The 71,493-nt window shown below is 43.6% G+C and overlaps 4 protein-coding genes and 1 long non-coding RNA gene across 5 annotated transcripts; 2 read left to right on the top strand and 3 right to left on the bottom strand.

Moving 5' to 3' along the window:
* On the top strand, window positions 22,070-33,977 carry LOC8073290 (sister chromatid cohesion 1 protein 3). Its single transcript, XM_002444100.2, has 12 exons — window positions 22,070-22,617; window positions 24,619-24,880; window positions 24,975-25,021; window positions 25,096-25,127; window positions 25,197-25,249; window positions 25,326-25,684; window positions 25,763-25,798; window positions 25,891-26,002; window positions 32,535-32,680; window positions 32,762-33,317; window positions 33,394-33,526; window positions 33,628-33,977. The coding sequence occupies exons 1-12, from the start codon at window positions 22,494-22,496 to the stop codon at window positions 33,721-33,723; spliced, it is 1,956 nt and encodes a 651-aa protein (XP_002444145.2). The 5' UTR covers window positions 22,070-22,493; the 3' UTR covers window positions 33,724-33,977.
* LOC8073293 (sister chromatid cohesion 1 protein 3) lies at window positions 37,061-42,215 on the top strand. Its single transcript, XM_002444103.2, has 11 exons — window positions 37,061-37,326; window positions 38,310-38,571; window positions 38,661-38,707; window positions 38,853-38,884; window positions 38,958-39,025; window positions 39,102-39,481; window positions 39,577-39,721; window positions 40,620-40,762; window positions 40,852-41,479; window positions 41,555-41,687; window positions 41,834-42,215. The coding sequence occupies exons 1-11, from the start codon at window positions 37,203-37,205 to the stop codon at window positions 41,933-41,935; spliced, it is 2,064 nt and encodes a 687-aa protein (XP_002444148.1). The 5' UTR covers window positions 37,061-37,202; the 3' UTR covers window positions 41,936-42,215.
* LOC8073294 (aspartyl protease family protein At5g10770) lies at window positions 42,267-44,597 on the bottom strand. Its single transcript, XM_002445285.2, has 2 exons — window positions 43,882-44,597; window positions 42,267-43,731 (listed from the first exon to the last, which is right to left on the bottom strand). Exons 1-2 carry the CDS (start codon window positions 44,177-44,179, stop codon window positions 42,398-42,400), a joined length of 1,632 nt encoding a protein of 543 aa, XP_002445330.1. The 5' UTR covers window positions 44,180-44,597; the 3' UTR covers window positions 42,267-42,397.
* On the bottom strand, window positions 47,357-51,912 carry LOC8067965. Its single transcript, XM_021465614.1, has 6 exons — window positions 51,430-51,912; window positions 51,253-51,351; window positions 50,857-51,144; window positions 48,281-48,352; window positions 47,538-47,763; window positions 47,357-47,454 (listed from the first exon to the last, which is right to left on the bottom strand). The coding sequence occupies exons 1-6, from the start codon at window positions 51,910-51,912 to the stop codon at window positions 47,357-47,359; spliced, it is 1,266 nt and encodes a 421-aa protein (XP_021321289.1).
* LOC110436799 lies at window positions 56,026-57,674 on the bottom strand. The gene is made up of 4 exons (XR_002454654.1): window positions 57,592-57,674; window positions 57,451-57,500; window positions 56,733-56,844; window positions 56,026-56,086 (listed from the first exon to the last, which is right to left on the bottom strand). It is a non-coding gene; the product is annotated as an uncharacterized LOC110436799 (long non-coding RNA).

Raw genomic sequence — 71,493 nt, forward strand, 5'->3', positions numbered from 1 at the left:
GTGATCATCCGATTGTGTGAGTGAGCGATTCTAGTGCATTGCATTGAGAGATTGCATCGAGTGGCACTAGGTGTTTGTGTTGCAAGCCGGTGGTGCTTGTTACTCTTGGAGGTTGCCACCTCCTAGACGGCTTGGTGGCTTGTGACTCCGTCGAAGCATGCAAGGAGATTGTGTGGTGCTCCGGAGAATAGATTGTGAGGGGTACGGTGCTCACCCCGTGGGAATCGCGAAGAGCAACTCTAGTTGAGCGAGACGTGAAGAGCGACAAGTGGTCCGGCTAGGTCAAGTGCTAGAGCTTGTGGTAAGCACTCCACGTGGGAGAGTGTGACTTGCGGGTCACCACTAGCAAGAGGACCGGCGGCAACCTTGGAGCTTGTCTCAACGGGGACGTAGCTTGATGGCAACCAAGTGAACCTCGGGAGAAATTCATCGTGTCAACATTGTTCTTCCCATTGGTTTGCAAGTCCCTAACACAACCTTGTTCTTACATTCATATACTTGTGTTTGTGTAGTTGCTCTTGTATTTAGTTAGCTTGTGTAGCTTGCTAGTTATCTTCTTGCTTGTGTAGCTAGAAGTAGTTCCCTTGCGTGACTAATTTGGTTTGTGTAACCTTGTTAGTCATATTGCTTTATTTGTGTAGCTAAGTAAGTTGCGCTCTCTAATTTGGCATTAGTTGCCTTGTTATTGAGCTTGCTAGTGAGCTTAGGCTTTGTGCGCTTTGCCTCAATAGTTTGAGTAGGATCTCCCCTGGTTTGCAAAGTACTAGTTGCATAGGTTTGTGTGACCTAGCCCCTAGAATTGGTTAGGTGAGCTCTTGCTAAAGTAGCACCTTGCTTGCTTGTTTAGGATCGTTTCAAGGTGCTAGAGAACTTAGATAGAGGGGTGTATGTTGACGGTTCTTAAGTATCAATTTTAATTATCAAATAAACAAGAGAAAGGACCAATATGCAACCAACACCTAGAATTAGGGTTTGATCTGACAGAATTCCACGAGTTTTGTTGTTTATCTGTTTCTGCAGGGGGTTATCCGGAAATAAGGAAGAAAGGCCCACATGTCGGGATTACATAGAGATATCAATGCACCGTGCGATTTTCTACCATCTAGAAGACTCCAGAAGCCACGGGAAGAAGGCAGAGGCCGAAAGGGGCCAGGCCCAGGGCGCCCGCCCTGGTGACCTGGGCGCCCGCCCCCTGCTGGATGCCAATCAGGACTCTCTTCGCACGGGATGTTCCACCGACCAATTGGATCGAGGAAAACATAGTACCATCTCGCCTACCGACCTAAAAACGCATAGAGGAGGAGGACTATATAAGGAGACCCCCCTGGCCCCTGGAGAAGACATGAAGAAATTATCATAGAGACTGAGGGGTGCCCTCGAAGGAAAACCTCTTCTCTAATTAATATTTATTTTTAGGCTTAGCAACCAATGTAAAGTAGAAATAGATCTTCTAGTTTCTACTAGATTGAGAGAGATAGAGTGGAGGTGTAGATTGGAGGAAGCCCGGCCTATCGGTGTCTACTCCAAGCTTGTACCTGCGGGATCAAGTTCTCCTAACCCAAAGCTTGCTCCTAGGATTCTTCAGTATTTCGACTTCTAAATTCTAGTAAGTTCTTGTTTTATTGTTCCTATGGTTTATGAGTTTACTTTAATCTCTTCGCGTAGAGTTTAGAGTAATCATTGCTGGCATAAACGTGGTGTTTAGGTTGGGGTACTCATAGATATTCCCTGACTAGCTGGACCGTGGTAGTAGTGAGGAACGTGACAATTCCGAGTTACCTTTGCAGACCATATCTCGTTAGCAGGAAGGATAGGGTTTATAGGTGCGGGTTGAACATCCTTTGTGGTGTCTAGATTCCGTTAGCCTCCCCATTAGAACAGTAGATCATCCTTACCAAGGTTAGAAGGAGACTACGGTTGCAGTCTTCTCTATTTATCACTCACATCGAAAGACATTCTTTGTGCCTAAAGGGTTAGTAGTAATAGACCGGTTAGTCAGATGCACTCTTTCTCCTAGTGGTAAAAAAATAAATACGATACTCTGGATAATTTCCCGGGTGAAGTGCTCACCGATATCCGTGCGCTTGCGGATCAATTCCTTATTGCGTTCCCAAATATCAACAAGCATTTCTGGCGCCGTTGCCGGGGAGAAAGACGGTTGCTGAGATAACCTTGAGTCTTACTACTAGCTTGTATCTATACTTTTATCTTTTCTTATCTTTTATATTCTTTATTTATTTTCTTTACTCTTACCTTATGGAAAACCAAAATTCTAAATCGATCCATGAGTCTGCAATCCCTTCAGTAACTGACCTTTTACCATGGGAGTCATCACAGCCTATCCAAACATCCCAGTATAAGTTAAGTTCTAGGTTGATTGCCATGATTCAAAACCTATCTTTTTCGGGAAAGGAAGACGAAAACCCTTACCTTCATATTAGAGATTTTGAGCAAACATGTGATTGTCTTCGCATTGAAGGCATTTCTGATAAAACTTTACGTTGGAGGCTTTTTCCTTTTTCTTTAAGGGGAGAAGCTAGACAATGGTACAGTCAGAAGGTAAGTCAACAACAAGGTGAATGGGGAGTTTTACGAGCCAACTTTTGTCTGGATTTCTATTCCCTTGACCGTATAGCCGACCTTAGACTCGAAGTCCTATCTTTTAAACAAAAAGATAATGAAACTTTGGGAAAATCCTGGAAACGTTTTTCTGATCTTTTAGAATCTGGTCCAAACCTTAATCTTGAAGACCCTGTTCTTTTATTTCACTTTTTTCGAGGTCTTCATAAAAATCACAAACAAATGCTACACACAATGTCTAGAGGTTCTTTCTTTCGCATCCCTGCTGATGAAGCTAGAGTGATCCTAGATAGAATCCTAGAAGCTGAGATGGATAATACCCTTCATGATGAAACCTACGAAGCCGAAGTAGACACTCTGCCAAATTCTTCATCTACTTTAGCTATCCCAAGTTCTGAGCCACAAGAGGAAGAAATTCCACCACCGGACTTCATGCTGGATATAGAATCCGATCTTTTTGCCGATTTTGGAAATATTTCAAACTACCATTCTATTGACAAACCCCAAAACGGCCAGTTTAGCATTTATTTGCCAAGTGAACATCAATTGAGAGAGCTTATCTCAGTAATGAGTAGCGAATGGTTGGAGGAATCAGAGCTTTCCTCTGATGTAATCTGTTTGGACACACCCTCTATAACTATACGTTGTGCTTATAATTCTCATCGATTTAATGCTCTATATAATCCTGTTGTGGGGATCAATATCATGTCTGAATCTTTTGCACTTAAACTATTTAAAAATCTTGTCTTAACCCCCACAACAAAGGTCATAAAGGAATCTTCGGGACGATTAGTCCCCAGTCTTGGAATTATTAATGTCCTACCTCTTACGGTAGAAGGCTCCATGGTTCATTTGAACTTCTATATCTTTGATACATGGGACTTCGACCTGTTGATAGGACAACCTTTTAGAAGACTCCTTTATGAAGGTCATACTGGAAAGCTACACATTTCTTTTGGAAAAACTTTTAAATTCCCAATAACAATTTCACACTCCTTAAACAATAAGGCCGAATCATATCTTTTGCCTGATCCTATGGAGGAGGTAAAGGCTGCATTTCTAGAGCTTTTAGATGAACCAGACTTAGAAGACGAAACTCCTTTCTTCATAGAAGAAGAAGCCGAACCTTCTGAGCCCGAACCCTTAGATGAGTTTGCAGAAACACCTAGACCCCCCATAGAGCTTAAAACTTTACCACCCGGTCTTACCTTTGCTTTCCTAAACAATAATCCAGAGTTCCATGTAATCATTAGCGATAAACTCACTCAGGATCAAACTCTGCGATTAATGACCATTCTTGAGAAACATCACTCAGTGTTCGGCTACTCACTTCAAGATCTTACAGGAATCAGTCCTATGATTTGTACCCATCGTATTCCAACAGATCCTTCTGTTTCACCTTCTCGAGAACCCCAACGTAGACTTAACAACACTATGAGAGAGGTAGTTAAAAAGGAAGTTATAAAGTTGCTGCATGCAGGGATTATATATCCTGTGCCGCACAGTGAGTGGGTAAGCCCAGTTCAAGTTGTGCCTAAAAAGGGAGGCATGACTGTTATTATGAATGAAAAGAACGAGCTAATTCCGCAACGCACCGTCACAGGATGGCGGATGTGCATAGACTATAGAAAACTAAACAAAGCCACGAGAAAGGATCACTTTCCTTTACCTTTTATAGATGAAATGCTAGAGCGATTAGCGAACCATTCGTTCTTCTGTTTCTTAGATGGATATTCAGGGTATCATCAGATCCCGATCCATCCCGATGATCAAAGCAAAACCACTTTTACATGCCCATATGGAACTTATGCTTACCGTAGAATGTCTTTTGGGTTATGTAATGCACCAGCTTCTTTTCAAAGATGCATGGTGTCTATATTTTCTGATATGATTGAAGAGATTATGGAAGTTTTCATGGATGATTTCTCTGTTTATGGAAAAACTTTTGATAGTTGTCTTGAAAACTTAGACAAGGTTTTGCAAAGATGTGAAGAAAAGCACTTAGTCCTTAATTGGGAAAATGTCATTTTATGGTTAGGGAAGGAATAATGTTGGGACACCTAGTGTCTGAAAGAGGTATTGAGGTAGACAAAGCTAAAATTGAAGTAATTGAACAACTACCTCCACCTATGAATATAAAAGGAATTCGAAGCTTTCTTGGCCATGCTGGTTTTTATCGTAGATTCATAAAAGATTTTTCATTTATTGCTAGACCACTTACTCTTTTGCTAGCCAAGGATGCTCCTTTCGAATTTGATGATGCATGTCTAACATATTTCAATTTATTAAAGAAAGCACTCATCTCTGCACCAATCATTCAACCCCCTGATTGGTCGTTGCCTTTTGAAATTATGTGTGATGCTAGTGATTATGCTGTGGGGGCAGTATTGGGACAAACTAAAAATAAGAAGCATCATACAATTGCTTATGCCAGTAAAACTTTGACAGGAGCTCAACTTAACTATGCAACCACTGAAAAAGAGCTTCTAGCTGTTGTCTTTGCCATTGATAAATTTAGATTTTATTTAGTTGGAGCTAAAATAATTGTTTACACTGATCATGCTGCACTAAAATATTTGCTCACTAAAAAAGATGCTAAACCTCGCCTGATTAGATGGATCTTATTACTCCAAGAATTTGACTTAGAAATAAAAGATAAAAAGGGAGTAGAAAATTCTGTTGCTGATCACTTGTCTAGAATGTATTTTAAGAGTCCACAGGAAACCCCCATCAATGATTCACTCCAGGACGACATGCTCTACGGGATTAACAGGTCTGACCCCTGGTATGTAGATATTGTTAATTTTATGGTTTTAGGGTATGTACCACCAGGAGCAAACAAGAAGAAGCTTATTCAAGAAAGTCGTTCACATATATGGGATGAGCCATACCTCTTCCGAGTATGCTCTGATGGCTTACTCAGGAGGTGTGTGACCACTGAGGAAGGATGGAAGATCATCGACAGATGCCATTCCTCACCATATGGAGGTCACTATGGAGCATTCCGTACACATTCAAAGATCTGGCAGTGTGGATTCTACTGGCCTACAATGTATAAAGACACGAAGCAATATATCAGAAGATGTGGGCCATGTCAAAGGCACGGAAACATAAATACAAGGGATGCAATGCCACTCACCAACAACCTTCAGATTGAGCTCTTTGATGTATGGGGAATAGACTACATGGGACCATTTCCTCCATCAAAGAAGTGTGAGTACATCTTGGTGGCAGTTGACTATGTCTCCAAGTGGGTAGAGGCATTACCCTACAAGCATGCCGACAACGTCAGTTCAAAGAGGATGTTTGAAGAAATTATATTTCCAAGATTTGGAGTCCCCAGAGTAGTGATAAGTGATGGAGGAGCACACTTCATCGAGAAACGTTTCAAGCAATATCTATCAAAACATGGAATCCGTCACAACGTCGCTACCCCCTATCATCCTCAGACAAGTGGCCAAGCAGAGACTTCCAACAAACAAATCAAGAATATTCTTCAGAAGACAGTAAATGAAATGGGAACGGCGTGGAAAGACAAGTTACCCGATGCACTCTGGGCATACCGGACAGCATACAAGACCCCAATTGGAATGTCTCCATACCAATTGGTGTACGGGAAGACTTGCCATCTACCTATTGAACTAGAGTTCAAAGCACACTGGGCCATAAAGAGATGGAATATGGACCTAGATGTTGCTGGAGATTATAGAAAAATGCAACTATCAGAATTGGAAGAATGGCGAGAGAAGGCATATCACAATTCAAAGATCTACAAAGAAAGAGTCAAGAGGTGGCATGACAAGAGAATCAAGAAGAAAGAGTTCACACCCGGAGATAAGGTATTACTTTTTAATTCCAGGGTAAAGCTTTTCGGGCATGGAAAACTCCGGAGCAAATGGGAAGGACCATTCAAGGTAATTAATTCATCATCCCACGGAGCTATCACACTTTAAAATGACAAAGGTACGTTATTCAAGGTAAATGGTCAACGTCTTAAATTATTTTTAGAGCCTAATAAAGAATTAGAAGAAATAGACGTAGTCCACTTTTACCTTCCCATGGAGAATTAGAGCCCGACCTTTTTAGTCTGATGTTTTTGGGTCATATATATATTTTTCTAAATAATTTCGCATCTAGAAACGCGCTCGAGAAAGTGGGCCCACAGAGGGGCCAGAGAGAGGGCGGGCGCCCAGCTCCTGTTCCCCCTCGGTCCCGATTTTCTCTGTTATGGAAAATGCACTTATGGTAATCCGAATAGTCCCTCAGATGGAAAATTTCGCACGCACATCGACGGGAGCAACCCGAACAACCCATAGAGGCACTTTTTGACCCCTATATAAACAGACCCCTGACCTCAGTTTTCAAACACCAAGCCACCAAGCCTTCTCTCCTTCAATTAGAGCTTGATTATTTCCTTGCTGCTCCAATGGCCGAGAAGTACCACGATGATAGGGAAGTCGTCCCCTTCAGCCTCAACATGGAGCCTGTGGAAGACCCCGATGCCCGTGCTCTCGTCCCGGCCAACACAGAAAGACAGCTAGAAGCCATGCCATTACACCAACGCAGCTCCGCCCAATCTTACCATGCTCAACCAGTTCTCACCGCACCGCCACAACCCCTACTCCTCAAGGGATCATCATCCAAGACGAAGACCACTATCAAGGTGCCAACCGGCACAAGGATCCTTCCACCTAGACCCAATGAGAGGGTCGTTGGAGTCAAGACCAACCGGAGCGGCGAGATCAGCAGTATTCGCTACACTACGGAGGAGGAAAGGTCTTACTTTGAAGGGATTAGAGCAGCCAAAGTCCGTTTCATCCCTCCAAAGGTAGCCCCGAAGGACGCTCTCAATGCTTTTGAGACACCTCCCAAGCGTCGCAAGACTATAATGGATATTGATGAGGACGTTCGCAGGCTAGACAGAATTATCATAGACCACCAGTCCTTGATTAATTCCCTCACTAGGCAGCTCTCTAACCACAACACCGTTATACTAGGCCTTAGGCAGGATCTTGCCAGTGCCAACAAGAAGATTAAGTAATTAGAGCGCCGCTAAGTTATCTAGATTAGACCTTGGGGCAATGCATTTTAGTCATCTATCTTTAAATTTGGTTTAGGTTTGCTATTATCATCAGTTTGCTATTATCAGTTTGCTACTAGTCTTTTGTAATAAATGCCTCAAGATTAATAAAGAGTATTATTATTATTATTATGTCTTGTGTGTCTCTACTTTATTTTTGTGCAAGAAAGCAGAAAACAAGTATGGGGGAGATCCCTCGACATGCTAAACACACCCAGACTACACCACTCCATGATTCAGGTACACACTCTGCACACTTTACACATACATATATTTTGGATTATGCAGATTACTGTTTCTGACATGATAAAATAAAAAGATTAAAATATTTCTAATCATGATTAATCTCAATCTGTGATATTTCCTGAAAACTTGCAATTATTATAAAATCATTTTAAAACCCTGTGTTACTTAAGTCATTGTGGAATATGTGATGGTAGAGTATGAGTTTCTTATTCTTGATATCATTGTTGCTTGGAGAATTTATTTCAAGATCTTCAAAATTCTAGCTACCATCCTCAGTGTTTTATATGCCTGATAAAACTGAAAATATTAATTATGATTATAAAAGCTATCTACTCTGTATTGAGTTTGTTCAAAATGAGTTAGACCCTTGTTGAGAGGTTTATCATGCTCCTAAGATCAAGACATTTATTCAGAAAGATTCACTCTTCCGAAGTATTATTGCATTAAAGGCATGGGCTATGCAAAAATAGAGATATTTCGACGAAATAAAAAGGAGCAAGTGCTCGACAACCTCGCAGAAAAAATGGACAAGTGTCCGGCAGTAGAATTAGGGGTACCTCGGTATCCACTTAAAAAAAGAAGAAGAAGAAAAAGAGAAAATGATAGCCCATGGTCCCTCTAATAAGCAATATGCCAGCAAGAGTTGACAAAGATTTTAATTTCCAAAGACTTTGATCTAAGAGTATGACATTCCCCTCGGATCCCGTTTTGATCAGGCAATAAATGCAAAGTAAGTATGCTTGAGAATTTCTGCAAAAAAAATAAAACAACCTCAGTGAGATATAAAAGATAATGAGTGATCTGAGAAGAACCTATGAGGATAAAAAGGTATGCTAACTTTCTTTCAAAAATATACAAAAAGTCCAAGTGACAGGATTGAGAAGAAAGGATATTTACTCTTGATCATAAACTTCCCTGACTATGGTACACAGTGGATTTTTAACACCCTACAATTATAAAGAGAATGTTTTAAATGTTTATCCCAGATATTGTTCTTAACCATCCTTTTCTCGAGGACGAGTAAAAGCCTAAGTATGGGGGTATTTGTTGACGGTTCTTAAGTATCAATTTTAATTATCAAATAAACAAGAGAAAGGACCAATATGCAACCAACACCTAGAATTAGGGTTTGATCTGACAGAATTCCACGAGTTTTGTTGTTTATCTGTTTCTGCAGGGGGGTTATCAGGAAATAAGGAAGAAAGGCCCACATGTCGGGATTACATAGAGATATCAACGCACCGCGCGATTTTCTACCATCTAGAAGACTCCAGAAGCCACGGGAAGAAGGTAGAGGCCGAAAGGGGCCAGGCCCAGGGCGCCCGCCCTGGTGACCTGGGCGCCCACCCCCTGCTGGATGCCAATCAGGACTCTCTTCGCACGGGATGTTCCACCGACCTATTGGATCGAGGAAAACATAGTACCACCTCGCCTACCGACCCAAAAACGCATAGAGGAGGAGGACTATATAAGGAGACCCCCCGGCCCCTGGAGAAGACATGAAGAAATTATCATAGAGATTGAGGGGTGCACTCGAAGAAAAACCTCTTCTCTAATTAATATTTCTTTTTAGGCTTAGCAACCAATGTAAAGTAGAAATAGATCTTCTAGTTTCTACTAGATTGAGAGAGATAGAGTGGAGGTGTAGATTGGAGGAAGCCCGGCCTGTCGGTGTCTACTCCAAGCTTGTACCTGCGGGATCAGTTCTCCTAACCCGAAGCTTGCTCCTAGGATTCTTCAGTATTTCGACTTCTAAATTCTAGTAAGTTCTTGTTTTATTGTTTCTATGGTTTATGAGTTTACTTTAATCTCTTCGCATAGAGTTTAGAGTAATCATTGCTGGCATAAACGTGGTGTTTAGGCTGGGGTACTCATAGATATTCCCTGACTAGCTGGACCGTGGTAGTAGTGAGGAACGTGACAATTCCGAGTTACCTTTGCAGACCATATCTCGTTAGCAGGAAGGATAGGGTTTATAGGTGCAGGTTGAACATCCTTTGTGGTGTCTAGATTCCGTTAGCCTCCCCATTAGAACAGTAGATCATCCTTACCAAGGTTAGAAGGAGACTACGGTTGCAGTCTTCTCTATTTATCACTCACATCGAAAGACATTCTTTGTGCCTAAAGGGTTAGTAGTAATAGACCGGTTAGTCAGATGCACTCTTTCTCCTAGTGGTAAAAAAATAAATACGATACTCTGGATAATTTCCCGGGTGAAGTGCTCACCGATATCCGTGCGCTTGCGGATCAATTCCTTATTGCGTTCCCAAATATCAACAGTGTATTCTTGGCTAGACCGATAGTTTTAATTCCGCATTTGTTTTTGGTTAGCCAGCGTAATAAATTTTAGAAAGGACTATTCACCCCCCTCTAGTCGGCCATCTCGACCCTTCAAGTGGTATCAGAGCTAGGTCTCTCATTTGTGGTCTTTACCGACCCGAGAGGATGGCGGCTTATGGGCTAGATGTTGAGTGTCTACACATTTTTGATGGCACACACTTTGCACAATGGAGAAATTGGATTACATGTAATTTTAAGTTTATTTCTCCTCAAATGTGGTGGATGGTAGATGTAGGCTTTTCTCATGTGTTGGATGAAGAGAATCTAACTCAAGCACAAGAGAAATATCTAGATCTCGACTACCAAGCTACTAACATCTTTTATTCATCCATGAAAGATAACATATTTGGTGAGATCATGGTTATAAAGTCCGCTCATGAGATTTGGAGTTATCTCAATGAGAAATATGGGGCGATCACCAAAGAAGATGATGTGTCAAAGGTGGATGCACGTGAGGATGTTGAGCATGACCACAACATGGTGGTTGTGGAGGATTGCTCCACCTCATGGTCAAGTGAGGATGAAGATGATGGCTATGAGAGTGATGCTTCTACAAGCTCATCCACTTCATCACATTCCTCCATGTATCACGATGACGGCAAGGTATCTATTGGAGGTGTGATTGTTGATTGTGATGATCCAAATTTTGAGCTTGTATGTAGACTCACCAAAGCTTTAAGAAATGAGATGGCTAAAACAAATAAATTGAAAAATGAAAACTCATTTCTAAAGAACACATGTGAACAACAAAAGCATCTACTTTATGTTACTACTTGTTCACATGAGGAGCTAAAATTGGTTCATGAGGAACTTTATGTTGCTCATGACAACTTGGTAAAAGATCATGCTTTTCTCACTAAGAAGCTTTCTAATGAAGAAATCAAAACTAGTGAGAGCTCATCACTTGGGTCAAATGATCAATCACATAGTGTTACTAACCCTTGTGATGTAGGAAAGAAGCATGTATCCACCTCTTGTGATGATTTATTATCTATGCCATGTTCTTCACATTTAGATGCTTGTTCTACTTCTATGTCTTGTGAGACTAACCTTTTGAAGGAGAACAATAAGCTCAATGAACAAGTGAAGAATTTGAGCAACAAGCTAGAGAGGTGCTATAATTCAAAAGTCACCTTTGAGCATATATTGAACACTCAAAGAATCTATGGTGACAAGTGTGGCCTTGGCTTCAAGGAGAAGATGGCAAAGGGCAAAAGAAAGAAAGAAAAGAGAAAGCTTTCTCATTTCATGTGCTATCGGTGCCATGAAGTGGGTCGTCTTTGCAAATGGTTGCCCAAACAAAGAGAAGCTCAAGAAGATGAAAGAAGAAGAGAGGCTAAAGTATGTCACGTGCTTAAAGTGCCGCACTTGGGGTCATCTCACCTCAATGTGCCCAACCAAACAATTGGTGAAGCAACAAGAAGAGCCTCAACCTAAGCCACAAGTTGAGCACGAAAAGAAGCCCCAAGCTCAAGTCAAGTTCAACCATCACGGTGACTTGATGGTGATGAAGAAGAAGACAAGAAGGGGAGGTAGACAATCAAGATCATCAAAAGACCTCTCCCGCATCAAATGCTTTGAGTGCAAGGACAATGGATACTTTGCCGCGAGGTGTCCTACCAAGCTTGAGAAGAAGGCTCAAGCAACTCTCAAGAGGCAAGGCAATGAGAAGCAACACATGAGCAAGGAAGAAAAGGCTCAATCAAAAAGAAGTTGCTACTTATGCTGGGAAAGGAGACACATGGCTTATTCATGTCCCCTAGGTAATAGTTCTAAGCCTATTTCAATTGATAACCATAATATGCTTAGAAAGGATGGTGATGGTACCTCTACGGTTGCTATTGCAAAACATCCCGCTACTCATACTAAGGCTATGCCTAAGTATGTTGCTCCTAACTTGAGAGGACCCAAACTAGTTTGGGCACCATCAAAAAGTGGATGATTGTTTGTAGGTACCATCGGCATTGGAGACTTGATTCAATTGATCTTATATTATTCATCATATGATTGAGTCAAGTATTGAAGCTTAGTGCTTATCTCATCCCAATGCCAAGACAAGATAGTGAAGTCCAAATGTGCTACAACATACAAGTGTCACATTCAAGTTGTGGTGATTTATTGGATTATTTGATGGCTTGCAAATACATGAGTTGAAGCTTGCAAATTAGATGATCATGAGCTAAACAAGGTATATCTTTGTTGATCACATTCATTTGGGTGCATATGTGTTGATTGAATTGGATAAATTTGCAATGTTGCTTGCTATAAGATGATTGAATGGATTAAATGATTAGTAATCAAGTTTGGATTGATTTGAGTTGGATAAGTTCATAAGATAACATTTAGTAAGTGGATTGAATGGATATATGTCTTGTGAAAGTATACAATCAAGTTGATTTCAAGTTTGATTCAATTTGAACAAGTATAGCTCAATTGCTTGAAATCTGTCCATTTTTGAAAAACTGAGCTAGCAGTGATCAAGTCTGAGTTTGAGTGACCAAATCTATTTGGAATGGCTTGAAATTTGGTATGCATGCTGTACACTTATCATAGAAGATTCTGTAGAAATTTCATGAGAATTGTATAAGGGATACTTCGGTTTTGGAGTGGATCTTATCAGCTATAGTGCAGCAGATTTCAGCATGTAGCAATGGTGGAAGAATTGATATCTGGTAGCAATCTAGAAGTCAAATGAAGCTCAAATTTTCACAGCTGCTAGATGACTTAGTGAATCACATCTCCACCAAATTTCGTGGTATTTAGATCTGTACATTGTGAGATATGGATATTTATTTAAAGGATACAGAATCTGCCAGAAAAGTGACAAATATTGGATTGATCTAGAGTCACTTCAATTGAAAGGTCCTCAAGTTGGAAACATGTTTACAAGTGTTTGAGGCACCTAAGTTTGGTTTTGAATTGATCTATAAGCATGAAAAGTAATGAGTACAAGGGCATTTGGTTGTGAAATGTACTTGGTGTACACTTTTAGTACTCAAATTGAAGATCAAGATCAAACTCAAGATGAAAATAAAGTTTAAGTTCTAGTGACTATTGGAGATCATTTAGTAGAAAGAAAAAGAACTTAAACAAGTAGAAAGAAAAGGACTTAAAGAAGGGTTCACGGATATTCATCATATTAAGTCCATCACTTGAATCAATCAATCAAAGGCAATTCAAGTGAGTATCAAGAAAGGTTCTTTAGAGAGAGGTCACTTCTCCCTATGAGAGGGGCGTGCCGCCCGAGGAGTGGGTAAACCAAGTGTGGTGCTTCGAAGGCTAACATGGAAGTGGTGATCTAAAGGACATTTGAGATACTTAGTTGAAGCAATCAAAAGGATTGATCAAGAAAGCAAGCAACACCCAAAGAGAGCTAGTCATGATGTTCAAGTGGTATTCTTATTAGTTCTCTCATGCAAGCAAATGATCAAGAAAAGATGAAGCAAGCCAACCACAACAAGACAATGCACTTGATAATAAGTGGTTCTAAATTCATATGGGTTAAGATTTGATCTATCAATTGGTATCTATGATTGGTCTTCACCAAGCATATCAATTGGACTTCACATTGCTATTGGAGAAATGATTTGGAATCTATGTGACTATCCTCTTCTCCAACATAGCAAAGGTATCATTGTAATGTGCATGATCATTTCATCCATTCCTAGTATGCGGTTAGTGCATATAGTACATGCTTAATAGGATCATGCATGACAAATGAAAAGTTTTCAATTCATAACCTACCACTATTGCTTGAATGATTAATTGATCTAGTGGTATGTGTATGAGTTTGTTCATGATCTAGTAAACCCAAGTACTTAATCTATTTTGGATTGTTAACAAGTGACAAGTACAACATTTGCAAGATAACCCTTAATGTGAGGTGTGAAAAAGCTTGTCATTGGTTCAAACCGGACTTGGAAGCTTAGGCAAATCAACATAATTCAAAGTCTACAATTAGAAGCTCATGATGATTAGAGTACAAGAACAAGACAACAATGCAAATGGATATCTAGACTCAAATGTTTCTTCAAGTAATATCCTACAATTGGTACTCATGATGATGATAGCAAATGTTCAAGATAGAAAACAAGTGGTTCCATACTAGAAGACCTTAATTGATAAAAGAATCCCATATGATATCGGACAAGATATTTCAAATATCACATTTATACATATGGTATCTATCATACAAGAAGGTGGTTCCACAAGTGACCCTCAACTTTAAGTGATCATCAAGCAAAGAAAAGTTCCCTCACCAACAAGATTGACAAGTGAATGACCCATGCTAAAACATAGGGGGAGTGCCCCACCAAATGGTATCAAGGTCAAAGATCCTATGTGGTATCTCAAGAGCAATTCAAGTAATGTCATTCCAACACATATGGTGATGTCCATCAAAAATGCAAGATTCAAGCCTCAACCATCTATCCCAATGCAATCCTTTGTCACAATGAGATTCACACTTTTTCAATCGGTATCAATTGATTTAATTGGTATCACACCTTTTATGGAAATTGATGACAAAGGGGGAGAAGTTGGAACAAAGATATGATCATGAGATAAGTTGGACAACAAAAGATATGTTTCAAGGGGGAGAGATCAAGGATGGACATGGACAAGGGAGCAACATTAAAAGAAAAGATGATGGATCAAAATTCTTGGACAAAAGAGAAGCACACAAGTAGGGGGAGCATGCTCATGAACATTGATTGTTTGCATTTGATATGTGCATATTCATGTGCTTGCTTGCATTGCATAAGTGTTTAAATTCAATATTCATGCTTGTGTGATGTATGCTAGTTATAGAACTTGATTGATGATATGATAACTAGCATGCACAGGTTGGTGCTTTTCAAGTAAAAACTAGACCCTTGCTTATAATGTTGATCTCACGGGGTTTCTAGTGTTTTTGTTGTCTAGCTACTCATGGTGCTAAGGATGGTGTACATTGAATGCTTCAAATGCTATCGAATTTGGTATCGAGCTACAAAAGGTTTATTCTATACACCTTAGCACTTAGTAGGGTTTTATGGTGCTTATCCAAATTTTGACATAGAGCTTAAATGTTGGATAAGTAGCATAAAATCCGAATCAAGTTAGCAATTTACACTTGTGTAAAGTTATCTTGAAAAAGCTTAATTTCCATATCTTTTTAGAGTTGTCATCAATTACCAAAAAGGGGGAGATTGAAAGGTCGTCTTGGAAATTGAATGACAACTTAGGTGGACTAATAGTGTTTATGTGAGATACACAGAAGATTAGTACACATGTGATGATGTGATGATGGAGGAGCTCATGGCACATGAGACATGGAGTCATGTGACCAAGGTGGAGAAGATCAAGATGAGGCTTGGCTTGATGGACCGGTTGCAAGAGTGAAGGGCAAGTTGGAGGCTTTGAAGCGAGGGACCGCGTGTGACGGTGAACCTTGAGCAAGACTTGGCGCCGATGGACCGAGGCAACGGTGAAGAGCAAGTGAGGTCAAGATCGATGAACCAATACGGTCACGTGATGATATGAAGTGGATCATATCATTTGGTGATTGGTTGGTGCATGTGTTGCATCAACATTGGAGGAGATGGAATGGAATGCGCAAGGCAAAGGTATAACGTAGCGCATTTCCATTTCATTGGTCATAGGTGTGTAGAGAAGTTTATGACCGGATTTAGGATAGATGGCCGTACTATCAAGAGGGGCAAACTTGTTTGCATATCGGTCATCTAGTGCCGCTTGAGCGATCTAACTTTGCATACGTGTTAGGATCGAGTGGCGTGGCAAGTTGAGAGGCTAACTCCTTTGAGAAAATGTTTGTGAAAATGCTAACACACTTGCACATGGTGGTGTACACTTGGTGGTGTTGGCACATTCGGTGCTTTTGAGAAAATTAAGTGTATATTTTCTATTGCACCGGTGGGAATTTTGGAGAAGTCGCGGGAGTGTTTCACTCACCGGACGCTGGTGTTGGCAGCACCGGACGCTGGTTCAGAGCGTCTGGTGTGGTGTCAATCTGTGGCGCGGGTGTGCAGAGTGCACCGGACGCACCGGAGTGAGTCCGGTGCTCAGCGTCCGGTGTGCGGGCGGTTTGGTGACCCTCTCTGCACATGAGTCCGGTGAGCAACGGACGCTCAGGGTGCGTCCGGTGGCTCGCGTCCGGTGACCCTACAAGTTTGCGGAGCTCTCTGCGCACAGGTCCGGTGTGTAGCGGACGCGTCCGGTGTGACGCAGTAGAGCATCCGGTGGTGCTGTGCAGGCGCGCGTGTGCAGTAGCCGTTGGCGGCAACGGTCGAGTTCAAACGGCTAGTGACACGTGGCTGACGCCTGAGCACCGGACTGTGAGCGTCTGGTGCCCACGTGTTTTGCCCAGTGAAGGGGCAACGGCTAGTTTAGCCCTTGGGGCTATAAATAGAAGTAGTGGTCGGCCTTGGCTAGTGCTGAGCACCCTTGGGACTTAGTGTCCATGCTTGGGGAGTGCTAGTAAAGCCTCTAACTCACATATGCTTGATAGTGATCATCCGATTGTGTGAGTGAGCGATTCTAGTGCGTTGCATGGAGAGATTGCATCGAGTGGCACTAGGTGTTCGTGTTGCAAGCCGGTGGTGCTTGTTACTCTTGGAGGTTGCCACCTCCTAGATGGCTTGGTGGCTTGTGACTCCGTCGAAGCACGCAAGGAGATTGTGCGGTGCTCTGAAGAAGAGATTGTGAGGGGTACGGTGCTCACCCCGCGGGGATCGCGAAGAGCAACTCTAGTTGAGCGAGACGTGAAGAGCGACAAGTGGTCCGGCCGGGTCAAGTGCTAGAGCTTGTGGTAAGCACTCCACGTGGGAGAGTGTGACTTGCGGGTCACCACTAGCAAGAGGACCGGTGGAAACCTTGGAGCTTGTCTCAACGGGGACGTAACTTGGTGGCAACCAAGTGAACCTCGAGAGAAAATCATCGTGTCAACATTGTTTTTCCCGTTGGTTTGCATGTCCCTAGCACAACCTTGTTCTTACATTCATATACTTGTGTTTGTGTAGTTGCTCTTGTATTTAGTTAGCTTGTGTAGCTTGCTAGTTATCTTCTTGCTTGTGTAGCTAGAAGTAGTTCCCTTGCGTGACTAATTTGGTTTGTGTAACCTTGTTAGTCACATTGCTTTGTTTGTGTAGCTAAGTAAGTTGCGCTCACTAATCTGGCATTAGTTGCCTTGTTATTGAGCTTGCTAGTGAGCTTAGGCTTTGTGCGCTTTGCCTCACTAGTTTGAGTAGGAGCTCCCCCGGTTTGCAAAGTACTAGTTGAATAGGTTTGTGTGACCTTGCTCCTAGAATTGGTTAGGTGAGCTCTTGCTAAGGTAGCACCTTGCTTGCTTGTTTAGGATCGTTTCAAGGTGCTAGAGAACTTAGATAGAGGGGTGTAGTCTTGGCTAGACCGATAGTTTTAATTCCGCATTTGTTTTCGGTTAGCCGGCGTAATAAATTTTAGAAAGGACTATTCACCCCCCTCTAGTCCGCCATCTCGACCCTTCATCTTTGCAATACTAATAATGCTGTTGCTGTACCTCAAACTTGGAATGCTTTAAAGCAATGAATGAAATCTCGTTTTGTTCCTTCTTATTATCAACGTGATTTACGTCTTAAACTGCAAACTTTAAAACAAGAAGATAAAAGTGTTGAAGCATACTATTAAGAATTGCTTATTGGTTTAGCACGTTGTGGTGTACATGAAGATGATGCTGATGCTAGTGCTAGATTCTTTGGTAGTTTAAATCATGATATCCAGAACATTCTTGATTACAAAGAATGGCGTAATTTTTCCTAATTGTATCATCTTGCTATAAAGGCCGAACGTGAAGCACAGGGATGCAAGCAACACCAGACTTTCATGTCTAATAATGGGAGGAATTTTCAGCAGCATTCTGAGCCAGAGACGCTCAGACCTGCATTTTCTTCTGGGTTAAGTAAATTGTCTAATGTGCAGCCCCCACAGCTGAAGAAAGGTGCCAATCCAGGTGCTTCCACTAGTTCCTCCTCGCCCAGCGCTAAAATCATTTGCCATCGATGCAAAGGCATGGACATGTCATGAAGGATTGCCCTAGTCGTCGTGCTTTTATTGCTACCGAGGATGGATATGTAAGTGCTAGTGATGTTAAAGATGATTTAGCCCTTGCTACTAACATTGCTGCAGATCCCACCGAGGGGCGATCAAGACACGGAGACCATCGTCATTGACTCCATTACTGCCTCCGCGGGCTATCCTAGCCTTCTTGTGCAGCGTGTGTTAAGTTCACGTGTGGTACATGAAGAAGAGAAGCAGATCCAGCGCTATAATATTTGTTCCACATATATCTTATTGTGCAGGGTTGTCGTGTTCTCACCATCATTGATAGCGGGAGTTGCAACAACTTGGTGAGTTCAGATTTGGTTGAGAAGCTTGGCTTAACCACACGACAACATTCGTACCCATATAAACTTCAATGGTTCAATAATAGTGGTAAGACTAAGGTAACTAAATCAGCCCACATTAGTTTCTTCACCGGTTGTTATCGTGATACTACTGATTTTGATGTTGTGCCTATGCAAGCTTGTTTAGTTTTGTTAGGACGTCCATGGAAATTTGATAATGATGCTTTACACCATGGTAGAACTAATACATACACTTTCATACATAAGAACAAGAGCATTACTTTGCTGCCTTTGTCACCAATGGATATTGTTAAACATGTTAAAGAGATAAACAATAAACCTTCCACAGACATTGATAAAAATAATGAAAATAACAAATAAGTTACATGGAGGTGCTTTACTTGCTACAACTTCTACTAGTGATGCGTTATGTGATAATCCAGATGCACCATGTTATACTATGTTTTGTCAACCTATTATGTCTTGTGCATTGCCTGCTGTTACTAACCTTTTGCAGGAGTTTGTTGATGGGGAAGAGTCGAGGACGACTCCAATTCTAGAAGGAGGGGATGATGAGGACATCGACAAGATGGAGTCGAGGACGACTCCATTTCAAGAAGGGGAGGATGATGAGGACATCGCCACGCTGGATACGTTGACACCATCATCTTTTCCAAGTTACAATTCATCTCCAACTCAGCTACCACGTCACTCTCGGATTCAGCAAACACGTCGTCATTGTTTTGATCATAACTTCTTCATACGACATCGAAACAGGGTGATCTTGGACTCGTTGGAAAGGGGACAACGATGTCATCGTTTTGGATCTGGTCCTAGCTTCAGATCTTTCATGGATTAATCTTTATGTCCACGACAAGGTGCTGCGTCACCTATTTTGGGCCAACTTGGTCATGTATCGAATTCGGGTCTTAAGCCCATGTTGTGGGAGCCTCCCCCTGGTCGCCTCCAACCCTAGGTCGTTTCTCCTTTATATTCCACGCAGCCGCCGCTGTTAGACTTGGGTTTTGTTTAGAGTTTAGTTTTCCATTGAGAAACTGAATTGTTTATTGTAACTGTGGTGGCAAATCCTTTTACAGTGATCCAGGGCCCCCGTTCTTGATCTCCTCCACTGTGTCGATTAGTCCTTTGGAACCGAGTTCTTGAACCCTCACTTGAATATCCGCATCATTCATATCTGCAATTTCAGATTGTGTGTTTATACTTTCTTGCTTGTGTTCTTCGATTCGCTTGCAGGAACAGCCTTTTTGGTGAGGTCAATCAAGTTGTGCTTGGTTGATAACCAACGGAGCAGTGGTGTAACGGTTGCAGGGTTCGCATCGTGCTGATTTGAAGCCGGATCGCGAACGTCGAGTTCTCCACAAATCAAATTTATCATTTACCTCCAGAAGATCGGGCCTGACCCTCATCAGATAGAATATTTAGTGGGTTACTTAGTGGAGAATGATGTTGACACCTTGCATGAAAAGAGAATTCATCTAGTGAAGTTTAGCTTTATAAGAGTATATAATTTTCTCTAATCTGCGTTTGGGAAACACGAGAACGAATCAAAAGAAACTCCTTGTTTAGTTCAAAAAATGGACTGTAGCGCTTTCGTTTTTATTTAACAAACATTGTCCAATTATAGAGTAACTAGGCTTAAAAGATTGATCTCGTAATTTACAGGTAAACTGTGCAATTAGTTTTTATTTTCGTCTATATTTAGTGCTCTATGTATGTGCCGCAAGATTTGATGTGACAGAAAATTTTGAAAAGTTTTTAGTTTTTGGGGTGAACTAAATTGAAAAAAAACTGGAAGGAAACATATTCTAAACTCCAGAACAAATGAGGCCTTGTTCAGTTCGTGAAAAATTTTGGTTTTAGATATTGTAGTACTTTTGTTTGTATTTGGTAATTATTGTCCAATCATAGACTAATTAGGCTCAAAAGATTCATCTCGCAAATTACAGACAAACTATACAATTAGTTATTTTTAATCTATATTTAGTGTTTTATGCATATACCGTAAGATTCGATGTGATAGAGAATCTGAAATTTTTTTAAAAACTAAACAATGCCTGAGCGCAGCAGACTTATGCTGCAGCGGAGCGGACGACCAATCATAAAACCGAGCACACAAAAAAAAAGGCGAACCTACTCGATTTTGAGAAAAAAAAATTATCACATCGAATCTTATGATGTCTGTAATTTGCAATTTTAAACTTAGTTACTCCATAATTGGATAATATTGTCAGATCCAAATGGAAATGCCACAGTGTCCATTTTGCAAAAAGAGAATTGAAAGGCCTTATTTGGTTCAAAAAAATTTTGCAAAATTTTTCGAATCCCCGCCACATCGAATCTTGCGGCACACGTATGAAGTATTAATATAGATAAAAAATAACTAATTGCATAGTTTGTCTGTAATTTGCGAGACGAATCTTTTGAACCTAGTTAGTCCATCTCTACAACTAAAAATTATGGAGAGGACCCATCTACCACATCCATGGTGAAGCCACAGCTCCTCTTTTTACTATGGCCTTGTTTAGTTCCCACCGAAATCTAAAAAGTTTTCAAGATTTCCCGTCACATCGAATCTTGCGGCACATGCATGAAGCACTAAATATAAATGAAAACAAAAACTAATTACACAGTTTGCCTATAAATCATGAGACGAATCTTTTGACCCTAGTTAGTCTATGATTGGACAATATTTACCACAAGCAAACGAAAGTGCTACAGTAGCGAAATCAAAAAAATCCGCATCTAAACTGTTTTAGGCCTTGTTTAGATGCGAAAAGATTTTGAATTTTACTACTGTAACATTTTTGTTTATTTGTGGTAAATATTATCCAATTATGGATTAACTAGAATCAAAAGATTCGTCTCACGATTTACAGTTAAATTATGCAATTAGTTTTTATTTTCGTCTATGGCCTTGTTTAGTTCACCCTGAAAACCAAAAAGTTTTCAAGATTCCCTGTCACATCAAATCTTGTGGCACATGCATGAAACATTAAATATAGATGAAAATAAAAACTAATTACACAGTTTAGCTGTAAATCACGAGATAAATCTTTTGATCCTAGTTAGTCCATGATTAGATAATATTTGTCACAAACAAACGAAAGTGCTACAGTACTGAAAACTTTTCGCTTTTCGGAACTAAACAAGGCCTATATTTAATGCTTCATACATGTGCCGAAAGATTCGATGTGATAGAAAATCTTGAAATTTTTTTAGTTTTTGAGGTGAACTAAACAAGGTCTTAGGCCTTGTTTAGTTCACCCCGAAAAGCAAAAAGTTTTCAAGATTCTCCGTCACATCGAATCTTACGGCACATGCATGAAGCATTAAATATAGACGAAAGCAAAAACTAATTACACAGTTTAGCTGAAAATCGCGAGACGAATCTTTTAATCCTAGTTAATCCATAATTGGATAATATTTGTCACAAACAAACGAAAGTGCTACGGTACCGAAATCCGAAATCTTTTCGGAACTAAACAAGGCCTGGGTAAAACCGTAAAAGGACCTGAAAGGCGGAGAAACAACGCTGACGTCGTCCTTCCATAGCAAGGAACCACCCCACTGGGCCCACTAGTCCCGCCCCGCCGCGACGTCCGGAAACCGTCCGGCAGTCGTCCTTCCATAGCAAGAACCACCCCACTGGCGCCACTAGTCCCGCGCCCGCCGCGACATCCGGAAACCGTCCGGCAAAACCCCCCATAATAGCTTGTTCGCAATCACCGTCCCGTCCGGTGTCTCGTCGCCCTTTCCCGTTCCCTGCCGTCGTCGTCTCCACCACGGCTGCCAGAAACCCGGCTTAAACCCCGCCACCGCCAGCGACCCGTAGAGGATCGGAGACGATGTTCTACTCGCACACGATCCTCGCGCGGAATAGCCCGCTGCACCCCGTGTGGGTCGCCGCGCACCTCGAGTGCAAGATCAAGAAGCCGCAGATCGATGGCATTGACATCACCTCCTCCGCAGGTCCGTTGCCCCTCTCCCCCTCGCTCGCTCGCTCAAAGACGCTGTCTTTCGTCGTTAATTCTCTGCCCTCCGCTGCTAGAGCCAAGAAAAGTTTTTCTTCCCTCTGTTCGTAGGCAGAGGCTCCTCGTGTTCTGGTGGCCAAATGGGGAACAGTTGCGCTGCGCACAGAAAAGTCTTGATTTTTTTGGTGGAATTTCATGCGATGGGTACATTGCGCTAATATATGTTGTCCCTCCAGCATTGTGCAAGTCGAAGGGAGAAAAATGCCTTTCTTGAGTTTTTGTTTAGAGCCCATGTGTAGATCAAAGTTTAAAATAGCCCCTGTTAAAAATAGGGGAAACTTTTTTCAGCATGTAGCTATAGCAGTGCTATAGCGGCGCTATGATAGCTAGTGTTTTTATAAAAGATACATGAAAAACACAAGTAATTGATGAAAAAGATATGATAAATATGAATTTTGATGAATAAAAATATGTTTTCATAAGTCTAGGTAATATTACAAAATACCAATATGACATTACACTATGGTTTATGAAAGCTTTATTGTCTAAAATACCAAATTAGATGTAAATGATAAATGATAATCTAGTCTAAGATGGAGTTTTAAGAATCAGACTGAGAAGATTTATCATACGACGCTATAGCGTGTAATAGCGGTGAAATTTATTGTAACAAATGCAACTTAGCAGCGCTATAGCATGTAATAGCGGTGAAATTTGTGATAGCGGAAAAAATACAAATAATTTAGCGGCAAGCCTGTCTAGCAGCTATACGCTATTTTTTTCTTCGGTGTAGATTTTTTTTTGTCCCAGTAGGAAACTTTAACTACTCTAGCTAAAATTTAGCAAGGAGAACCGCCTTATTATGGATTCGGCTACTGAATACGAATTGGAGTGTTCAGTAAATTTGTTTCTGTCATAGGAATTTTGTCGAGAAGTGAAGGAATGCTATTTGGTTGGACGACTCTTCTTTATACGTTTACATTCTTTTCTCTCCTATGTTAATATAATATATATAGCCCGTAGCTTTGTGTAATGATTTGCTAGCATAAGGTAGAAAAGGCTTATCTGGTTGGGTTTTGGTAAGATGGAACAAAATGTCTTTAGGATTCAAGTAAAGCGGCAATTGTTGTGTAGTAGGCTGTCTGCATGATGTTGGGGCTTGTCATGCCCAAAGATTGATCTTTTGAACCGACAATCATGGGCATTTGAGATAATGCATGAATCCATTTTGTCAGTTAGATTTTTTTTATCAAAAATTCGAAAAGAAAATCTAAGGGAAGTAATAGAATTTGAAGTTATTGTTTCTTGTTTGAAGTGTTGTATCTGTTTTCCCTCATTTAACCCAAAATCAGTTATAATCCTTGTAATTTGTTGAGAAAATGATTTGGGAAGAACCTTAAGTTTTATCACTAGGATACAATTCACCAGATTCTTTTTGTCAAAAAAAAGTCACTATTCTATGTCCGGCATCAAATTTAATGCTTTCACCATGCAGCGGTCAAGTGTGCAATTATTATCATTTTGTTTCTCTTGCCCTTCAGCAGCTGGTTGTTAATGGTTTGCCTAATGTTACCTAGGCCTTGTTTAGTTCCGAAAAAATTTTGGATTTCGGTACTGTAGTACTTTCGTTTTTATTTGACAAACATTGTTCAATCATGGACTAAGTAGGCTCAAAAGATTCATCTCGTGATTTACAGGCAAACTGTGCAATTAGTCTTTGTTTTTGTCTATATTTAATACTCCATGCATATGCCGCAAGATTCGATGTGACAGAGAATCTTGAAAAGTTTTTGGTTTTTGGGGTGAACTAAACAAGGCCCTAATATTAAGCACTGAAACAATATCCCTTTAATGGAAGGTTACTCTGTACTCGCCATTTCATGGTTATTTTGCTATTCTATATTCCAGATATTTGGATTCATTTTCTGTGATTATGTCCTGGTGTTTATTCTGTAAACTATACCCTAGTCATCTAACACATGCCTTCTGCCTTTTCCAGAGAGTATAATGTTTCCAGAGGTTCCAATTGCTTTAAGATTATCAGGGCATCTTCTCCTAGGCCTAGTTCGCATTTATTCATGGAAGGTGAACTACCTGTTTCAAGATTGCAACCGAATGGTAACTACAATCAAAACTACCTTTGCTTCTGTGGAAGTAGATTTTCCAGTTGAGGTAGATCGGGCACCATTTGACTGCATGACATGGCCATCTACGTTAAATCTTGATCAGTTAAACCTAGATGATATAGTTTCTCAAATAAAGTAAGCATCCTTTTGGCTCTTTTCTCATTTTTCTATTTGTGTCATGCCCATGCAATCTCATTGTGATACTCTTGTTTTGTTGAACTTTCTGCAGTACACCTGATAATCATCAGAAGACTCTTGATCAGATTACTTTGTCTGGTAAGGGAAGTTCAATAAAGTAAATGCTCATGGACATCCAATTCATTCATTTAACTATCTCATTGGTGTTGCAGAAGGAGAATATGTGATGATAGATCTCGATGAGGTATTAATTATTGTATTATCTTGTTTCTTTTTTTATATTTTTACTTCTCAAATCACTAACATCTCACAGGCACCAGCTGCTGGTCTACTTGCATACATGGGGCCTCAACCATTTGAGGCAGGGTATGTTTCTTGAATAATTTCTTTCTTTCTGTCTAGTGTATACTTGTATCCTTTACAATCATGCAATCATGTCCAGGACATTCCCTCGATTTGTTGACGATCTTGGAGCAAATAACACTCTTAGCAATGAGATCCCTCTAGACCCTCATCCTGGCAATATGATAGAAAACCAAAATCCATTAGATGGAGCACAAGATCCGCCAGAAATAATGCGGGAAGCTCCACAGGAGGGGCCTGAACACTTCATAGATACAGTTTTTGGAAATGATGACCCCATGGTGTTGAGCCAGGATTCTTCACCGTTTGCACAGAACAAGGTTATCACCCCTCCAGCAATGGATGGAACTTCTGCTCAACAATTAGCTGGGAGACACATACTCTTACGAAGTCCTATCACATATGATCTTATTGATGATGTCAAGCCCCTACATTCTGGTTAGTATTTGTTTGCTGGCACATTATGCATCTGAAGTAACTGTCTATCTGTCTTCAACTTCTCTTTCGTTTTAATAGAACTGAAGCTGTTCTGTTTTTCGACCAGCATCAGTTGTATGGTATATGCTAGAAGGTCAGGAGAAATGCATTTTTATCTCAATGAGTAGATATCTTATGATCCAACTTTCCTTATTTTCTGATTTTAGACAACCAGTTACCTGAATTGCGGCTTGAATCATCCCCACCTCCACCTCAAGGACAAGACAAAAAGAGAAAGAGAGAGATGGTGTTTGACAATGAAATAATGCTTTCCAATGAGTAAGTGACAATTTCTGACCCTCATTTGAATTGACACTCGTTTCTGTTTACTTGAGTAGTTGTCATGGGTCATGACAGGAGGCCTCAATGACAGTAGTATAAAAGTGTGGAGTCGTTTGAAAATGATTTGATATTTTTTACCTTTTCAAATCAGATAATCTCAGATCAATGTGTTTGTTCAAAACATAAAAATATAAAATGCTGTTTTTGAATTTCCTTTCCATAATAAACTCATAAGAATTATGTCACCCTTGACCTCTCCAGACAATAATTGTAACAAATGCAAACATCTTATGTGTATTGTATTCGTTCATGATACATGGTGATGCTGTTATGACCGGCATCCAATACCAGCGCCGCAGGCCCAATGGTGGCTAAGGGGTGCTGGCGGCTGCTGGGGTCAAGGCCCATATTTATTATATTTATTAGAGATAAATTAGATTAATTTTCATATTATTCCAGAGACCTATATATATATTGTAAGAACTATTCAGAGGGGATTAAGTAGAAACATATTATTGTTTCCGGCTTCCTCAGGGAGCCGGGAGAAACCCTAGCCGCCTTTGCCCTAACTGCTCCAGCCAGCAGAACGGCGCCCACGCGCCGTTGCCGAGGTCTCAGGCCTCGCCCTCCAATCTTCCACCCCTACAACCTACGCAGCAACTCCGGTAGGGCTCCTAGTCCTATCAACCTGGTATCAGAGACCTTGTCGATCATGGAGCAGCCGCCCGCTGCCGCCGCCGGCGCGACGGAATCGCTGATTTCCCCAACTTCCAGTGCGCCTCCAGCAACCTCGGGTGCGCTGCTGCCTTCCTCGTCCCAGCCGCTGTCGGGCTCTGTCCGTCCGCGGCCGGTCCTCACGCCGGAGGAGGTCACGGCCTCCATTGTCCACCTCAGCCACAGCGTCAAGGAGCTGCAGGACATGATGAAGGCGTTCCTCAGCGTCCAGCAGGGGGCGCCAGCACACCAGTCGCCCAACCCGCCACCTACGTTGCCGTCATCGTCGGTTCCGCTCATCACCTACCCGTACGGGATGCCCTCCGATCCCATGCCATCGGCGGCAACCTCTGCCCAGCCGGTGGGGACTCAAGTACCGCTCCACCTGCTGCAGTTTCCGCCGTCTCCTTCGCCAATCCCGACGTGGGCGTATGGTTCGTCGGCAGCGCCCTATCCCGGAGCCGCGCCGGTCTACTCCTCGTCCCCGCTGCGGACAGCCATCCCACCGGCGCCCTCGACGGGCAGTCCCGTCGACCATGGGGGACCCTATGCATCGGGCACCCTGTACGGCGGCGTGGATGGACTGCTGTTCCACGCCACCAGCGCCGGCTCGACAGCTGCTGCGACAGCGGCGCCCGCACGTCCTGGTTTGTCCCTGGGTACCGACCAGGGAGCCCACTACGAGCACTACCCGCTGGGACGCGGGAGCAGCCTCGATCGGCTGCCTCACAAGACTCACCGCCTGGACTTCGAGACATATGATGGTTCTGAGGATCCCCTGAATTGGCTCAATCACTGCGAGCAGTTTTTCAGGGGACAACGCTGGCCGGCCTCTGACAGAACATGGATGGCGTCCTATCACCTCCGCGAGCTGGCTCAGACGTGGTACTACGCCCTCGAGCAGGACGAGGGCATGCCGTCGTGGGAGCGCTTCGTCGACCTGTGCCGTCAGCGCTTCGGTCCTCCTATTCGCGGCACCAGAGCGGCGGAGTTGGGGCGCCTGCCGTGGCACTCTACCGTCCAGGAGTTCGCCGACCGGTTCCAGGCGGTGTCCTGCCACGCCCAAGGCCTCTCCACCAAGCTAAAGGCAGACCTCTTTGTTGGTGGCCTCCCTGAGTACATCCGGGTCGACGTGGAGATGCGCGAACCGCCCGACGTCCAGACGGCCATCTACTTGGCGCGGGCGTTCGAGCGCCGGGCGGCGGCCATGCAGACTGCGCCACCACCGCGCGCCGCGCGACCTCCACCACGCGCTGGCCTGCCTCCGCGCGCCCCGCTTCCACCAGCTGGGGCTCCAGCGCCGGGAGCTGCTACAAACGCAGGAGCCCAGGGGGCGCCACCGGCTCGCCAGTTCCGCCGCCTGTCTCCGGCCGAACAAGCGGAACGCCGCCGCCAGGGGCTGTGTTTCAACTGTGATGAACCTTATGTCCGGGGACACGTGTGCCCTCGGCTGTTCTACTTGGAGTCCGCCGACTATGTCGAGGAGGAGGAACAGGAAGCGGCTGCGGCAGACTTCGACGCCGCAGCTTACCCGGAGGAGCCTGCCGACAGCCATGCTAACGCACTCGTCGTGTCTCTCCATGCTGTTGCAGGAATTCGCCCGCCCAACGCCATGCTCCTTCCCGTTACCATCAAGGGCGAGCGCTTCCTCGCCCTACTCGACTCCGGCTCCACGCACACGTTCATCAAGAGAGCCGCGATGCGTCGCCTCGGGTTGGCCCCTGCGGGTGGCGAGCACCTGCGGGTTCAGGTGGCCAACGGGGACCACATGACGTGCGAAGGTGTCGCCAAGAACGTGCCCATCCGCATCGGCAAGGAGGACTTCACTGTCACAGGGGTGGGCATCGACTTGGGAGCCTTCGACGTCATCCTAGGCTTCGACTTCATTCGCGCGCTAGGGCCGGTGCTGTGGGACTGCGACGCCCTCACCATGGAGTTCACGCGCGCGGGACGCCGCGTCACCTGGCAAGGCGTGCCAGGTCCTCAGGCCGCTGCTCCGCAGCAGGGGGTGGCCGCGGTCAGAGCAGACCCGCAGCTACCCCTCCTGGACCGTCTTCTGGAGCAGCACGCCCACATCTTCGACGAGCCCAAGGGGCTGCCGCCAGCTCGCCCCTACGATCACCGCATCCATCTGCTGCCCGGTACAGCCCCCGTCGCGGTGCGCCCATATCGGTACCCGCAGCTGCAGAAGGATGAGCTGGAACGTCAATGCGCCGCTATGCTTGCGCAAGGGATCATCAGACCGAGCACATCTCCCTTCTCCGCGCCCGTCCTCTTGGTGCGGAAGGCCGATTCCTCGTGGCGCTTCTGCATCGACTACCGCGCCCTCAATGCCAAGACCTCCAAGGACAAATTCCCGATCCCCGTCGTTGACGAGCTCTTGGATGAGCTCCACGGGGCGCGCTTCTTCACCAAGCTCGACCTACGTTCCGGCTACCACCAGGTGCGCATGCACCCAGAGGACATCGCCAAGACGGCGTTCAGGACGCATCACGGCCATTTCGAGTTCCTGGTGATGCCGTTCGGGCTATCCAACGCCCCGGCAACCTTCCAGGCTTTGATGAACGACGTCCTGCGACCCTACTTGCGGCGGTTCGTGCTGGTATTTTTTGATGACATCTTAATTTACAGCTCCTCGTGGTCCGAGCATTTGCAGCACGTCGGCATCGTCCTCAGCGCACTACGGGCGCACCACCTCCACCTCAAGCGCTCTAAGTGCTCCTTTGGAGCATCTTCGGTGGCCTATCTGGGCCATGTGATCGCAGAAGGAGGAGTGGCCATGGACGCCGACAAGGTGGCCGCGGTGGCGGCATGGCCACCACCGCGTTCGGCGCGCGGTCTGCGTGGTTTCCTCGGCCTTGCCGGATACTACCGGAAGTTTATCCGGGACTTCGGCATCATCGCGGCTCCCCTGACGCGTCTCTTGCGGCGAGACGCGTTTGCGTGGGACGACGACGCAACGACGGCATTTGAGGCGCTCAAGCGCGCCTTGACCACGGGCCCAGTTCTCCAGATGCCCAACTTCGACGAACCCTTCATGGTGGACTGCGACGCGTCGGGGGCGGGGTTCGGCGCGGTGCTGCACCAGGGCGCTGGACCCCTCGCCTACTTCAGCCGGCCCTTTGCGGCTCGCCACCTCAAGTTGGCCGCGTATGAACGCGAGCTCATTGGGTTGGTACAGGCGGTCCGTCACTGGCGCCCATATCTGTGGGGGCGTCGCTTCCTGGTTCGCACGGATCATTACAGCTTGAAGTTTTTGCTGGACCAGCGTTTGTCTACAGTGCCCCAACATCAGTGGATCAGCAAATTGTTCGGCTTCGACTTCTCGGTGGAGTACCGACCGGGGCGCTACAATACTGTGGCGGATGCTCTATCCCGCCGCGATGCTGAGGATGAGGTGGCTGCTCGACCACCTGCGAGTGTCGGGGCGGTGTTCGCCGTGTCCGGCCCGTCGTTCGCCCTCCTGGACGAAATCCGACGTGCCACGACGACAGCACCAGATAGCTGCGCGCTACTGGACCAGTTGCGGGCCGGCGAGCTGGGCGACCCCTGGCATGTCGTTGACGGCCTGCTCCTCCATGGTTCCCGTGTCTGGGTACCAGACTATGGAGATCTACGACAGCAGGTGCTCCTTTTGGCGCATACGGCTGGCCACGAGGGCATCCAGAAGACGCTCCATCGCCTCCGCGCTCACTTCTTCATCCCACGGGACCGTGTGCTGGTCCAGGACTTGGTACGTTCTTGTACCACATGCCAGCGCAACAAGACGGAGACGGTGCAGCCGGCTGGACTCTTGCAGCCCCTTGATGTACCCACCCAGGTATGGGCGGATATATCAATGGACTTCATCGAGGGCCTGCCCAAGGTTGCGGGCAAGTCTGTCATCCTGACGGTGGTGGATCGCTTCTCCAAATACGCCCACTTCATCGCGCTGAGTCATCCCTACACCGCCACGACCGTCGCTCACGCCTTCTTCGACGGCATCGTCCGCCTTCACGGGTTTCCCCTCTCCATTGTCAGCGACCGGGATCCCGTGTTTACAGGTCGGGTGTGGCGTGATCTCTTCCAGATGGCCGGCGTCAAGTTACGCATGAGTACCGCCTTTCACCCGCAGACGGACGGCCAGTCGGAGGTGGTCAACAAGGTGATTGCCATGTACTTACGTTGTGTAACAGGTGATCATCCCCGGGCATGGGTGGATTGGCTCTCATGGGCGGAGTATTGCTACAACACGTCCTTCCACACCGCCCTTCGCGCCACGCCATTCGAGGTTGTCTACGGCCGCTCCCCGCCGCCTCTCCTGCCCTATACACCGGGCACGGCTCGTACAGAGGCCGCGGATGCTCTTCTTCGCTCCCGGGACGAGGTCCTGGCGGAGGTACGCCAGCGTCTGCTCCAGGCGCAGCAGCTGTCCAAGAAATACTACGATGCAGGCCACCGCGACGTCGAGTTCCAGGTGGGGGACTGGGTTTGGTTGCGGCTGCTCAACCGCACAACCCAGTCTCTGGTGCCCGGCGCCAAAGGGAAGCTCGGCCCCCGGTATGCTGGGCCATTCTGCATCTTGGAGCGCGTGGGCAACGTCGCCTATCGTCTTCAACTTCCGGAGGGCGCGCGTCTTCACGATGTCTTTCATGTGGGCTTGCTCAAGCGCCACCGTGGAGACCCCCCATCTGCCCCAGGAGCTCTTGGGCCGACTTTAGACGGCCGGTTGGCTCCAGCTCCAGCCAAGGCGCTCCGTGCCCAACAACGCCGCGGCTCGTGGCAGGTGCTTATTCAGTGGCGAGGCTTTCCTGAAGAGGATGCGACATGGGAGCTGGTCGACGAGTTCAAGACCTTCTACCCCGACTTCCAGCTCGAGGACGAGCTGTTTGCGCAGGCGGGGAGAGATGTTATGACCGGCATCCAATACCAGCGCCGCAGGCCCAATGGTGGCTAAGGGGTGCTGGCGGCTGCTGGGGTCAAGGCCCATATTTATTATATTTATTAGAGATAAATTAGATTAATTTTCATATTATATTCCAGAGACCTATATATATATTGTAAGAACTATTCAGAGGGGATTAAGCAGAAACATATTATTGTTTCCGGCTTCGAGCCGGGAGAAACCCTAGCCGCCTTTGCCCTAACTGCTCCAGCCAGCAGAACGGCGCCCACGCGCCGTTGCCGAGGTCTCAGGCCTCGCCCTCCAATCTTCCACCCCTACAACCTACGCAGCAACTCCGGTAGGGCTCCTAGTCCTATCAGATGCCTTCTGAAATAGGGTCCAACCCAAAGAATAAAATTATGTTCTTTATATGTTTTATTACAGTTTATGGAACACTGAACCTGAAGCCATACACTTTATTGAATCAGTTATAATTATATATGTGGAGCGACAGTGCCATATGAATGTTTTTAAGGAAAAGTGTCATATTGTGCTGCACGGCCTCCCTTGAACGTTGCCATATACTATAAAAACACCTTATTCATGGTAATCGTGTGCCTCTTGTTTTTATTTGTTGAAAATAGTTCCTCTAGAGCTATGGATAGACCCAGGTCCCATTTTGATGCAAAAATGCAATCCTCCATATACTTTTTACCATCACTAATACTGCATATGGTAGTTTTAGATAATTAGATAATGGTGACTAATATCTGGCCTCTGCACCAACTAGAGATCTACATAGCCCTTTATTCTTTTTACAATTGTGCACATCAGGAATTTGAACACCAAAAATTGCTTTCACCTGTATATGGTAGTGATAAGTTGTATGTTAAAAACATGACTTGATGCCTCTTCTGTTAATAGTGATACATTTGTGTATCTCTTTCACAGATATATGAAGGCTCAAAGTAAAGGTGTTGGATTAAATAAGTTAGCCTGCAAGAGGAGAAAACTACCTCAAACAGCCCTGGATATGTGGAAATTCAGCAGGACCAGCAGAAATGGCGCCAACTTATTGCTTGAACCCTTACTGCACGGTAAGCTAGTATGCTCTTGGATTTCAAAGGTTTACTCTGTCTTCACTTCAAAAATTATACCCTGAATTTACTCCTATTCAGGGATGTGTACTGACCTACATGTAACATACGAGAGAAACTTTCCCTGTGTTAGTGACCCTGATGCTGAGTCTGCCTCTTGTGAACCCATGATGATTGGTTATGGTGGTAGTCAGGATGCTCCTGCTAAAATACAGCTCACCCCAACGTCTCAGGGAAATAAAGATACACTGCCTGAAGATGATTTGACCCTAAAATCTCCAAGAAATTCAGATGCACAGCGTGAACCTCAACACACCCCCAAGTCACCAGGAGTTCCTGAGTTCCCTCTGTTCTCCACAGTAGATATGCCATGTCCAATAAGGGAAGATGATTCTCCTTTCAAAACAGTCCGTCAAACTCCACAGTCTGGGTTTGGAGGAACTGGTGTCCCTGAAGTACCTTCTGTCGGAATACCTGGACAAAGTACTCCTGACTCTGATCGTATGGTGTCCTTGTTTCCAGTCAGTGATGATTATGATGATCAGCCAGAGATTCCAGGGCTCATAAGTACTCCCGGTGGGATATCTAGTGCAGGTACTGGAACCAACGGATTAGGAAGCATGTCTGCTAGGACAAGGTAATGGTATCTGTTTGAGCTGATCCTATCGTTCTTATTCATGTTCAAGTTGTGACTTTTTTATATGGCACTCTAGGGCTGTTGCACTGTTCTTCAGAGACCGTGTGCCATCAACCCCGCCTGAAGAGCAACCTGGCAAATTCAGTTTGAGTAGAATCTTGGAAAGGAAAATAAGAAAGCAAGCTTCATGGATGTTCTTTGAGACAATGGTAATAGTTGCTTCTGGTGTTCTTTCTTGGCATACAATTGCTGTATTTACCCTTTCAGGATCAGGTACTTGTCTTGATTTTGGTGCGCGTGTTTTCTACAGGTTCTGACGAGTTGTGGCTACATCGATGTCCAACAAGGAGAACCGTATGGTGATATTGAAATCTCAATTAGACCCTTGCTCGCAGCAGCTAAATAACATTAACTAAGTCAATTCAGAATCACAGCAGACGGACCTCTCATTTCATCTGCTCGTAGAAAGACTGGTAAGATGTGCTGTGGCCTGTGGGTACCCGACCAATGGATGTATGATGAGTAGCCGATGAACCTACTAATTTTGTTGTCATCTGTGTTCGTACGAGGCCGCAGATGGCATTTCGTGATGTTTAGCATCCATCCGGAATGACAAGCTCCGTCACTGTTTCAGTTCAGATTTGAGATGCTTTTTCTCAACCTGTGCTATTGTCAACACTCAACAAGCCATGTGATGAATGGATCAAATAGACATAAGAAACTCATTCTAGGGAGTACCTGTGCAAATAGCGCGGTACAGTGGCGGACCTAGGATGACTAGGGCCAAATTTCGGTAGGGAAACACGGATAGTTACAGCATAGACATTCTTAAGGAAAGTTTGTAAATATAGTATGGTACAGTAACAGACAATATAATACATGATTCTCATAAAAATAACATGAAACATAAAAAAGAAACACCTAGTGCTAGTGACAATTTGGTGTATTTACATATCTTCCACTTTTGAGGAAATACCTTCACACAACTTACTTGAAGTATAGAGAAGAAATACCTTTAAAGTAGCTACTCTGCTCGGCGACGCATGGTCTAGCAGGCGTAAGCACCACACGAATGCCTAAGTGTGGCGGGCCGAGGCTGACAACTAAGGAGCAAGGCTTGCCCCATGAGGACGATGGTGGCAGCTGGCAGGTAGGGGCCATGGGGGCCAAGCGAGCTGCGCTTGCGACAATGATTGCGAGATGCGAGAGGGAGGTGAGGGCAACGGCGTGTGGGAAAGAAGTGGTGTGACCCTGCGAGCAGCGCATGATGTTGTGATCTGTCCTATCCACTTTAGTGAGTTGTTCTTGTTGGGTCAAAGATGATAGACCTGTTCCTAAGAAATTTGGGCCACGACTAGGAGCCACGACTAGGACCATAGCCCTACTGGCTCTAGGCCTAGGCCCGCCCCTGGCGCGTTATAATATATATTTTTTTAATTTGTAATAAGTGTGTATTGTATGATCGATTTAAGAGGGGGTGAATGATTGCGGAAGCTAACTGCAATTGACCCCCAAATTAATTCAAGACAACTCTGGTTCTAGTCACGGCCTCACCGAACAATATTGCCATGTTAATAAAAATAAAATTTCCATAAGTTTCGTTGCTCTAAAATTGTTCATGGCTTAGTGAAGGCAAAGACGACAAAACAAAGCTATTAGAAGAGTAACCACCGTAAGACATGCTATATTGTAAGTAAATTAATGAGTTTTTCAAATGGCTAAAAAAAGTTAGAAGCATATTTGTTGTGTTTCTCCAACGATTTACAAAATTCTAACTCTAAAATATAGAAAATAATTTAAATCAGAAATCTCGACTATTTCCAATTCACCGGGACCACTTTTATGTTTTATTTCTCTTTTACCCCCTCCATTGTCATTTCAAGAATCTTGGAGAGTCAAAATATCTCAAATTTGATCAATTTATGAGACCAACTAAGTATTATTATATTCTTCATTAGTTATATTTTCATAGTAATATATATTTGATATTATAAATCTTTTTATTTTTTCTATAATGTTAGTCAAATTTTAGATGCTTTGACTCTCTAATATTCTTAGAATGGCTTATAAATTGTGATGAAGTATTATATATTTGCACATGGAACCTTGTCCTACTCCTTATTCTTTCTCATATCCTTCCAGCTCTAAATTGGCATACACGTTGTGCCATTTGATCGGTTTTCAGTATTTGTTTGTTTTTTTTTCGAATTACAAAGTAGAACACACGCACACTCTATGCACATAAGCCTCACTCTTAGCGCATCCTCAACAAAGACATTCCTAGCTTTTTTTTACAATTACACAATACAACACATATGTCCAAACATGCACGCACACTTATCTCTATAAACATAGATATGCTAACCTTACCTCCATGAATACCTCTGAATGACACCTTCTGACTTGGCAGAACTTGAGATTCATAAAGTCATCACTGACACCTTATTGCCGATGGGAACGTCGCCTGCCACTGAAAGCATAGCTCCAATAAATTATAGAATGAATCTACAAAAATACGAGCATTCGTACCAAACAGTCGTGAACCTAGAGCGAATTATAGGAGGGGGTACACTTAGCTTGTGGGTGCATAGACATCTTCTATGGGGGTGCGTATATGATGAAATTTTAGACCTAATCATTGTTTTTATAAATTTTAGGGGGTGCATTTGCACCCCCTAATCAGCACGTAGCTTCACCCCTTGTACCAAATCGAGAACTTCCACCACAAAGAACCAAACTAACTCATCTATGATCTAGCTATTTTGTTTATATCCAATAGAGAGCACATAAAAAAATTTAGTCGCTGGCGATGAGTTCGTGGCCTAGCGCGCACACTTCCTAGTAATTTTTCTTTCTCTAAGGCCTTGTTTAGTTCCGAAAAAAATTCAGATTTCGCTACTATAGCAATTTTGTTTTTATTTGACAAATATTGTCCAATCATGAACTAACTAGGATCAAAAGATTCGTCTCGCGATTTACAGACAAACTGTGTAATTAGTTTTATTTTCATATATATTTAATGCTTCATGCATGTGCCGCAAGATTCGATGTGACGAGGAATCTTGAAAACTTTTTATATTTTGGGGTGAATTAAACAAGGCGTGACTCACTCTTCGGTCTTCGCGTGTGTTGTTATGCTGGTAACTTTTGTATTTGTTTATTGTCACCTACCCAGGCATTTGATTATGCTTGTTGAGGATGTCCCTAGCTATAAGCATTTTGAAGAATGAAACTGATAAAATTCTTAAGATTTGCATGGTGCCGTTAAAATCTAGAATAGAACCTTACTACTAAGGCTCTTGATTGAGTGCCTATTTAGTTTCTCTTACTAAATTTTAGTCACTACCTATTGTAGGTATTCTTGAATGACTAGTGAGGCTAAACTATTTTACTTTTTTTTAGTCAGTGTTTTTGAAAAATTTAGTTACTAAAATGATTAAAGTTTAGCTAGCTGAAATTTAGCAAGAAACCAAACAGGCCTTGAGTTGAGATAGGAAGTTATTACTGAATTGATTGGAAGTGAAATTTGAAAAATCTTAGAAATACTCTTAAATAAAATAATATCGGCCAGCAATTCACATCTCGTAACGGTGTGGCCCGCCTCAGGCAAGGCCCAAGTCCAAGGGATACCAAGTTCCACGTCCATCCCGCCACGATGCCCGAAAACCGCGCGCCAAAAGCCGCCTTCCCGCCTCCTCATCCTTTGGAATTTGGAAACTGCCCTTCCCGGCTTCGCCTCAAAACCTTTTCCCCCACAAAACAAATTCGCAATCCCATTCCCATCCCGTATCCTCCCGTCGTCGCCTCGCCCTCCACCGCGCCACCGCCGCCGCCGCCACTTGAACCCCAGCGCCTATCGGTGAGCCGCACAGGGGATTGCCAAGGATGTTCTACTCGCACACGATCCTCGCGCGGAAGAGCCCGCTGGGCACCGTGTGGATCGCCGCGCACCTCGAGCGCAAGATCAAGAAGCCGCAGATTGACGGCATCGACATCCCCACCTACGCAGGTCCGTCGGCTCCGCCCCTCGCTCGCCCAAAAACGCGTCCCCCCCCCCCCCCCCCCCTCCCTTCCCTCTGTCGTCCGCCGGTAGAAAAAAAGCAGGATCTTTTTCTCCTCCCATTTGTTTCTTTGGCGAGGGATTCTTGGAAGCATCTGCGGAGGCTTAAAGGTTCGGTGCTCCCTGTGGCCTTTGGCGCAAATGCAGTGGAATCATGAGACGCAAGGTCATTTGTGCGAGGATTTGGTCCCCAACCGGCATTCCGCAAGTTAAACGGAGAAGGGGCTTCTTTGGCTTTTGTGTCCCCATCCGGCATTCTGCAAGTTAAACGGAGAAGGGGCTTCTTTGGGTTTTGGCTAAGAATTCTTGTGTGTAGATGATATTCCCAATTACGGTTCGCTGCCGGTATTTTAGTTAGTGATTACGAATTTCACGTAAAGAACGGTTCTTGTCACAGTTTATGCAGAAACGCAAAAGAAAAAAGAAGTACTTTAGTCATGTCCTCAGGAAGTTGGGGCATAGCCTGTTGCAATTGTTTAGCATAGGCTGTTTGCGCAGAAGATATGGCTTATTTATGGCCGAAGATATGATCTTTTGAGCCAGGCATGTACTTGTGAGATTATTTGGCAAACTAATGTGTCTTTTGCCTCATTTTTTTTTCATTTAGTTGGACCGAAGACAATTAGCAAAATCCTTGTGATTTGGTGAGCCCTAGGTTGGGTGTGGGGAAGAGTGGAAGTTACTGAGTGATTTGTCTGTTGTGCTTGCTGCAAGTTAGCAGCCCTCATTTCACTCTGTTCTTTTGGATTTATTCTATAATAATGACCATCTCCTGTTATAATTTCCTTAGAAAAGATGTTTCTTAGTATGTTCTGTATCGATATGTACCTTCTTGATTCTACCCTACATTCAGAAATTTTGCTATCATTTCCCTGTGATTTATTCTGTAAATCCTTCCCTAGTCTTCTAATGAATACCGTTTGCCTTTTCAGAAAGTATAATGTTCCCTGAAGTTCCAATTGCTCTAAGATTATCAGGGCATCTTCTTCTAGGTCTAGTTCGCATTTATTCATGGAAGGTGCAATACCTGTTTCAAGATTGCAATCGAATGCTAACTTCAATAAGAACTGCATTCGCTTCTGTCCAAGTCGATCTTCCAATTGATGCAGACCGTGCTCCATTTGAGTCCATTACACTACCACCAACACTAAATCTTGACGACTTAAACTTGGACGATGCAATTTCTCTGATGGAGTAAGAACTGATGTTCTTCATCATTGTTTTATGTAATGTAATGCAAATGCTACCTATGTAATAGTTATTTTTTGTTAAACTCTCTGCAGTACACCAGATAATCATCAGAAGACTCGTGATCAGATTACCTTGGCTGGTAAGGAAAGCTCACTATAGTGAATACTTGTTTATTCTTTTTTGAAGCAATCAGCTGTGTCGAACCCCTAACTTAGTTTTTATTTTGATTGATAAACAATGTTCAACCATGACTTTTACGTTTAACTATCTGATTGGTTTTGCAGAAGGAGAATATGTGATGATAGAACTTGATGAGGTATTCATACTATCCTACTGTTTTTTTTCCTTTCCTTTTTTCTTATTCATTAATATTTTACTTCACTGCGCAGGATGCCAGAGTAGAGCAATCAGGTCCTGATCCATCATTGCACATGGGGCCTACAGCAATTTTGGATGAGTATGTCTCTTAATTTGTTTTCTCTCTTTTTTACTTGTGGATTGTGGATTCATGTCTCCTTTGCAATCATGTTCAGGACGTCCCCTCCATTTCATGATGGTTTTGGAGCTAATATCAATCCTAATGAAGGAGCTCCCGTAGATCCTCCCATAGGCAATTCACCAGTAAATTCCAACATAGCAAATCAGACAGATGGAGCACTAGATCCACCCGAAAAAATGCGTGAAGCTCCACATGAGTCTCCTCACCTGAAGTTAACAGAGTCAATCCTTCGAAATGATGACCCCATGGATTTGGACCCTGATTCTTCACCTTTTGTGCAAAACAAGGCTATCACCCCTCCAGTTATGGACGAAACAACTTCTGCTGGTCGACAAGTACATGGGAGATCCATTTCCAATTTACAGACACCAAGCACATTTGATGCTTTTGTAGATGATGGGCCTCTAAATTTTGGTTAGTATTTGTCCTGACACATTATGTACCTAAAGGATTTGTTTGTTTGTCCAACTCCTCTTGATACAGATTTCGTTTTACTTCTCTGTTTGTAGACATTCCACTACCTGAATTTGGGCTTCAGCCATCTCCACCTCCAGTACAAGAAAATGAGGATAATAGAAGGCCAAAAGCACAAGTTAACACTAGAAAGAGGAAGAGAGGGATGAAATTTGATTACAAAATTGTGCTCTCCAATGAGTAAGTTTTAATTGAGCCTCAATTTTGGCATGGAAGATTCTTACATGATTTGAGCAATATTTCAGTGTAATAACTTGGAACAATGATTAATGTGATTTCTATTTTGAGAGAAAACAATTGCTTGCAGTTTGAATTGTTTGTTGGTCAAAAGATGTACCTTTGTTCTTTGAAAGTCTGCATGCTAATATCCAATGCTGGCCTTCTTAAGGCAGGGGCCTGAGTCCCCATAGTCATTGATGTTCAATGCATTGCATACATGATACTTCAAACTTCATGATACACAGTGCTACCTTTGAGATGCAGTCAAGTCAAAGAACAAACAGTGATCAGGCTTCTATTTTTATACATTTACATCTTTATGATATGATTTATGAAACAAAGTTCTATTTTTCATGTTGTTTTGTGGTCTACGGAACACGTAGTTGTTGGCACTATTCTACACCTGCATGTAGGGTAGCTATTTTGGGGTGCACAAAATAATGTTCAAGGTTTATTATAGAGAAGTGTATTCGTACATGTAGTCACACACTTATTGCATTGGCTCTGCTTGGTTCGTTAGCATATATGGAACTGTATCACTGTATGGATGCTGTTTTTTTTTTTTGGGGGGGGGGGGGGGGATTCTGTATAGGTTCTACACTGTCTCCATCAGCAATATTTTAAACAGCTTATTCACTACAACTCAATACCATCATTTCCATTTGGTTTCACATGTTCATTTAGAAATTGGGTTACTCTTACTGGTCAACATTTTAGGACCCGTTCCATTACAAAAATATACCATCCATATACTTTTACCATCTAAAATGATGCATTTGGTATGATAAATTCAGTATGCTGTTATTTTTAATTGAGCTACTCTTTGGTACCTGTGGTAATTCCATCTTCTCTTGCGCAGCTGTATGAGCAAGCAAATTCATGGTGCTGAACTAGATGAGTTGATCTGCAAGAGGAGAAAACTACCCCAAACAAGCCTTGATACGTGGAGATTCAGCAGGACTAACAGGAAGGGCAGCTTCTTGCTTGAACCTCTGCTGCACGGTAAGCTTATATGCTCTTTGATTTTCTTGGAGGTGTAGTTTGTTCAATCTCAAGAAACCATTTCATACCCTGAATTGTTCCTTTTTCAGGGATGTGCAGTAATCTTCAAGAAACCTATGAGAGAAACTTCCCGTGTATCAATGGCCTTGATGCTGAGCGTACCAATGTGGCTGGTGTAGCAAATGATTGTCAGGATGCACCACCTGAACGGCAGCTAAGCCCAAATGTTCCTCGAACTGCGGAACTGCCTTACCATGAGCCCGCCCCAGTGTCTCCGGGCAATGCAGCGGCACAGCCTGAACCTTTGCCAACTCTGAAGTCATCAGGAGCTGCAGGTGCAGCACCAGATGATGATATGTTGCCTGAGTTGCCCCGATTCTCACCAATAGATGTGCCATCTCCAATAAGAGAAAATGACACTCCTTACAAAACTCCCGGTGGAACTCCACCATCTTGGCTTGGTGGAACTGCTGTTTCTGAAATACCATCAACGGATGAGAGGCTTGGAGGAACTGCAGTTTCTGAAATACCATCAACTGATGGGAAGTATTCATTACCTGGACAAAGTACCCGTGACTCTGAAAATCTGTCCTTCCTCTTTCCAATCAATGAAGATGATGATCAACCAGAGATCCCTGGTCTCATGAGTACACCTGGAGGGGTATCTAGTGCAGGTACCAGAACCACCGGATTAGCAAGCATGTCTACTAGGACAAGGTAAAGAGATGTTTGAACTGATCGTACCATTCTTATTTGAGTAGAAGTTGTAACATTTTGATTATGGTATTGTAGGGCTGTTGCACTGTTCTTCAAGGATCATGTGCCTTCACCCTCATCAGATGAGCAGCCTGGAAAATTCAGTTTGAACAAAATTTTGGAAGGGAAAACAAGAAAACAAGCTGCAAGGATGTTCTTTGAGACAACGGTAACATAACTGACATGCAGTTTCTATATTTATGGGTGAATGGCCTGATTGCAATTTTTTTTTCTATATTTACGTTGCAGCTGCAGGTAGTCTCTTTTGTTATTTGGAACTTTATTTACTTTGAAAACCTATTTGTTTTCCTATAGGTTCTGAAGAGTTACGACTACATTGATGTCCAACAAGCGGAAGAGCCATTTGGAGATATTGAAATTTCAGTTAAACCCTCACTCTCCGCTGCCAAACTTTGACAAAGTTATTTAGAGTCGTCATCTACAAGACCTCTTGTTCATCTGCGAAGAAGATAGAATTCACAAGGGCTGCATGAATATTGTTTTAGGGTGATGCTGGAGAAGGGGTCAAATGGACATAAACTTCTGTTAGGATATGTTGGTTAGGGACTAAGTTAGCTTAGTGAATATCAGTGCAAGTACTAAATAGTGTGACATCTTATACATATTTCTCTTTCATTCTATGTCTGTAGCTGTTTCCTTCGGTGTATTAAGAAGATTTTCATGATATTCTGCGGTATATTATGCCCTATTCTAATTGGAGCCACCTGATTGTGTGGATTTGTAAGTCTTATTAAAAACTATGAAATTTCATCAAACTACACTCAGTAGTTAGGTGGACATAGCTTATACAACAGATAACTAGGCATCATCCGATATTTCACTCATCCCCTCTCCACATCCTCCTCCAGTCCTCCCTCTCTATACATAGTTGCAGTCCTCGTCGGCGAAGCCTAGCCTAGACCCCACCGTGTCATACACCACCCTCTTGTTCTTTTGCTGGTAGTTGCCGATGATGGGCGTCTGGTCCTCGTACGACAGGCTCGCCATGGCCAGGCACACCTGTGAGCCGTCCTTCCTCACCACGAACAGCATCCCGGCTGCGTCCACGGTCACCTCTGCTCCGCCCTCCAGCCGCAGCGTCAGCAGCGGCACTTTCACCTCGTCGTGCCCCGTCAGGTCGTAGCACGTGTCCAGGATCGAGAACCCCGGGGCTGTCGGGTAGCCGGCCGCGGCGAACTGGCGCGTGAACTCGGCGCGCACGCCGCGATAGACGGACGGCGCCAGGCGCGTGATCACCGTGCCGGAGTCGATGAGCACGTTGCTGGCGCCGAGCCCCTGCGCCGCGAGGGCGGTACCACCGACGGCCGCGCCGGTGACGTTGAGGAAGTAGAAGGGCGGCTGCGCCGGGTCGGCGATCATGCGGGTGTACGCCACGGGCGTCGTGTTGCGGTAGGACGACGCGTCTCCGCCCAGGGAGAGCGAGCCCGAAGCGTCACCGGAGGTGGTCGCCGGCAGGCAGTAGGAGAACACGCCGCCGTACCGCAACGCGGTCTGGGAGACTAGCGACAGCTCGGTGCGGCCGAGGCCCATGAGCCCCGCCGTGCCGCCGAACAGGCCACGGTTGCTGAGCCCGCACCCGAACACGAACCCGTCCAGGCTGGCGCCGCCGAGCGCGACCGTGTCCGTGGCGAGCACGCCGCGGCTGAAGGACCCGTCGCCGTAGGCCAGCGCGTAGTAGCACCTCTCGTTGCCTCCCCCGCAGGAGCCCGGCGTGCCGGTGGCCGCCTTGAGGGAGGCCGCGCACGCGGAGGCGTTGCACCGGACCGCGGCGTAGGTGGCGGAGCCCGCAGGGTCGAAGAGCGGGTCGCGCTGCGCGTAGCACGCGGAGCAGGGCTTGCACTGCACCCAGGTGAGGTCGCTTCCCGTGTCCACGATGACGGTGAGGTTCGCGGCGGGGGAGCCGGAGCTGCCGCCGCCGAGCGCGATGGTGGTGACGTAGTTGAGCGTCTGGAACCGGATGCCGGAGGTTAGCGGGACCTCTGCCGAGCCGGACTGCGTGGACGCTGCCGCTGCCCTGTCGTTGCGGATGCGGAGCTGGAATGAGTTGGCACGCGATTCGTCGGCTGCGAGGAGACGGCGGAGGTAGCGGTCGTGGGCGGCGGGATCGTCGTCAGGGATGGCAACGAGGGAGTGGCGCTTGAGCTCTAGCACGGTGGTCGCTGTTCTTGCTGCCCCTGCTTTCTTGTGCTCTCCTGAACAAGATGGCAGACATATGAGTGAGCATGTGACAGCAACTGCATGCGAGTTCATTGGTAGAATTCCAAATGCATGCACAGTTTCTGTTAGACAGAGCTGAGAAAGCACCGGTACGGTACGTCAGTGTGCATCAAAACTGTTACTACCTAGCATTTCAGCAAGCTTTGCGTCGCCGTAGCGGCGGCTCCAGGTCTCCGTAGCGGCACCCCGTCGTCCATCCAACTCGCGCAGAGACAGCACGGCGCTCTTTCCGTAGACCGCTTGCACGGCGGCGAGAAGCGCAAGGACGCCAAGAAGAAGGCGAGCGGCGGCCGCCATTGTTAAGTTAGCGCGCTGCTGTGGACCGTGTGGTACGGTGGATAGATAGATCTGACAATGCAAGCTAGCTAGCTGGCACGGAGGATCTGACAATGCAAGAGACAAGGGAATGTGAGTAGTGTGCATGCATGAGAGAGAGAGAGACGGGGTATCGGGGTATATAGACGGACGCTGCTGCCTGCTACTGCCAGTGGCAGTAGCTAGCCCGGCCCCAGCCCCGGCCCCTGCTTTGGACGAGCATGCGTGCTCGCACGACTGCACGAGGGAGCACGAGACCACTGTAACCGCTGTAGCGCGGCGGACTATCTGCGATCACGGACGGGTACGCACAAAAGGCGACCGGGGAGGGGAGGAGGTGGCTCGTTGTTTGCTTGCGGCGAGGATGGTAGCATAGCGTGCGCGATGCCCCAGGGGCGGCGTCCGCACCTGCTCCCGTGACCGAACCGTCGCGGAACATGGCCGGGACCAAGGCAGTGGATGCCGTGGACCATTCCTAACTAGCACTAGTGTACTACTGTTACTGCCCTGCTCATGATGCCGGATGGCGGATGGCGCCGCCGAACCTTGGGAGGACACCAGCTGCTCTCGAAGATGGCACATGCGGCAGGACATATATGGAGGCTTACACTACCAGAGACTGGGTCTTTACCGAGTGTCTAGGGCCCGAGTGCTAAATGTGAGGCACTCGGCAAAGAAAAACACTTAACAAAAAAGCTGGAGCACTCTCCAAAGACCAGCTGAGTGTGAGGCACTTGGCAAAGCGCGACCCTCGACAAAGGAGGCCATAGCTGATGTCCGTCAGTCTCGAACTGGAAACCTAACTAAGGAAATCTGTGCCTCTTCCTCCGATTTCTACGGGATTTGATCACCCCGTGCCCTATAAAGCCCCTAGGCCCTCCTTTGCTCCCTCTTTTTCCATCTATGTTTCACCAGAGGTCGTTCTAGCCCCACAATCCATGATTTGGATCTCGCCGAGATTCCATCTGAGCCGCCACTGCCGTGCGCCTTCCGCACACCTTCTCGGCTCGAGCAAAACACAAGGTGAGTTCGTGGTAAGCTTCTCCATCTCCCGGTGCTCTTCTTTTGGCTTAGAGTGCACAGAATCACGAGATGGGTGAACTCCAATGAGTTCTCGTCACCAGCCATGGCGCTTCGTCGCGCTTGGCTCGTCGGCGGCCGCCCCCCCCGACTCCTAGCTGTCCATCGCAAGATCGACGACCAAGAACATAAGGTGCCCCTTCGCTGCAATATTTTCTAAAGAGTCTCTACAAAACTTTACGAATTAACCTGCGGTGCATAGCACCATTTCAAATTATGTTTTCTCAATTTTGAAAACGTATTTCACGTCGGTTTAATTCAAAATACGTTTTTCTTTATTTATAAGATTGCCACTGATTTTGTTTTGACCAGAAAATACTCATTTTAACTCCGATTTGACCCGTTCAAATTGTGTTAGGTTCGTATTCATGTAGGGCGTGTTTATTTCCCTGGGCCTTCCCAGCCAGGCCGGTGTCCCCTAGCCAGGTCACATTTGGCTAGGCCCAGGTGGTGCAGTGCACCTTGTTTGGTTGCACTTCCCAGTTGGGCCTGTCTGGCCTGGGCAACATGTTTGTTTGCCTGCACCCAGTGGCAGTGCAGCAAACTACCTCCCAACCGCCTGGTTGGGATGGTGTTTGTTTGCTTGCATAGCAGCTACAACAAACTACCTCCCACCAGAATGCAAACTACCCAAAGAAGGAAATGATAGCAAATGAGAATGTTTTTGAACATTGCATTAACAAAACCACAAGTTCTGTGAGTACCACAACAATAAGTCAGGTTTCAGGAACTTAAAGAATCATTACAAGTGCTAATTACTTGTTACATGTGACAATTATCAAACTAACAGGGATTCATCGCTCTGAGCTTTTTGTGAATGACCACAACAAAACCACTTACTAGCAATCATACCAATATTCCCAACAAACCTAAGGCACCTATTTCCCCATGGTTGCACTGCATTATCACTTACAGAAATACAGGTACAGGTTTGAGATGAAGAAATTGAGTTGATAGTTGAGCTGAATGCCTCAAGTGCTTGCTCATATGAACTGTACTTCTTGTGGACATTGCCCTTAAAGTTTAGCACTTGGTCACTGCACTCTGCCCACCTGGAGTAAATACCAGGAACTTTGCCTTTGAAAACAACATACCATCCACTCATTGTGCTGCCCATTGCAAGGGAAAATGCCTCAGTCTAAGATTAATCAAGTGGATGTCATGTCTTTGTTCAATAAGTGTGTCCACTCCATTTGCGAACTGGTGTTGACAAACTCAAGAAACAAAGATTTGACAAACACTTGTGAAAGAAACTGACATCACAAGCATGGTTAAAATTTTTTGGGGCCTCAGGCGTGTATATAATTGTTGTAAAACAGTGACATATTAAATCATCGGTGGCACCGAGGGAGCAGAAAACCAAAGAAATTGTTTGTTTGCCTGAACATATACATTTGGAAAATGGAGGAACCGAAGTTTAGTGCAGCCATGGAAGCGTGCGACACGTCCATCCCAGCCATTACCCCCATTATTTGTGAGAAGTTGCTTGGGACTGGACGTCTCGCACGGTTTGATGACAGCAATGAGAAAACCTAGATCAGTGCAGCCATGGAAGCATGGGACACGTCCATCCCAGCCATCATCCCACTATTATTGAGAAGTTGCTTGGGAATGGACGTGTCTCATGGTTTGATGACAGCATTGAGAAATACTTACAATGCAAATTAACTGGTGCCACTTCAATAAAAGATAGGTCATCATCGGCCGGATTGAACAAACAACGCAATGAAAAACCAAAATGAAATCCAAATTATTATAATTTCATATCTAGCAAGTAGCATGATTACCATACAAGGCAGCCATTCAATAACACACAAATGAAGGAAATGATGTGTGGATACCAGCTAAGTTCTAGAGGTGCCCCTGTTTTCCCACATTGCCTCACAAATCCCATCTCTAAGTTCTGCCATGCTAGCCACCTCTTGTGACTGCAAGTCATTAGCTGGAACATCGTTATTTCTTCTACGAGGGTTTGGAACCCATGATTCTTCGGTTGGAACGACATGGTCTACCCCAAACCCTAGTATCCAGTTGTGCAATATGCAACAGGCCTGTACAGGCTTCACTTGTGTCTTGTACTTATGGAATGGTTTGTTGTCTATGATTTGAAAGCGGTTCTTCAAAGCCCTAAATGCCCTTTCAATGGTTGTCCTAAGTGAGCTATGTCTGAGGTTGAAAAGTTCCTTCGAATTGGTTGGGTTGTGTCTACGGGTAATACTCCGATAGGTGATACCTTACACCTCTGAATGGAGGCATGAAGCCTGGTCTGCAAGCGTAACCAGCATCCACAAGATAGAATTTCTCTAAAATTGATTACGGGTTTCAATGGACAAGTCAGACAGTGGACAGAATAGGAAAGTAACAAATTTAGTAGTCATGTATTTACCTTCAGGCACACTGAGACCCCCATCCCTTTCAAGGGCATCAGCAAGGATTAATGCATCATGAGCTGATCCCTCCCACCCAGCTAGGACATAAGTGAATTTCAGGTCAAAATCAACAGCCTCCATCACATTCTGTGTGCAACTGCTTTTCCTACCCATAAAGGGCCCTTGCATGTGCCTGGGCACCCTTGCTAGCACATGGGTACCATCAATGGCACCTATGCAGTCCTATGAGACACAAGTTCAAACATAAAAATCTACATCAAGGCATGGATACAAAGGAAGTAATGCAGGCTTGTGTTACCTTGAAATAAGGGTTCCATCTATGACTACCCAAGATTTTGGGGTGTGTTGCCCCAGATGGTGGTTTGATGAGCTCAGCCCTTAGTTCCCCAACAACATACAACACCTGATGGAAGTGTCTGCTTACTATCTCTATGGACCTCCTAAAACTCTGATGGACAACCCTGAACCTCTGGTTGTGACCAACCACATGGAGAAACATGGCTACTTGTTCCTCAACAGAGGCATTAGTTGAGTCCAAAACTAACCCCCTGTCCCTAAATAGATTGCGCTGTGAGAAAAAAGCTGCTCTACCCATCCTAAGCATGGCTATGCACTCCCCATCAGTTGAGTTGTATATGAGCCTAAGATTCTTAGCCCTATGTTCATCAGCTTCTAACCTAGGACCATAACAAATAGGTTCAAGATCTTCCTCTCTAGGTCTTTTCAGTATCGAACACACAATAGAAGCCATTACAACAACCATGGTAGCAGCCTGTGCTGCCATACCACCTTTGTTCTGCTGCATATCCATCTACACCAATGCATACAAAAGTGATTTCAGACAGTGGCTTGCCTTGCTGGCCTCTCAATGCACACTATTGTTGGAACAAGAATTGGAACATACAAACTGAAAATTTCAAGCAACCATGAAATACTGAAAATGTGAACTGCAAATTAAGTCCAGAAGTACTCATTGTTGGCGGTTCTTAATGACATATTTACCCCGCCAACATAGTCCATGCAAAGGAAGAAAAGCATGTATTTTACTCACATATACTTATTAAATGCTTACCAAGTTCCACATGTAGTGCAAGTTGTGTTTTGCAGATCATATAGAGGCATACAGGTGGAAAGCAAATAAAAAGGCACAATCCGACACGTCAAAAAAATGCGCAAATAAACAAGTACCCAAAAGCCCAATATAGAAGTGCATCAATTTGCAGGTGGATCTGGACTCAGGGGCCCGAGAGGAAGGCAACGGGCTTCGGGCCGGGGCCAGCGGGGCCCACCAGGGGGCGGCCGCCCCCGACCCTGACCCAGCCCATCTCGGCACCGCCTTTCGCAGAGGCGGTGCTAAGCCTATCCTCCCATAGTCCCCGCGTGCAAATTGCAGTTTACACCCTGGGGAACCGACCTTCCCCACCTATTTAAGGAGGGGGAGAGGGAGGCTCCATTCATCTCATCACATTCACAATCAACACTCCACCTTCAAGGCACTTGGACACTACCTCTTCTTAGTTTTTTCTTTTAGCTTTTAGAGAGAGAGAGTTGGGTGAGCTATCAAGGAGGGCTTGGCTCCTTGGAGAGAAACTTGGGTATGAATAAAGAATATCTGTACTCCAAGTCCATGCCTTATCATGTCCGATATAGTTCTTCATATGAACTAGAGTATAGTTCTTATGCTATGGTATATGACATAGATCATAGGCCCTGTTTTATGATGCTAGCATATGAACTAGAATATAGTTCTAGTGAAAATAATATGACATACATTTTAGTATATAGTTCTTAAAGTATAATGCTACCCTAGGGCTAGTAGTGTATTATATGAACTAGTGCTAAGTGTATGTTGTATTATTCTCACTTAGGACTTTAGTCTAATTGTTTCATGTTAATTAATTACCTAGAAATAGCTTTGTGTGAAGATGGGGGTTTATCATGCTCTTTTGAGTAGGCTCGGGCTTCTTACCTATCGATCCGTAGGGTCAGGGACCCAGGGGAGTCCGAGTAGGTTCTTTGCATGTAAGCATGGTGCTTGGGTGTAAAGGCCGGGTAAATGCATTGTCCTAGTCCATCCCCCCCCTCTAGCAGGTGTGGTGACAGCCCTGTCCGTCCTTGGCATTCCCCCACGTTCGGCTAGGGTGTAGGAGTCTAAATAGTTGCGGAGGTTGCTGGCAGACCAGTACTCGCGTAACCTCCCAATCCATCTAAACACAGGACTAGATCTAAGTAGTATAATTACATGATTAACTTGTTCTATGACATGATCTGTATCTAGGACCACACCTGCTCCAATAGGTTGTTTGTTTATTCTTTGATTCAATTCATTCTTTTAGTCTCTTTTTATTCCTTAGCCCATATGCCATGCCTAGATTGTGACGGATCACTATTCTACATATAAATGTTTATCACCTGCTATGACCTTTGATTCCATTATTGCTATCATAATTACTTTGATCTATGCTTATCTTAGAATCCTTAACATATTAAGCCTTTCTTAGAGCGAACCTATAAATACGACACTCGGTAAATCCCCGGGTTGAAATGCTACACGATAATTCCCGTCCGCTTGCGGTACTTAAACTCCAAACCTAAGGAACTATCACCCCAGTATATACTTAACACTGTTGCTAGACATGCGCCGAGCTAGTGACTTGTTAAGGAATACCAACATGGCAATCCTAGTGCCACTACCATGATTAAGAACTGGAACCCTACCCTAACGGTAATAAGGCGCCGTTATCGGGAAGGTAGATCTAGCTTCCTATTCAAGGTGGTGATGCTACGGATCTACCAATATAACACTGCCAATGTCATTATCATGAGTAGAGCAGAACCCTATTCTAGGTAGAGACGCTAAGAAACGCTAACAAGCATTTCTGGCATCGTTGCTTAGGATAGATTTATACTCTAATCTTGGTGATTGCATTAGTAAGTGTTATCACGACATTTCTGACATCGTTGCTGAGGACGGATTAAACCCTGTTCTTAGTGATGACGTTAAGAAATGCCAACACTCATATTACAAGTTGCATGGTAAGCAACCACCAAATAGTAATAATGTCATTATAGAATATGAATAAAAAACCACCTCCTCATTCTAAAAGAACCACTAGCCCAAAAGAAGTGTGTTAGCCTATCAGTACTGCACAGCTACAACACAATTAGCAAAATCCACCAAAAAAATCAGTGATGAAGAGTGGTGGAGGGTGGAGGACCTTCTACTACGTCAACTGCTTCCCTCCTAGTGTAGCACTGGACCCAGTGCATCTACACATAGTAGTGCTTTGCAAGGAAGGTCCTAAGCCAAAGTACCCTATGACTATCCACCATGTTCACATAAGCAGTGGCATGTGCCTTGTTGTCGTGGAGGTCAGAGAAGGCAACAATCAGGGCTTCTTCAGAGAACCGTGGAGTGTCCATGACAGCATGGTAGAGGTCACCATCAATGAAAGCAGGTCCAGTCTCTCTTAAGGCATTTGCTACATTGTTCACCGCATCAGTCATGTTTGTCATGACCAGCACCTCCTCCTCAGTGAAACATGGCCTCTTCTTCTTCCTCCCACCATCAGAAGTCAACAGCTCAGTCTTGCTACTCTCCCCCTAATCAGTTTTGCCCAAAGGGATGGACTTACCATCACAACCCTTTACTGTGCCTAGGGAGCTATTAGACTGGTAATGGTTGACACCTAGGGCTTCATTGGATGCTACAACAAATCTACCAATAGCCATTCTAGTGGCAAAGATGGTCTGCATCTCCTCATAGAATCTGATAGGGGTGTTGAGGAGCCCAACATCTTTTGGGTGGTCCTGAAAATTTGTTTCCTAGGCTGTTAGATTAGGCAGTGCATAATAGATAGTAAGAGAAGGCAAATACTTCTAGAATACCTTGATGTGGCCTTGGTAATGCTCAGGGTCCAGCATGATTGCCTTCACCTCATCATCAAAAAGGGCACCACTAAGGTCTCTAAGCTTAGAGATCCTACCCCACCTCTGCCTCCACTTCCTTAATTGGTTGTACACTTGGGTTGGAGTGACCTCCTCCCCAGTGTATTCCATAAGGAGCTTAGCCACCTGGTTTACATCCTTCTCCTTAAACCCCTTATCAGCCCTAGCACCACTCTCTATTAGGTTACATAGCCTCCTCAGCACAAATCCAGAGGTGTTATTTGTCCACCTCATAGCAGGCCTAGATGGTGGAACAACCACCTTAGCAGATGCAGAAGGAGCAATAGGAGGAACAGGAGGTAGAGCAGGCTCAGCAGGTATACCAGCAGTGGGGGCTACAACATTTGCACCAGGGGGGCAAATGTAGCCCGCAGGAAGCATTGCAGCAGTGGTTACAAACCCTTGAGCACCATTGGCAGCCATCTAAGGTGCATTTAGAGTAAACATGTCAAGATAAGTTCATAGATTAGCGAACACATGTTAGGTTAATAGAACAACATAAGGCCTCAGCATCTAATTCAAGAAGATGACTACGACTACAAATCATTGGTGGCTGGCATAGAAAAAAGGCCTCAGCAATTCTAATTACCCTAGACCTCAAATTACAAATCATTGGTGGCTGGCGTACAAACAAAAAATGCCTCAGCTTTAGAATGCAAAAATTCTATGACCTTGCAGTTCATATCATTGGTGGCCAAACAGCAAAAAAAGAAGAAGTGACTAGGAAAATTGTTGTAAAAATTAGCAAGTCATGTTTGACCATGCAACAAAGGCACAAACAGGAGTACCAGCAGTGGTTAATGGTAACTGTGCATGACTGAGTTTCATGGCCAAATAGGAAACAAAAAACACTTGCGTGACCACAGCCAGGCCGAAACTCCTCATCCAGGTCTAGTATGCAAGAAAATTCTAGGCCACCTCAATGTTATGAAATGAGCATCATGGGCCATCCAAATAAATAGGCAAACAAACTCAGACATCAGAACAAACCCTAAACAATGCACAAGAGGACACAACCACCTCATTCATCTATCATATGAATCATAGGCCATCCAAATAACCAAGCAAACAAACTAAGACCTCAAACAAACCATAAATAGTTCAATAGACTATGCAGCCACCTCATAAATAACTTATATGCATCATAGGCCAGCAAAGTACCATACATATGGTATAACAAAACTCGCAAAAAAAGCCATGACATAAGCCCAATAATCAGACCATTGTATGTACTAAAGGCAAACTCACATAAATCGTAATTGTCCCAGAATACCAGACATCATGGATTGGAGCATAGATCTACCGCTAAGAGCACGTATATCATCAAAAATGGGTCACGTGGAACCACAAATCATACGCTATGAACACGTGGACCACCGAAATTGGGTCCCGTGAAAAAACTTTCTGGATCTATTGCTATGAGCATGAATACCGAAAAAATGGGTACCGTGTAACCACAAATACATTGCTATGAGCACGTGGACCACCAAAATCGAGTCCCGTGTAACAAACAAAGGATATTTCACCTTGCTATTCGGTCGGAGAAGAGGAAGAAGAAGCCAGCTTTGGATGGAAGAGGTTCGGATCCACCGAACCGTGCATGGGAGAGGAGGAAGAAGCACCACGAACTCGCTGCAACGAACGACCGCCGCGACCGAGGCAAAGAAGGTACACGAGCCCGCTACCGCCCCGCACCACCAGGCGAGGGAGAGTGCACACCGAGGTCAGTGGAAGAGAGGATGAGGGAGTGAGAAACGGAGGCGAGCGAATGACACCCTAGGGCTTCCCACGGCGCCGAGATGGGTTTTATCGGGAGGCGGAGAAGAAAACCCTAGCGGGAGATTTTTCCCCCGTCGCGCGGGAGAAGGAAGCCAGCAGCCTGCCAATGCCCAAATGAGGACCACAAGTGCACGCGCTCGGCCGGCCTCGCGAGAAACGGCCGAAGTGCCCTTCCCTCTCGGGCCTGGCTGGCGGGTGCTTTAATGACTGTGCCGGCTAGGCCCAAACCACCTACAGGCAAACAAACAACTACACCTGCATCTCCACAGCCCGGCCCAACCCCTGAACTAGGCAAACAAACATGCCCGTAAACTACCTGTGAGTAACCTTGTTTCATCAGTTTGAAACTTTTTAATTTCATGGTCCTATTTAATTAATTACTTTTCTATACGAATCTTAGAAAATCCATAACTTTTTCGTTTTAGCTCTGATTTTCATGATCTTTACGTCTGTGTGATTGTAGAGATGTGTAGAATGTTTTCATAAACTTTTATATTTGTTTTCTCTACTGTTGGTGTACTGTTCTAGTTATAGCTTTGTTTGCTTCGTGTATGATTGGCTCCGATTGCTTTTGTGTTGCTGATTGAGATCGAGTATAGACAGTGAGTAGTACGTTGGTGAGCAAGCTCAATACTTTCACGACCAGCAGGAGTAGCAGGAAAGCCTTGATCAAGGTATGTATAAATTGAGACTATCCTTGTTATGTATACACTATTAATCCTACATATATCATATGTATATGTCCACCTTGACAACCTTAGTGAAATCATAGATGTTTGATATCCTGAATACCTTGATACCTTTTTAGATATGCATTGGGGTAGTACTTGCTAGTGCTTGACTTAATCCTTGATCTTGTAAGATGATTAATTTTTATGCAATGAACATTAAAAGATGAATATTGACTACATAAGATCTTGTCCATACGTGATCACCCGAGATTAACAGTACAACCATGAGGGATATATAGATCTAGCTTTAGCTCAGTATGAAGACCTTTTCTAGCTCACTAGAGGTTATATGAACGGGTGCAAAAGGAGCTTGCCGACTCAAGTATAGTGCGGCCTCTGTCCTTATGTGTATAGGCTATGCATCATTGTGCTATTCAGAAGGGAGGCTCTACATCTGCTCGCCGATTGGAAACCTAGCGACCCTAACTTGTTAGATGAAATTTTGAAAGGCTTCATAGTGAACCCTGCTGACCTCCCTAGGAAGGGGATTAAGAGATTAACTACCTCAGGCAAAAGGGTAAATCATGACTCATGGTTAAAGATGTACAACCTTTGCAGAGTATTTAAGAAACTAGTATACTAGCCGTGCTCATAGACACGAGTGACCTTGGGGACATTTACATTAAGGATATGATGCTTATTGTGTTATTATGTTCATTTACTTATCGTTTATGCTTTGAGTTAGTTATGCTTACATTGATCATGTGGTTATGGGATTATATGCTACCTTGTTGTTGCTACTACTTGATAAATATGCTACATACATAAAAGCTAAATTCAATTAAACTAGTGTCAGCTCTATGAGCCTCATGAACCCCTAGTTATTCTTGTTAAGTATGATATATGCTCACTCTTGCTATTTTACAACACCTTAGGATGTGGTACTGAAGATGACTGGCATGAGGACTATTTTAATGAGTACTAGGCTTGGAGTCAATCGGTCGACGTTTGTCCCTGTGTGGTGCTTCCAATAAAAGACTATCTATTAGTACTATTATTATTGTTTAAGACTATGTGTTGAATATTCATTCGCTATGTAATAAACATTATGATGATGCTATTTGAGATTTATCAACTTATGTGTGTGACAATTTCTGGGGTGCATATGTGTCTTTTATACATCCTATTTCTTCCTTGAAATTTAGGTGTGACATTGAATGGATCAAACCAAAGTTAAAATAAGTATTTTATGGCCAAAACAAATTTAGTGGCATTTTTGTAAATATAGAAAGAATATTTTGAATATAACTGAGAGGTTTTATATTTTCAGAAAGAGAAAGCATATTTTGAAAACATGCCAAGGACCATGGGTTGAATTTGAGAAAGGGAGGGGCTCTTTAACAAAATCTCCGACGAATGGGTATGATCTAATCTTGACCGTTGATCTCAGATCGAACGACCGAGTAGAGTTGGGGGATTTGGTTGTCCGAAACAATGTTCCCGGTGGTTAGATTGCATCTATGTCATTTTCAAGTCATTTTGATACAAGGGTCCAGGATTGATGCTCTAACCTGTATACAGTAGCCCCTGCCCCTCCCTTAGTAGATCCCTATAACCCTAATTCATATTTTTAGGATCAAAGCTAGCAATCAAGAGACAATTATTCCTCCATAGGTTCTAGTCTTCCAAATAAAAATAGTGAGATAGAGAGTGAGGGAAGAGTTGGGAGGAGGTGTCGGTCTGTCGTTGCTCTCTCTATGGCTTGTACCTTGGTGGATTCAAGTTCTATTTGAGCTTCCCTATGAGATTTCTCTGGTAATCATGATGAGGACATCGCCATGCCTACACCATCGTATTTCCCAAGTTGGAACTCATCTCCAACTCAGCTGCCACGTCACCCTCGTGTAATACCCAATTTTAAGGACAAAATCAGATATGCACCATATGTGAGTTTTAGAAGTCAAATCCCACATATAGCTACAAATAAGGGGTAATATCAAAAGACAAAGCATAATATATATAACGTACATAACAAAATTAGGGATAACCTTAAGCAGCAAACAACGGAAGATAACTCCAAACTTTGGGTATTAACTTCACTCTACAGGATCCACACTGACTAGTTGATCACAAGCCTAACTCTGCTCCTGAAGGGTGAGGGAAATAGCAAGAGTGAGCCCATGTCAAACTCCACAAGTATAGCAACTAGATTGTATAGCTCCCACAATCAAATGATCAATATGACATAAATAATGTAGAGCATAAAACAATAAATAATGAGTATTTTAACACAACAAGAATCATCACCCTTAATGCAAGAATCCCCAAGGCCGCTCTTGACCGTGAGCACGGCTAGTATACCAATTTTAACACTCTGCAGAGGTTGTACATCTTTACCCATGAGTCCTGAGTTACCCTTTCGCCCGAGGTGATCAGCCTCTTAACCCACTACCAAGGAAGGTCGGCAGGGATCACTATGAAGTCTTTCAAAAGTTCATCTAACAAGTTAGGACCGCTTGGTTTCATTAGTCAGTCCATGTGAGCCATCCGCAGGAATCCACGGTTTGCTATCCCCAATTGCGCCACATGGGTAACCGCTAACGAGCTAGAAAAGTTACTCATACTTAACTAAAGCTAGAGCCATTATAGCCCTCATGGTTGCACTGTTGTCCCGGTTATCACTTACAGATAAATCATCAAGTGGCTAAAAAGTCATTTTTATCATTTGTTGCTTAAACATTAATCAAGTCACAAAATCATGGTCACAGAAATAAAACCCAATGCTATACTTACCTTGATCCAATTGCTCTTGCTGATCCTTTTGGTTCTGCTGGTCTTACTTGTTGCCAAGGCTCCGATTTTGATCTCCAAAAACACTCTTGATCACCCACGAATTGCTCACCGTCTATTCCCGATCACCAATCATCAATACACAAACAATCGGAGACAACATACACGAAGCAAACAAGGCTACAATTAGAACGGTACAACAACCATATAAAAATAGTATGAAAAGTTTATAAAATGATTCTACGCAGCGCTACGATCACACAGACGTAAAGATCACGAAAACCGGAGCTAAAACGGAGAAGTTATGAATTTTCTAAGATTTTATATAGAAAAGTAATTAATTAAATAGGTTCACTAAATTAAAAAGTTACAAACTGGTAGAATAGTGACACTAACATGAGGTTCTCATGAATACGATCCTAAAGCAAGTTGAATGGGTCAAATCATAGTTAAAATATAGAGTATATGACTAAAACAAACTAGTGTATTTCTTTGGTATTTCTTGATTTGTTTCTGTAAGACAAAATGGACACCAATTCTTGTGATGTCATCACGACGTCACCCATGACATAATCATGCTAACAACCAACGGAGCACACAGGGAGAGGCTCCATTGCCAGTAAACTAGAGCCTGCCCACGATCATACTACTACGACCTACAAGACATGTAATTCTACACGGAAAAGGCATGAGAAGATAGAGGATAAGGCAGCTAGCTCACCTAGGTGGTCGAGAACATTCCCGACGGCACAAAAATAGTGCAGCACTGCCCTAAACGAATCAGCATGATGGTGAAGCTTCGGCGATAGCGAGCAAACATGAACAAGGAAAAGAGGGCAAGGAGATAAGAAATTTCACGGACCCGACATGAAGTTTGGAAGACTACTCGGTGCGACGGCGAAGCGACGAAACGAGAGTTGCGGTGGCGCTAACTCGAAACAGAAGCTGTGGGGAAGAATAGACACGGAGGGAGGCGACAACTTTTATATAATATGCTGGCGTGGCATGTACGTCAGATCGAAGTGGATTCGGGATGGGCGGCAAAATTTGGTGTTCGGGAGCGTTTACGAATCAGAGCAGAGTATATCTAAATAATGTACGTAAATTTCAGAGGAGCTCAAAGAAAAACAAGTTGCTGAATTATGGTACAATCAGAATATGAAACAGGACTAAAATGAATTAACAATATAAGATTAAAGATGCTATGACTGGGCTGTGAAGAGATCGTAGGTGTATCTAGTTAACCATGATGGAGGAAAATAATAATTAGGCTAACAAAGGGTGAGTTACGAGAGTATATGGAGGAATATAGGTTTTTCATTAGCTTATAAAGGGGAGCACATACATAAGATCAGAACTTGCATCATTAGAAAATATTAGATGGAAAAGAGAAACATCTGCTTGTCAAATCACCTCTATTGGACACAACAGCTTAATAATGCAACAGCCTGCTCTCAAGCCAGTCGATGGCTGCTCCAACTCATGGAAGTTTGCTAGGTACTATCCAGGCACGCGTCTTCTCGCATCCTCATGTGATAGATGATGGCCGGCCGGTGCAGCTTCACACAGGAACGAAGCATGTGTGTTGGTTGGATATAGGGTTGCAAGATGTAGTAGATGGCAATGGCCAGTATGGAGAAGACACATAAATCACGGAAGTGCTCACCAATCATAGAACCATGACAGATGAAGACGACCGCCAGCTTGGGCTTTCCAAATATGTGATGCTCCATCGATGACGACGGCGACAAACAGAGGTTTGAGATGGTGATGATTCTCTCCAAAAACAACAGGGCTGTGGTGCACCGTAGATCGCCGGCGGCGGTGCAATGGTTGTGCTCGGGATTAGACGAGAGACGGCGCCAATGCCATCTATCTGGAGCACGGGCGATAGTGTGTTCATGGAAAAAGAAAGGAACCAGGGCAGCTGCTCGCTACTAATAGATGGAGAGTTGGAGACACGTACCTGATGTCAGGCATATTGTCCGTGTGACATACAAACAAAATAAATTTCTATGGTTCTTCTATGCAGCAGCGTTGGCCTGGTGGATTGTCACCAGGTCCAAAACATTGGCCCAAGGAACAAAAGAAGATAAACAAATTGGACATGGATTAGAAAAAGATACAGACAAAGAGAGTTTGATTGTAGAAAAAGATAAAGACATGTCGGACAAGTATGATCGACCTACTAATTAAATGCATTTTAAAGATTTCCTCACTCTCAACACACAAAGGGGCAACAAGCAAACATTACATCAAATCATATGCACCAGCATGTATGCCCAACTATTTTGCTAAGCCTTATGATAAATTTTAATTTAATGAAAAATATTATTTTTCCTATGTTTTCATGAGCACAAAAATATAAAATTAAATCAATTTACATCTATTTGAAAGGAGCAAATTTTAGGGTATTACAATTCTACCCCCCTTAATATGAATCTCGTCCTCGAGATTCAGAGGATGGTGATCCAAGAAACATGGACACTGTGCTTTTGAACCTTATTCGCTTCCTCGAGTAGCTCCTTCTTAGTATCCATTCCATTACTTTCGTCACTCCAGACATCTCCATCAACTGTTTCCAAGAGTTCAGCAATCTAATTCGTATAGATAAGGTTTTTTTACTCATAGCTCATCCTGGGGTATATGTTCCTTACCCATCCTTTTAGAACCTGATGCATTTCCAACCATGATATACTCAACTTTCTCCTTATTACTTTCATCGTCCAATTTCACAATTCTTCTTCTTCTAAAGTGAGCTCTAATAATTACCAATTTTGTAGTGTTAGCGATATCACTCAACTTCCACACACAAATCCTCAAATCTAGGTGTTGTTTGAACTTTCCTAGCACACTCTTTATGCTAAGAGCTTTGGCATCGACATATACTTCTCTAAGCGATAACACCACTGTTCCAAGTCATAGTCAATTCCATTCCAACGATAATGTCACTAGCTCAAAACCCCCTTATAATCTAGGTAAATATTACATCCTGGGTGATTCCACATAATTATCTTTCTTGAGCTCTTCTCCATAATTCCACCACTAGAGAAAACCTATTCAGTTAGAGAACTTGCTTCGCTCAAAACTTACTAGCCATGCATGGTGTAATAATAAGGCTTTATAAGTCTCTGAAGAATCATTTGTAGATGTTTGATATCCCTTTCCAATATCATTAATGTCAACTTGTCTTGGGTATGTTGAAAGTTGAACCTCCATTTGATAATAGCTCAATGTGAAGACCAGTCTTGATGAATACCTGAACTCATTGGTGCAAAATGTAACCAGTCATGAGCAAAGATATTTGTGGTTGATAGTGACTTGTCCACCAAAGGAATAATAGATCTTCCAAATAAAATACTTGAACACATAAAACCTTTGTCTTGCAACTTCTATAGCTTGGCTACCCCCCTTAACTACCATAAAGAGCTTCCGATATACAAGAAAACTCATGTGCATGGTAGGCAAGAACAACTAATCAGAAATTCCTCGCGAGATGAAAAACAGCAACTTAGTAAACCAGCTATAACTCCTGTTCCGTCAACCTGATAGAGTTATGGTCCATACCGCTGGAAGGCTTATCAAATTCTCCACAACTTTCTTGTTGATCACTTCCCATATTCGGACGTTAAAATAAGGTTTCATAGTCCAACATAAAATCTGTCAAGGAAGTCTGACAACACAGACACAGCATCTTGAAACAGTCATATCATGAACTACAGAAATCATATGATGATGATCCTTACATTGTTGAAAAACCTTATGAAGTCCTCTACAACTTTTGTATACAACTTTTCCCAAGATTCTAACTTTAGTTTGGCTGAAAATAGGAAATATTAGGACTATCCAGACTTTGAAACAGGACAGAAACATCCAAGTATAAATGTCATATCTCAGGTTCTACTTATCCGAATAAGTTCCAGATTATACCGTTGGAAAGCTTAGCAAATGGTCTACAATTTTTCTATAGAACACGTTTCCAAATTCTATAGTTACATTTGTCTAAAATAGTAGGCAACCGAAACTGGTCTAGGTTCTTGACAGCACATCTGTATCATCTTGTGATTTTTATAACTTCCTAACCATGACAGCTATGAGGGTGATTCTTGCGGTCAGAGAAATATCTTAAAGTCTACTATCATCCAGAGTTTTGTCATGATTTTTGGTCATCCCAAAACAGAGATGTTAACTGATAAAGACGGGATACTCTGGAAAGACAGGATAAGATAACAGGAGGAAATCAAAAGCCGACTAATTATTTCAATAATCCTTATACATTAGACCTATAAACTAAATGAAGTTGTGAAGAAACCCACAAGATCATTGCACTCTTTACAAAGATCTAAATTAAGCATAAGTATAATGACAAACCAACTAGCATTAAAGGTTCACACTTCACTCAACTTGCGATACTATCGTTCTCTTCATAGTAAGGGTAAAGATCCTAAAACTCATCTTTCAATGATGCAAGAAGATGGTAAGAAAAGATTCTAAAAGCATACAAAATCAAGGAGTGATGATGAGAATAAGGACTTTTAAATAAGCAACAAGGTAGATAAGAATAGCAAGGGTAGAGATATAATATTGATGAAAGGTTTGTAGAGCAAGGGTGTTATAACAATTTCGAAACCTTAAGACGGTCAATTTTTAACTAGGCTTGCGTCCTACAGTTAGCATTGCTCTGATACCACTTTGTAATACCCGATTTTAAGGATAAAAACAGATATGCACCATATGTGAGTTTTAGAAGTAAAACCCCACATATAGCTACAAATAAGGGGTAATATCAAAAGAAAATGCATAATATATATAACGTTGAAAGCCCTAGTTTGGTTTTGGATAATTGATGAAACCCTTGTACTAACCTCTATACTAAGTGTGTAGACTTAATGAGGTTGGTACATGCCAAGTAATGGAGCAAGTGATGATCATGGTGATGAACACAAGGTGATCAAGTGCTCAACTTGGAAAAGAAGAAAGAGAAAAACAAAACCCTATGGAGATCAAGGCAAAGGTATTGCTTAGGGTTTTGGTTTTGGTGATTAAGACACCATAGAGGGTGTGATCACATTTAGGATAGATAGCCGTACTATTAAGAGGGGTAATCTCGTTGTGAAAATGGTTGTCTAAGTGCCACTAGGTGATTGGATTCCTTGCATATGCATTAGGACCTAGTGAACTAATTAAGTAACCCTTGAAAAATATTTTTGAATTATGCTAACAGATGTGCACAAGTGTTGAGACACTTTGGTGTTGGCACATGGAAGCAAGGGAAGAAAGTGCAGATCGTTTAGTTGAAAAATAGTTTTCTGTGCACACCGGACGCGTCCGGTATGAGGTCGGACATGTTCGAGTTGAGCGTTCGGTGTGAGCACAGTTTTACCGGACTCTCTGTGTTTAGACCGGTGTAAATTGTCCAGTGTCACACCGGACGCGTCCGGTGTGTAAGTCTAGTGCAGCGTCCGGTGTTGTAACGATTTGCAACGCTCCTTGAGTTTAGGTCCGGTGTGACACCGGACACGTCCGGTGCATTCAAAAGCGAAAGTCCGGTGCCTTGTCAGTGTTGAGGGCAACAACTACTTTTCTAACGGTCAGGAGCACCAGACGCTGGTCTGGTCTATACCGGACGCGTCCGGTGTGAACTAGGACGCGTCCAGTGTGGGCGCAGATAGTGGGTTTGCCTGCCAACGGCTAGTTGTTGCTTGGGGCTTCTATTTATATGCCTTGGCTGGTTCATGCTCACTCTCTTGACTCTCTAACTTGTTGATACATCTTGTGAGCAAACTCCCACACATCCCACTCACCTTGTTTAAGATTTGTTCATCCAAAGTGAGATTGGGAGAGATCCTAGTTGCATTTGCTTAGAGTTTGAGCATCTAGTGGCACTAGTGATCGTTGAGCAGCGGGTTTGCTTGTTACTCTTGGTGGTTGCCGCCACCTAGACGGCTTGGAGCTGTGGAGGAGCTTTGGCACGAGTTGGTGATTTTTCGTGGCCATCTCCCGGTGATTGTGAGGGGTCTTGTACCTTCCACGGTGGAGAGCCAAAAGGTAACTCTAGTAAAGTGCTCATGTCATTGAGATACCTCACTTGTGGGTAGGTTCTTGCGGTGTCCTAGTGAGGATAAGGTTCGTGCTACACCTCTTAGCCACCGAACCACCAAGTGTTGGTCGACACAACGGGGACGTAGCGTGCCAGCAAGCACGTGAACCTCGGGAGAAAAATCGGTGTCTCAATTGTGATTGATTGGTATTCTCCCGGTGCTTGATTGTTGATATATTGTTGATTGGTTCATCCCCTACACGGCGGTATAAATATCTCTCACTCTCCTATTACTTACTACAAAGTAGTGTAACTAGTTTAGTTGCTAGTCTTGCCTTGTGTAGTTAAGCTTACTAGTGTAACTTGTAGAGACATAGAGCTTGTGTGCATAGTGATCATAGCGACTAGAATTATTGGATAGGTGGCTTGCAAACACCCCTTTTAGAGCTAGAGCAAAAAGCTACGCTTTGTTATTTACTAACCTCTTGCTCTAGTGAGTTTGTAGATTTTTAAATAGGCTATTCACCCCCTCTAGCCATATTAGGACCTTTCAAGTGGTATCAGAGCCGTGGTCACTGTTTGTAAAGGCTTAACAACCTCCGTGTTCAAATTATGGCTCAAATAGTGTTCAACCTTGTTGGGGGCAAACCACCGTTCTTTGATGGCACAAGTTTTTTTGACTATTGGAAGAGAAAGATGAAAATGTACCTTGGACCAATCAATGATAGAGTGTGGGAAGTCACAGAGAATGACTTTGTGATCCTTGACCCCGCCAACCCCACCGACAATGAGAGAGCCAACAAGCAATGCAATACTATGGCTCTCAACACAATCTATAATGGCATTGATTTAAAGGTGTTTGAACAAGTAAAAGATCTGGAGAAGGCTAGTGAAGTGTGGAAAAGACTAGAAGAAACATATGAAGGCACTACAACGGTAAAAAGTGCAAAGTTGTACATGCTCAAGGACAAGCTATCAAACTTCAAGATGAAGGATGATGAGTCCATACCAGAGATGTTCTATAGGCTCCAAGTCATCATCAATGATCTCAAGGGCCTTGGTGAGAAAGTGAAGGATGAGGACTTCATTCACAAGTTCTTGATGTGCTTGCCCAAGAGGTTCAATACATTGAGAACAAAGGTGGATTGACGGGTGTATCTCCCAATGAGGTACTTGGAGATGTCATGATCGAAGATCAATACAATGACAATGATGATGATGAGGTCATGAAGAAGGATGAGGATGATAAGAAGAAGAAGAGTGTAGCATTCAAAGCTCTCTCTTCATCCAAGAGCAAGAACAAGGGCAAGGCCAAGAAGGAAGAATCAAGTGATGAGGAGTGCTCCAATGATGATAGTGATGATGAAGCACTAGCACTCTTTGTCCACAAGTTTGGTAAGATGATGAAGAAGAAGGGCTATCACACAAGAAAGAGAAGAGATCACTTCAAGAACAAGGAGCATGTGAGGCTATGCTACAAGTGCAAGAGCCCCGATCATATTGTGGCGGATTGTCCTTACAATAGTGACAATGATGAGCATGACAAGAAGAACAAGAAGGAGAAGAAAGAAAAGAAAGAGAAGAAGATGGTCTTCAAGAAGAAGAAGAAGGGTGGATCCTATGTTGTGACATGGGATAGTGATGCTTCTTCGGATGATGATTCTAGTGGTGATGACAAGGCATCCAAGAAGAAGGTGCTTGCAAGCATTGCTATCAACAACAAGCCATCACTCTTCGACACTCCTTCATGCTTCATGGCCAAGGGCCACAAGGTACAATATGATGGGAGTGAAAGTGAAAGTGAACATGAACATGATAGTGATAGTGATGATGAAAATAAATTCACTAATGAACAACTCATGGACATGTTAGAACAAGCCGATTCTCTTATTCAATCTAAAAACAAGAAGTGCAAAGAATTGGCCAAGAAGTTAAAAGCTCTTGAGCAATCCTTTGATGAGCTCAATGCTAATCATGAGAGGCTAGTGGAAGCCCATGAGAAGCTTGACAAGGATCACACCAAGCTTGAGAAAGCTCACTCCTTGTTGTTAGAAGAGAACAAGGAAAAGGTTGTTGTATCATGTGATGTGGGCACAACATGCGACTTAATTAAGGAATCACCCAACCCACCTATTGTTGTTGCCACTAACTCTTCTTGTAGGTCTTCATCCACCACCACCTCTATCTATACTTCTAGTGTTAGTGTCACTTGTGATACCTCACTAAAGTTTGAGAAAGAGACTCTCAAGAGAGAGGTGGATGAGCTCACTCACGCCCTAGGCAAAGCCTATGGTGGTGAGGCCCGCTTGCTAAAGTGCTTGGGTAGCCAAAGGTTCTCTCTCAATAAAGAGGGATTAGGCTATACCCCCAAGAGAGGCAAGGCGGCCTTTGCAACTCACAAGCCTAGCTTTGTGAAGAGCAATGGTCAGTATTGCAACAAATGCAAGCAAGTTGGGCACCTAGAGCTTAATTGCAATAAAATGAACAAGAACAAGAAAATGCTAATGTATCTTATGTTCCATTTGATTCTTGTTATGTGCTTACCAAGGGTGAGAAGGGTGTGCATGCTAAGTTTGTTGGTACACCAATTGTGGGTCCAAAGAAGAAGGCCATTTGGATACCAAAGAGCTTAGTCACTAACCTCCAAGGACCCAAACAAGTATGGGTACCTAAGAAACATTGATTTGTTTTGTAGGTAAACTATAAAGCCAGAGGAAGGCATTGGGTGCTTGATAGTGGGTGCACACAACACATGACCGGTGATTCAAGAATGTTCAATTCAATCAATCCAAATGATGACAATGGTGTTGATAGTATCACATTTGGTGACAATGGCAAAGGCAAGGTCAAAGGGCTTGGTAAAATTGCTATATCCAATGACTTGAGCATTTCCAATGTGCTACTAGTAGAGAGCTTGAACTTCAACTTGCTATCCGTAGCTCAACTTTGTGATCTTGGTTTCAAATGCATATTTGGAGTTGATGATGTAGAGATCATAAGTGTAGATGGCTCTAAGTTAATATTCAAAGGCTTTAGATATGAGAATCTATACTTGGTTGATTTCAATGCTAGTGAAGCTCAATTGTCAACATGCTTGCTCACTAAATCTAGCATGGGTTGGTTATGACATAGAAGGCTTGGTCATGTTGGAATGAAACAATTAAACAAGTTAGTCGAGCATGATCTTGTTAGAGGCTTGAAAGATGTCACTTTTGAGAAAGACAAGCTTTTTAGTGCATGTCAAGTCGGAAAGCAAGTTGGCAACACTCATCCAAAGAAGAGCATCATGAGTACATGCAAGGCATTTGAGTTGTTGCACATGGACCTATTTGGACCAACCACATACACAAGCATTGGTGGAAATAAATATGGATTTGTGATAGTGGATGATTTCACAAGATACACATGGGTATTCTTTCTTAGTGACAAGAGTGATACTTTTGCAACCTTTAAATCATTTGTCAAAAGAATACACAATGAGTTTGAAACAACCATCAAGAAAGTGAGAAGTGACAATGGAAGTGAATTCAAGAACACAAGAGTTGATGAGCTTTGTGATGAATTTGGTATTAGGCATCAATTCTTGGCCAAGTACACTCCACAATCAAATGGTCTTGTTGAGAGGAAGAATAGAACCTTGATTGATATGGCAAGATCAATGTTGAGTGAGTACAATGTGAGTCATTCTTTTTGGACCGAAGCAATCAACATGGCTTGCTACTATAGCAACTGACTCTATTGTCACCCAATGATGGAGAAGACACCATATGAGCTCTTGAATGGAAGAAAGCCCAATATTGCATACTTCCAGGTTTTTGGTTGCAAATGCTATATATTGAAGAAAGGCACTAGATTGAGTAAATTTGAAAAGAAATGTGATGAAGGTTTCTTGCTTGGTTACTCCACTACTAGCAAAGCTTATAGAGTTTGGAATTTGGCTAGTGGTACTCTAGAAGAGGTGCTTGATGTTGAGTTTGATGAAACTAATGGCTCTCAAGAGGAAGATGAAAATCTAGATGATGTGAGAGGCACTCAATTGGCCGATGCAATGAAGAATATTGACATTGGTGATTTAAGGCCTAGAGAGGTGATTGATGTTGAAGATGACAAAGATCAAGTGCTTCCTACCTCTAATGTGCAAGCTAGTGGTTCTCATGATCAAAATCAAGCTAGTACAAGTGGTACTCAAGTGCAAGATCAACAAGCTAGTACATCATCTCATGATCAACCAAGTGCAAGCAATCAAGTGCAAATACTCCAACCAACAAATATTGCAAGAGATCATCCATTGGATCATATCATAGGTGACATTCAAAGAGGAGTGCAAACTAGATCAAGATTAGCATCATTTTGTGAGCATTTCTCCTTTGTGTCTCACATTGAGCCAAAGAAGATTGATGAAGCATTGATAGATGTTGATTGGGTTAATGCTATGGATGAAGAGCTTAACAATTTCAAGAGAAATCAAGTATGAGAATTAGTTGAGAGGCCTAGTGATCATAATATCATTGGCACTAGATGGGTCTTTCGCAACAAACAAGATCAAGATGGGATAGTTGTAAGGAACAAAGCAAGATTGGTAGCACAAGGCTATACTCAAGTTGAAGGTCTTGACTTTGGTGAAACATATGCCCCGGTTCCAAGATTGGAAGCAATTAGGATCTTGTTGGCCTATGCTTGTGCTCATAATATCAAGCTATACCAAATGGATGTGAAGAGTGCATTTCTCAATGGCTGTATCAATGAAGAATTTTATGTTGAGCAACCTCCCGGTTTTGAAGATGACAAGAAACCCAACCATGTTTACAAGCTAAGAAATGCATTGTATGGTTTGAAGCAAGTACCTAGAGCATGTTATGAGAGATTGAGAGATTTCTTACTCTCTAAAGGTTTCAAGATGGGAAAGGTTGACACCACTCTCTTCACCAAGAAGATTGGCAAAGACTTGTTTGTGTTGCAAATCTACGTTGATGATATCATATTTGGATCAACCAATCAAGAATTTTGTGAGGAGTTTGGCAACATGATGGCTAATGAGTTTGAGATGTCAATGATTGGAGAGCTTAGCTACTTCCTTGGTCTTCAAATCAAGCAATTGAAGAATGGCACATTTGTGAGTCAAGGCAAGTACATAAAAGACATGCTCAAGAAGTTTGGAATGGATGATGCAAAGGCAATTAGCACTCCAATGGGAACAAATGGAAGCCTAGATAGTGATACAAGTGGAAATATGGTGGATCAAAAGTTATATCGGTCTATGATTGGAAGCCTACTCTATGTGACGGCATCAAGACCGTATGTTATGTTTAGTGTATGCATGTGTGCAATATTCCAAGCCTCACCAAGAGAAAGTCATTTAAAAGCAACAAAGAGAATATTGAGGTACTTGAAGCATACACAAAATGTTGGTTTGTGGTATCCCAAAGGTGCAAAGTTTGAACTAGTTGGATATTCCGACTCGGACTATGCGGGATGCAAAGTTGAAAGAAGAAGCACATCGGGCACATGTCAACTATTGGTAAGATCACTTGTCTCATGGTCATCCAAGAAGCAAAATAGTGTTGCACTATCAACCGCCGAAGCGGAATACATTGCGGCCGGTAGTTGTTGTGCACAAATTCTATGGATAAAGGCAACATTGAAGGATTTTGGAATCAACTTCAAACAAGTGCCATTGCTATGTGGCAATGAAAGTGCCGTGAAGCTCACCAACAATTCGCTTCAACACTCAAGAACAAAACACATAGATGTCCGCCATCACTTCATAAGAGATCACCAACAAAAAGGGGACATTTGCATCGAGAGTATAGGCACCGATGATCAACTTGCCGATATATTCACCAAGCCACTTGATGAGAAGAGGTTTTGCAAGCTAAGGAGTGAATTGAACATACTTGACTTCTCAAATATGTGTTGATGCACCCCCACTTATATGACATGCCTCTCCTTCGAGCAAAGCAAGGTAAAATTGTTTGACATGTCATCCATTCTATGCTAGGGACTTGTTTAGAGCATCTAGTCATTCCTTACATGTCTTAGGATCATTCATGAAAATCAAATGAATTTGATGCTTATATGGTACCACTATTGCTTCTATGCTTGACTTGATCTAGTGGTAGCATATGACATGTTTGTGGGCTTGCAATCCTAATGTTTGATCTAGAATATGAGCTATAAGTGTTTAACTCAACATGGTACAAGATAACCCTTATTTGGAGGTGTGAAGAAGCTTGTCCTTGGATCAAACCGAGTTAAATATCTTAGGCAAGTAATCTAGATTGGACCAATTTGGGAAAATGATCTCACTTCACATGGTTTTACACTAACCTATCTAAAATTTGAGGTCACCTTTTGTGGTCATTGATGACAAAGTGGGAGATAATTTCCCAAAGATTTAAGATAAGGGAGTAACATGATAAAATAAGGGGATCAATTAAAATTTTGAAGCACACAAGTAGGGGGAGCAAGCTCATAAACTTATATGTTGCATTTGAATGTGCATCACATATGTTTGCTTGCATTTGCATTAGCTTTAGAAGCTTTCTCTCCGATACCTTGCTTGTGTGGTGTTTGCTAGTTGTAGGCTTGATTGTTGAAATGAAGAACTAGCATGCATAGGTAGTGTAACTAGACTTTAGTTGTTTCACAAGTAATACTAGAACCTTGTTTGTAATGTTGATCTCACGAGGTGTTCTAGTTTTGTGAATGTCTAGTTACTAATGGTGCTAAGGATGGTATACATTGGCAACTCCGATTGGTATCATGTTTCAAAGGTCCATTCTTTACACCTTAGCATCATTTGGTAGAAATCGACTCCTATATTTCCTATTTAAGCATATGTGCAAGCTTTCAAATCCAAACTCTTAGCACATATGTAGGGGGAGCAATTGCTACCAATTTGGGTTTATGAAACTTGTCCATAATCTTTGCACATGGTAAAATGCTTGGGCTAGCAACATGAATCCAAGAAAAATTTTATTGAAAATCTTTGCAAAAAGGGTTGTCATCAATTACCAAAAAGGGGGAGATTGAAAGCCCTAGTTTGGTTTTGGACAAATTGATGAAACCCTTGTATTAACCTCTATACTAAGTGTGTGTAGACTTAATGAGGTAGGTACATGCCAAGTAATGGAGCAAGTGATGATCATGGTGATGATGGTGATGAACACAAGGTGATCAAGTGCTCAAGTTGGAAAATAAGAAAGAGAAAAACAAAACCCTATGGAGATCAAGGCAAAGGTATTGCTTAGGGTTTTGGTTTTGGTGATCAAGACACCATAGAGGGTGTGATCACATTTAGGATAGATAGCCGTACTATTAAGAGGGGTAATCTCGTTGTGAAAACGGCTGTCTAAGTGCCACTAGGTGATTGGATTCCTTGCATATGCATTAGGACCTAGTGAACTAATTAAGTAACCCTTGAAATTTTTTTTTGAATTATGCTAACACACGTGCACAAGTGTTGAGACACTTTGGTGTTGGCACATGGAAGCAAGGGAAGAAAGTGCAGAGCGTTTAGTTGATAAATAGTTTTCTGTGCACACCGGACGCGTCCGGTATGAGGTCGGACGTGTCCGAGTTGAGCGTCCGGTGTGAGCACAGTTTTACCGGACTCTCTGTGTTGAGTCCGGTGTAAATTGTCTGGTGTCACACCGGACGCGTTCGGTGTGTAAGTCCGGTGCAACGTCCGGTGTTGTGACGATTTGCAGCGCTCCTTGAGTTTTGGTCCGGTGCACACCGGATGCGTTCGGTGTGACACCGGACACGTTCGGTGCGTTCAAAAGCGAAAATCTGGTGCCTTGTCAGTGTTGAGGGCAACGACTACTTTTCTAACGGTCAGGAGCACCGGACGCTGGTCTGGTTAATACCGGACACGTTCGGTGTGAACTAGGACGTGTCCGGTGTGGGCACAGACAGTGGGTTTGCCTGCCAACGGCTAGTTATTGCTTGGGGCTTCTATTTATATGCCTTGGCTGGTTCATGCTCACTCTTTTGACTCTCTAACTTGTTGATACATCTTGTGAGCATACTCCCACACATCCCACTCACCTTGTTCAAGATTTGTTCATCCAAAGTGAGATTGGGAGAGATCCTAGTTGCATTTACTTAGAGTTTGAGCATCTAGTGGCACTAGTGATCGTTGAGCAGCGGGTTTGCTTGTTACTCTTGGTGGTTGCCGCCACCTAGACGGCTTGGAGCTGCAGAGGAGCTTTGGCACGAGTTGGTGATTGTTCGTGGCCATCTCCCGGTGATTGTGAGGGGTCTTGTACCTTCCCCGGTGGAGAGCCGAAAGGTAACTCTAGTAAAGTGCTCGTGTCATTGAGATACCTCACTTGTGGGTAGGTTCTTGCGGTGTCCTAGTGAGGACGAGGTTCGTGCTACACCTCTTAGCCACCGAACCACCAAGTGTTGGTCGACACAACGGGGACGTAGCGTGCCGGCAAGCACGTGAACCTCAGGAGAAAAATCAGTGTCTCAATTGTGATTGATTGGTATTCTCCTAGTGCTTGATTGTTGATATATTGGTGATTGGTTCATCCCCTACATGGTGGTATAAATATCTCTCACTCTCCTATTACTTACCGCAAAGTAGGGTAACTAGTTTAGTTGCTAGTCTTGCCTTGTGTAGTTAAGCTTACTAGTGTAACTTGTACAGACATAGAGTTTGTGTGCATAGTGATCATAGCAACTAGAATTATTGGATAGGTGGCTTGCAAACACCCC

This window comes from Sorghum bicolor, chromosome 7 (genome assembly GCF_000003195.3).
Source record: "Sorghum bicolor cultivar BTx623 chromosome 7, Sorghum_bicolor_NCBIv3, whole genome shotgun sequence".
In the NCBI taxonomy this organism is placed as follows: domain Eukaryota; kingdom Viridiplantae; phylum Streptophyta; class Magnoliopsida; order Poales; family Poaceae; genus Sorghum; species Sorghum bicolor.

Excerpts from the sequence above, each read along its gene's own strand:
- LOC8073294 (XM_002445285.2), bottom strand. The coding sequence starts at position 44,179 with ATGCACACTACTCACATTCCCTTGTCTCTTGCATTGTCAGATCCTCCG. Across the intron at positions 43,732-43,881 it reads AAAGCTTGCTGAAATGCTAG|GAGAGCACAAGAAAGCAGGG; the intron begins GTAGTAACAGTT and ends CATCTTGTTCAG.
- LOC8067965 (XM_021465614.1), bottom strand. The coding sequence starts at position 51,912 with ATGGCTGCCAATGGTGCTCAAGGGTTTGTAACCACTGCTGCAATGCTT. Across the intron at positions 48,353-50,856 it reads ACATGGTGGATAGTCATAGG|ATGGATATGCAGCAGAACAA; the intron begins GTACTTTGGCTT and ends GCATTGGTGTAG. Across the intron at positions 47,455-47,537 it reads GGGTCTCAGTGTGCCTGAAG|AGAAATTCTATCTTGTGGAT; the intron begins GTAAATACATGA and ends AATCAATTTTAG.
- LOC8073290 (XM_002444100.2), top strand. The coding sequence starts at position 22,494 with ATGTTCTACTCGCACACGATCCTCGCGCGGAATAGCCCGCTGCACCCC. Across the intron at positions 26,003-32,534 it reads GAAATAATGCTTTCCAATGA|ATATATGAAGGCTCAAAGTA; the intron begins GTAAGTGACAAT and ends TCTCTTTCACAG. Across the intron at positions 33,318-33,393 it reads AGCATGTCTGCTAGGACAAG|GGCTGTTGCACTGTTCTTCA; the intron begins GTAATGGTATCT and ends ATGGCACTCTAG.
- LOC8073293 (XM_002444103.2), top strand. The coding sequence starts at position 37,203 with ATGTTCTACTCGCACACGATCCTCGCGCGGAAGAGCCCGCTGGGCACC. Across the intron at positions 37,327-38,309 it reads CGACATCCCCACCTACGCAG|AAAGTATAATGTTCCCTGAA; the intron begins GTCCGTCGGCTC and ends TTGCCTTTTCAG. Across the intron at positions 38,708-38,852 it reads TGATCAGATTACCTTGGCTG|AAGGAGAATATGTGATGATA; the intron begins GTAAGGAAAGCT and ends TTGGTTTTGCAG.